Here is a 72,089-nt window from a genome sequence, read left to right on the forward strand (position 1 = left end):
AATTTTAAATTGATCTTATCAGTGCATGATTTATGAATATACATTATTTTTAAATTAGTCATGTTTATGTGATGCACGGTAAAATATTTTTCGAGTTTCATGTTTCAGGCGATCATTCGAGGCGGGATTGAGGAAAAGACCCGGTGACGATTTTGGCAATTTTAATGCGGCATTTTATTTTTGAGTTCAAAGTGGGGAATTTTAATTAATTTATGAAGAGTTAGTATTTTAAAGCCTAATTTGTTTATTTAGTGAGTTTTAACACTTTAAAACTTTTAAAGTTGTCAAGGGTGCACTTTATTTTAATGTAGAGGATTTTATTTAAAATTAGTAGGAATAGTTTTCCTTTTTATTTGTCAATGGTGTTAACATTTAATTAGTATATTGGTTAGCATGTTAATTATTTTAGTTAAGGAAATTAATCCCCTTAATTTATCTCTAAACGCACGCACACACACATGATTACACACACTAAAACTCACGCTTTTTACACAACGCACACACACCTCCATTCATTCAGATTTTTTTGAAAAGAAATTTTAGGGTTCTTCTCCCCATAGCAGCCGCCCCCTTCTCTAACAATTTCCAGCAAGTTTTGTTGAGTTTTCATCCAAGATTCTCGCGCCAAGTTCGTCCCGGATCAAGCCTCGCTCCGTTCCCGCATCGGTATCGCCGTTTCGGTAAAGTTTATCATCAAAAGACACGTATAATCTGTTTTTTTTCCTGCGTTGATCTTGTCATAGTATTTACTTTGATGTGTTATTTACGAAATCATGTGTATAAGATGTAGTAGTTTGAGCAGGAATTTTATTGGATGTGACTTGAAAAGAATTTTTGATCTGAAATTTCGAATTCCTCTGTATTTTGAATTACTGGGATTTCTCGGTACAGATTTTGGCAAACCTTTCAATAAGAAAAAGGTAGAACTTTTTGATACCTTCGATTTGATATAAAATTCGAGTTATTCACATGGAAATTGAGTGAGTTATGATGTTTTTCGTGGGTCTGCTCAAACTGCGTTTTCATAAATTATTGATGTTGATGAGTTCTTGAAGTTTTAATGTTGCAGGCTTCGTTGGAGATCGACGGGTGATCGTTGCTGCTTATAGGTACATTGTTTAAGATGTTGGGATGGTTATTACGTTTGTTTTTGTGTTGATAGGCAATAAGTTGAATCAAGAGTCGTAGGAAAGTAAATAGTGGCAAATTTCGGGTTGTGTCATTGTCATTGATTGTCGTTGCTCTCGGGAATAATTTTAATGGTTCACTTGAGTTTGACACAATGCCTTAGTGTCCTAGGAAGTGTCTTGCGGTGTCGATTCGTAGCCATCGAATTTGGGTGAGGAGAATGTAATATTGTGTCAAGATTTTTCTCGTAGGTTTCGACCTTCAGTGCTTAGCCGGACCCTGGCACGGGGTCCGTGCCTTTGTTTTCTCCTTGGTGTCAAATTTTCGCAGGTACACGGACCCTTACCCGAACCTCTACACGGGGTCCGTGCCTTTGTTTCTTTTCGGTGTCTTTTTACAGAGTCTAGACAGACCCTCAGACGGACCCTGACACGGGGTCCGTGTCCACCTTCCTTTCGAGTTCTTCTCATCCGAACCTATACGGACCCATACACGGAGGTAGGCACAGGGTCCGTGTCCTTCATATTTTGGGAAAATTATGGTATGCTTTGAGGTTTGAGATCAAGGTTTAGTACAATGATTTACAAAGTCGAGTCATGGGAATTTTAGAACGTCCTAAGGAATTGATTGAACTTGTAAGTAAGTATGATTGATACGTCTAAGCTATGCAAGTTAAGTATGCAGTTTCATGTTAGTATGTGCAGCAGCAACGACCCCAATCGATGTCCAACGAATCCCTCAACGCCAAGTAAGTATGTTGACGTGCAAGAAAATATTTTAAGTTTTTGAGGTATGCTAAATGTCTTGTGACCAAATTAAATGGGTTTGGAAGTCGATGAACGTGGCCGAGGACCTCTCCACCCCGTTAAATTATGAACGGGTTAGATCGTGGTTGGAAAGCGTTAAATTATGAACGGGGACCAACCAGCCCGTTAAATTATGAACGGGGATCTCATGTATGTGGTATTGGATACGTCCCTGTCAGCCTAGTACTGAGGTTTGTCTGATCAGGCGTTTATTATGTATGGATCACTTGCTTTGAAACATCCTCTACGCAAAATGAAGTCATGTATGTTTAAGTATGATCAAGTTTGTCAGCATGTTTATGAAAGCTTTTAAGTTATGGCACGTCTCCGTAAGTATGCAAGCTCAAGCTCATTTCAAATCCAAGTTTCAAGTATATATGTTCTATTTTAAGGTTGCATGCGATTTTATTATGTACTACTTGCTATTCTCAAATTTTGCGTGTTGAGTCTTTAGACTCACTAGACTTGATCGATGCAGGTGAGGATGTCTATGAGGAGACAGGAGGTGGGGACCAAGGAGCAGGCTTTTGCTGAGCGGAAGGCTAGACCCGAGGACCGCCCCCGTTACTTTAATATTTTAAGCAAGAAAATGTTAATACTCTGATTTTATGCTTTGTTGCGAGATGTTTTGAGCAAGCTCTTCTTTTAGCAAGATTTTTATTGGTGAATGGATGATGTAGTGACGACCGTATTGATTTTATTTTCATATTCATGAAATTTTTAATTTTTCTGCAAATTTTAAGTAGTAAAAAGTATGGTTCGTTACAGTTGGTATCAGAGCGGTGTTCCTGTATAGGGTTATGCCTACTGCCAGCCGCAAGAAGCTCACGAAGTCACACCTCAAGTCTGTAAGTTTTAATTTTTGCATTATGTATGTAGTAAGCATTGAATCATGAATTCAGCATATCCATATTTTGAGTTTAGGTTTCGTGCATCCTATGTCATTGATATCATGTTCATGCATAGTGGGTTTACGTGTTGGGTAATTGATGGAACAGAATGCCTCCTAGACGTGTGGTTGACCGAGAAGCAAGGGAAGAGGATCGAGAGAACCGAAATGAGGAGAGAGCCAATCCTCCACCTCCACCGCCAGATATGCAAGCGCAGATGCTGGCAGGAATGACTCAGTTCTTCGCACAAGTTTGCAAGGAATCAGGCTGCAGTTGGCGCGGGGGAGAGGCCTAGGCCAGAAGCGGTGTATGAGAGGTTCCAGAGGATGAATCCTAAGGAGTTTTCGGGATCTACGGACCCGATGGTAGCAGAGGGATGGATTAAGTCCATCGAAGTGATCTTTGACTACATGGAGCTGCAGGATGCAGACAGAGTCCGTTGTGTCCATATTCCTTTTAGCAGGCGATGCCAGACGTTGGTGGGACAGTGCGTCGGTGGCACTTATTTGCCGACGTTGTCCTGGAATGGATTTAAAGAAGTGTTCTTCGCCAAGTACTTCACTGAGGAAGTACGATCCCGGCTGACTAGGGAATTTATGACGCCGCGACAAGAGATAGCAGTGTTGTAGAGTTTGTTAGGAGGTTTGAGAGGGGATGTTACTTCGTGCCCCTCATTGCGAATGATGCCCAAGCAAAGCTGAGGCATTTTATGGATGGTTTGCGGCTGATCTTGCGCCGTGATGTGAGGGTAGCTGGCCCTACTACATACGCAGTTGCCGTTTCTAGGCCTTTGGCGGCAAAACAAGACCAGCGGGATATTGAGGCAGACAGGCAGGGCAAGAGGCCCTATCAGGCCCCACCGCAGCAGCAACAGCATCAGAGGCCTCAGTTCAAGAAACCTTACCAGGGGCAACCGGGAAAGAAACCCTATCAGGGACCGCCGAAAGGCAAGGATCCTATCCAGCAGCAGGGGGCGCCTCAGAAGCCCGGTAACTTCCCAGTGTGTCAGAAATGCAATCGCCAGCATCCCGATCAGTGCTTATGGGGATCCGAGAAATGTTTTAAATGTGGGGCTACGGACCACATGTTGAAGGAGTGCCCACAATGGAAGCAACCAACGCAAGGGAGAGTTTTCGCCATGCATGCTCAAGAGGCGAACCCAGACACTACCCTTTTGACTGGTAATTTATTTAATTCAGTACAGTATCGATTTCTTTGCCTTGCATGTTTAGTTTTAATTGGGAATACTAGTGTTTTAGTTGGAATTTTGAGTGCCTTTTGTTGCATGAGGTTTATGGTAGAATTTTTGGGATATAAGTTAGTTTGTTGTGCTAACGCATCTCAGGGAATATTTTCATTAAGAGATTAGCCACAACGACACTGATAGATTCAGGAGCCACTCACTCCTTTATCTCGGAGACTTTTGCTAATCATCTGGACATCAAGTCCATTGGCCTAGATATAAATTTTTCGGTGATAGTCCCATCCGGGGAAGAGCTGTTAGCAACTAGCGTGATCAGGGATATCGATCTGGAATTGCAGGGCCATCTAGTATATGCAGATTTGATTCTACTGCCGATGCCAGAGTTCGACATTATTTTGGGAATGGACTGGCTGACAAAGAACAGGGTCCTGATTGAATTCCAGAAAAGATCAGTATTGGTTAGGCCGCTGGGCATGGAACAGTTTCTATTTGAGCCAGACAGATGGAGAAGCTTCCCTCGCATGATTTCGTGCATGCAAGCGAGGAGGCTGATTTCCAAGGGGTGTCAGGCCTTCTTGGCCAGTATTATTTCAGCGCCTAATGTGCCCACTCCATCTTTATCCGACGTGCCAGTAGTCATGTGAATTCCCAGACGTCTTCCCAGACGATGTTTCAGGTCTTCCACCAGAGAGAGAGGTGGAGTTTACCATTGATCTCATGCCAGGCACAGTGCCAATCTCTAAGGCGCCGTACCGATTAGCTCCAGCTGAGATGTTAGAGCTCAAACAACAGATTCAAGAGCTTCTCGACAAGGAGTTCATTCGCCCTAGTTTCTCACCGTGGGCCGCGCCAGTACTTTTTGTGAAGAAGAAGGATGGGAGTATGAGGCTGTGCATCGATTACCGAGAGTTGAACAAGGTAACGATCAAGAATAAGTACCCACTACCTAGAATCGAAGACTTGTTTGATCAGTTGCAGGGAGCTACAGTGTTCTCTAAGATAGATCTTCGATCAGGGTATCACCAGCTGAAGGTGAAGGATGCAGACGTTCACAAGACGGCCTTCAGGACCAGGTATGGGCATTACGAGTTCTTAGTAATGCCATTTGGATTGACGAATGCTCCAGCAATTTTCATGGACCTCATGAATCGAGTATTTCAGCCCTACCTTGATCAGTTCGTCATAGTATTTATTGACGATATTCTCATATACTCGAAGATCCATAGCCAGCATTTGAGGACAGTGTTGCAGGTTTTGCAGAGTCGCAAGTTATTTGCGAAGTTCAGTAAGTGCGAGTTTTGGTTGCAGAAAGTAGCGTGTTTGGGGCATATAGTGTCTAGCAGTGGCATTGAAGTGGATCCAGCAAAAGTAGCAGCCGTTAAGGATTGGGTTGAACTGAAGAATGCATCAGAAATCCGCAGCTTTTTGGGTTTAGCCGGTTACTACCGTAAGTTCATTCGGGGATTTTCGTCCATAGCAGTGCCACTCACTTCACTAACCAAGAAGAATGCTAAATTCGTGTGGAGTGACGAATGTCAGAAGAGCTTTGATACTTTGAAGCAAGCTCTTATTTCGGCGCCAGTGCTAGCCATGCCAACAGGGCAAGGTGAATTTGTGCTTTATACCGATGCATCTAAGCTCGGATTAGGCGCAGTGTTGATGCAACAAGGTCGGGTTATAGCTTATGCTTCCAGGCAGTTGAAGGTGCATGAGAAGAACTACCCGACGCACGATTTAGAATTAGCCGCAGTCGTCTTTGCGTTGAAGATTTGGAGACAATACTTGTATGGCGAGAAGTGTCAGATTTTCACTGACCACAAAAGTTCGAAATACTTCTTCATGCAGAAGGAACTAAACATGAGACAAAGGCGATGGTTGGAACTGGTGAAGGACTATGATTGCGAGATTAGCTACCATCCGGGAAAAGCTAATGTTGTGGCAGATGCCTTGAGCAGGAAAGTTGCAGTCATAGCTCAGTTATCAGTGCAGAGACCTCTTCAGTTTGAGATTCAGAGGTTTGGTTTGGAAGTATACCGTAAGGGCAGAGCACCAAGGCTGTCTAATCTGACATTCCAGTCTTCTCTGCTAGACCGTATCCGGACAGGTCAGTCTTCAGATGAGCAATTACTGAAATGGAGACTGAAAGACGAAGCCAAGGGCAGTGTTCTTTACTCAGTGTCAGATGGTATCGTGAGATACAGGGGCAGAATGTGGGTGCCTAGTGTTGATTCGATCAGACAGGATATTCTGATAGAAGCACATGCATCCCCGTATTCTATTCATCCAGGAAGTACTAAGATGTACAAGGACCTACAGATCCTGTATTGGTGGCCAGGGATGAAGAGAGACATCCGCAGATTCGTATCAGAATGTCTACTTGTCAGCAAGTGAAAGCTGAATACCAGAGGCCAGCAGGGATGCTTAAGCCGCTCCCTCTTCCAGAGTGGAAATGGGAGAATATCACTATGGACTTCGTTGTTGGATTGCCTAGATCAGTCAGAGGTTTTAATGCCATTTGGGTTATTGTGGATCGACTCACGAAGTCAGCGCACTTTTTTCCAATAAAGACGACTTTCTCCATGACGCAGTATGCGGGAGCTTTATATCAGGGAGATAGTCCGTTTACATGGGTTCCCAGTTTCAATTGTGTCTGATAGGGACCCGAGGTTTACGTCTTCCTTCTGGAAGAGCTTACATGCAGCCATGGGGACAAAGTTGCTGTTTAGTACAGCTTTTCACCCGCAGACAGATGGCCAGTCTGAGCGAGTGATTCAGATTCTGGAGGATTTGCTAAGAGCCTGTATGATTGATTTTCAGGGGACTTGGGAGTGTAAGATACCACTAGTGGAGTTTACCTACAACAACAGCTTCCAATCATCTATAGGTATGGCTCCCTACGAGGCTTTGTATGGAAGAAAGTGCAGATCACCGGTTCATTGGGATGAAGTTGGTGAGAGAGCGGATCTTGGTCCAGAGATAGTTCAGCAGACTGAAGATGTGGTGGTCAAGATTCGAGACAAGATGAAGACCGCCCAGAGCCGTCAGAAGAGCTATGCTGATAAGAGGAGGAGAGATCTCGAGTTTGCTGTTGGTGATCACGTATTCGTCAAGATAGAATCTATGAAGGGTGTAATGAGATTTGGGAAGAGAGGCAAGCTGAGTCCGAGGTTTATTGGGCCGTTCGAGATTTTGGACAGAGTTGGGACATTAGCTTACCGTGTAGCCCATCCGCCGAATCTGGCCGGGGTACACAATGTGTTCCACGTCTCTATGCTAAGGAAGTATCTAGCCAACCCTTCACATATTCTGAGCTATGAGCCGTTGCAGCTTGCTCCAGACCTGTCATATGAGGAGCGACCGACTCAAATTCTGGACAGACAGGAGCGCAGACTCCGGAACAAAGTGACTAAGTTGGTCAAAGTACGGTGGCTAAATCAATCAGTGGAAGAAGCCACTTGGGAGTCCGAAGCAGATATGAGACTTCGCTACCCGGAGTTGTTCAGTAAAACTTAATTTCGAGGACGAAATTTATATAAGTGGGGGAGGAACTGTAGTGCCCAAATTCAGCACACGTATAACTCATGCATTTATTTAATTAGTAAATCATTTAATTAATTTTAAATTGATCTTATCAGTGCATGATTTATGAATATACATTATTTTTAAATTAGTCATGTTTATGTGATGCACGGTAAAATATTTTTCGAGTTTCATGTTTCAGGCGATCATTCGAGGCGGGATTGAGGAAAAGACCCGGTGACGATTTTGGCAATTTTAATGCGGCATTTTATTTTTGAGTTAATAGTGGGGCATTTTAATTAATTTATGAAGAGTTGGTATTTTAAAGCCTAATTTGTTTATTTAGTGAGTTTTAACACTTTAAAACTTTTAAAGTTGTCAAGGGTGTACTTTATTTTAATGTAGAGGATTTTATTTAAGATTAGTAGGAATAGTTTTCCTTTTTATTTGTCAATGGTGTTAACATTTAATTAGTATATTGGTTAGCATGTTAATTATTTTAGTTAAGGAAATTAATCCCCTTAATTTATCTCTAAACGCACGCACAAACACATGATTACACACACTAAAACTCACGCTTTTTACACAAGGCACACACACCTCCATTCATTCAGATTTTTTTGAAAAGAAATTTTAGGGTTCTTCTCCCCATAGCAGCCGCCCCGTTCTCTAAAAATTTCCAGCAAGTTTTGTTGAGTTTCCTTCCAAGATTCTCGCGCCACGTTCGTCCCGGATCAAGCCTCGCTCCGTTCCCGCATTGGTATCGTCGTTTCGGTAAAGTTTATCATCAAAAGCACGTATAATCTGTTTTTTTTCCTGCGTCGATCTTGTCATAGTATTTATTTTAATGTGTTATTTACGAAATCATGTGTATAAGATGTAGTAGTTTGAGCAGGAATTTTATTGGATGTGCCTTGAAAAGAATTTTTGATCTGAAATTTAGAATTCCTCTGTATTTTGAATTACTGGGATTTCTCGGTACAGATTTTGGCAAAACTTTCAATAAGAAAAAGGTAGAACTTTTTGATACCTTCGATTTGATATAAAATTCGAGTTGTTTGAATGGAAATTGAGTGAGTTATGATATTTTTCGTGGGACTGCTCAAACTGCGTTTTCAGAAATTATTGATGTTGATGAGTTCTTGAAGTTTTAATGTTGCAGGCTTCGTTGGGGATCGACGGGTGATCGTTGCTGCTTATAGGTACATTGTTTAAGATGTTGGGATGGTTATTAACGTTTGGTTTTGTGTTGATAGGCAATAAGTTGTATCAAGAGTCGTAGGAAAGTAAATAGTGGCAAATTTCGGGTTGTGTCGTTGTCATTGATTGTAGTTGCTCTCGGGAATAATTTTAATGGTTCACTTTGGTTTGACACAATGCCTTAGTGTCCTAGGAAGTGTCTTGCGGTGTCGATTCGTAGCCATCGAATTTGGGTGAGGAGAATGTAATATTGTGTCAAGAATTTTCTCGTAGGTTTCAACCTTCAGTGCTTAGCCGGACCCTTATACGGACCCTGGCACGGGGTCCGTGCCTTTGTTTTCTCCTTGGTGTCAAATTTGCGCAGGTACACGGACCCTTACCCGGACCTCTACACAGGGTCCGTGCCTTTGTTTCTTTTCGGTGTCTTTTTACAGAGTCTAGACAGACTCTCAGACGGACCCTGACACGGGGTGCGTGTCCACCTTCCTTTCGAGTTCTTCTCACCCGAACCTATACGGACCCATACACGGAGGTAGGCACAGGGTCCGTGTCCTTCATATTTTGGGAAAATTATGGTATGCTTTGAGGTTTGAGGTCAAGGTTTAGTACAATGATTTACAAAGTCGAGTCATGGGAATTTTAGAACGTCCTAAGGAATTGATTGAACTTGTAAGTAAGTATGATTGATACGTCTAAGCTATGCAAGTTAAGTATGCAGTTTCATGTTAGTATGTGCAGCAGCAACGGCCCCAATCGATGTCCAACGAATCCCTCAACGCCAAGTAAGTATGTTGACGTGCAAGAAAATATTTAAGTTTTTGAGGTATGCTAAATGTCTTGTGACCAAATTAAATGGGTTTGGAAGTCGGTGAACGTGGCCGAGGACCTCTCCACCCCGTTAAATTATGAACGGGTTAGATCGTGGTTGGAAAGCGTTAAATTATGAACGGGGACCAACCAGCCCGTTAAATTATGAACGGGGATATCATGTATGTGGCAGTGGATACGTCCCTGTCAGCCCAGTACTGAGGTTTGTCTGATCAGGCGTTTATTATGTATGGGTCACTTGCTTTGAAACATCCTCTACGCAAAATGAAGTCATGTATGTTTAAGTATGATCAAGTTTGCCAGCATGTTTATGAAAGCTTTTAAGTTATGGCACGTCTCTGTAAGTATGTAAGTTCAAGCTCATTTCAAATCCAAGCTTCAAGTATATATGTTATATTTTAAGGTTGCATGCGATTTTATTATGTACTACTTGCTATTCTCAGTTTATACATGTTGAGTCTTTAGACTCACTAGATTTGATCGATGCAGGTGAGGATGTCTATGAGGACACAGGAGGTGGAGACCAAGGAGCAGGCTTGGGCTGAGCGGAAGGCTAGACCCGAGGACCGCCCCCGTTACATTAATATTTTAAGCAAGAAAATGTTAATACTCTGATTTTATGCTTTGTTGCGAGATGTTTTGAGCAAGTTCTTCTTTTAGCAAGATTTTTATTGGTGAATGGATGATGTAGTGACGACCGTATTGATTTTATTTTCGTATTCAAGAAATTTTTAATTTTTCCGCAAAGTAAAAAGTACGGTTCGTTACAGATACATCATAGCTCTGTCAGAAAAAGTCAACCACATGGATTAAACGGCGATTCAACGGATATTAATCATTAAATGCATTCATTGTTACTGTTGGAATCGAAGAATATATATAGATGATGGATTCAGTTGAAAAAAGGTTGGTGATACACAGTGAACGGACTATCCACGAATAACTATCAGTTGCGATACATTCTCAAGTTTTTTTGGTTTACAAATCGCACAATTTAGCTCTTACTTCATTGTATCTATTCGTAGCATTCAGGCTACTTATTAGAGATAATCAGTTATCAACTCATAAGTAAAAAGAAAAGCTAAGAGTTTCAGTTTGGCATTGTATAAGTCCAACTGAAGTGGGTTATTACAATTCTTTGTAAACAATAAAAGTCTTTTAGTGAAAAACGTATCATTGAGATAGAAGGGAAGACAAAGGAGTATTTGAAGTCTGTAAACATCTATAAAAATCCGTGTGTTTAAATCTATTATTCATTCTGTTATCACAGTACCCTAGCCAAAATATTCAAGACAAAAACTTGTGTGAGACAGTCTCACGGGTCGTATTTGTGAGACGGATCTCTTTTTCGGGTCATTCATGAAAAAGTATTACTTTTTATGTTAAGAGTATTACTTTTTATTGTGAATATGGGTAAGGTTGACCCGTCTCACAGATTAAGATCCGCGAGACGGTCTCACATGAGACCCACTCAATATTCAATTCATCATTCAGTTTAATTCCGCACTATTATTAGTTAACTGATCGATATAGACATAAAAGATTTGAAGATCAGTTCCTCATATAACCGATTCATATCCGAATAAGAGTTCAAAAAAGCAAAGTGTTATTAAACATTCTCTTCTAAACACTTTACCCATATTAATCGATCCTAACAAACTATTTAATACTTAATCATAAAAAATACTGCTATATTTACTAATGCATCTTGCTTATACAATTTGAATAAATATCTAAACATGATAATTTTTGTTATTTTTAATTAATTATTTTTTTTATGTTTTTTAAGAGTGATATAATCATCTAAATATTTAAAATTTTGATTAACATAGATTGAATTTTGAAACACTGATAAAGATATGATTGAAGATTAAAAAATTATTTTTGTCAATAAAAGTTATATAATTAACTTATAATTGTTATTTTAAATAAAATTTCACCAAATTAATTAAAAGTTACTTAATACAGAGGTCTCAATTTAGTACATGATATTCAAAAAAGATCTTTAAAATAAGTTGGAGCAGCTTATTTTGACAGCTAATAAAAGGCACGTGACGCTGACTACACATAATCTATGTACATTTGGTGGATCATATTAGTTGTAATTATTTTCTATTGAACTTATTTCCTTAAATTTAAATTTCTCCCATTAGCATAATTTGAATGAAAAAAAGATTAAAAACTGTGAAGCTAATAAATTATTTAGAAGTTAAAACCAAAATCAAAATATCTTCTTCAAATTATGTAATATTTTATACATGATCAATCCAATATTAAAATGTGAAAAACAGTTGATTTAATCGTCTTTAGCGCAGGCAATAAAAACCACACCGGAGCTGATTCAGAGGAGAGGAGACCTACGGCTACTGCCTTTGCGATAACTTTTGTGGCTAACAAATTTACTTCAATAGATTTTAATTGCTGAGGATTAACATAATAATCATTCCCTCATCCCAAAATACTTGCAACTAAACATGTATTTATCCACGACAATATTGTTTAAATTTCTTATATTAAAAAAATCACATGTTATAAGTAAAAGTGTAGTTGGCCATACGTAAAAAAAAAGGCCTGTATTCACCAAGTAACGAAAATGATCTCGAAACCTAACAGTCAAACACGAAGACTTAGACTTGTGGGGCAGACGTTATAAGGCTATCAGATACAAAGTGAAAAAAGAAACAGATTTCAATTCTCATCTTTCATCTCATCATCCTACCTTAAACTCCACATCCAACTGCAGGTATGCTTCTCCTTCATCTCATTTATCACAAGCATTCTCATCTTCTGCTCTACTATCTCGACCTTGCGCTTTCTTTTGTCTTTGTGTGTGTACGATGACGGAGTGGTTCGCAAACCAGTAACCTCCCCGGGTTGGTGCCAACTAGTCTACTATTTCTGGCATATCTAGCCTATATGATAAATACATCATAAGAATTTATGTTCTTTCAACCACACAATCAATCAAACTCAAACAAAGACATGGGAAAAAAGTGAATTTTCACTTCCAATGCTCTATACAATAAGAAATTTTTATACGAAGATATGACGGGTTTAGGCAGTCAAAACACCAACCAAACCCTCTACAAAACAAATTTACACTCCATAACAATACCTATTTTCCTTGATTTATATGGTTATTCGGCACGTAATTATGCTAGAAATTTAAAACCAGGGGAAGAGGAGAAAAGAGGGAGAAAAGGGAAGAATCAGTTTGAACAAATGACACGAAACATCTACAATTTCAAAGATGCTACGCATGATCAGAAGTTCACACAAGTATAAACCCCGAAAATGAGTGTGATTAAGCTGGCATTCACAAACTCTTGAAGCTGCTCACACATCTTCTCTTGTGCTTCAATCGAACCAATTCAATATTGGCTTCCTCATCACCGATAGGATGATACTGGGTAATCCCTCGTTTTGGTGGTAACTTCCTCAGTATGAAGAGGACAAGTGATGAAGGTAAGATTTCCACTAGCTGCAAAACAAAAGACGTAACAATTTATATCCTCAAAATCAGCTAAGAACAAGATAAAAACCTGAAGTAAACTAACTCACAAATGGAAAATCAATATATAATAAGATCATTTCAGGAAGTCTTGATTATTGAAGTTGTGGTTACCATGCAAGTGAACAGATTTATTGGCATGTTATAGTTGAAATTTTCTAGCTCAAAGAAAGAAAAACACGCAAGAGTCCAAAGATAGTACTTTGGTGATAATATTAAAGTGGAGCATTTGTCAACATTCCTAGATAGTTTTTACTCTATTTAGGGTGTTGCTTTAAATATAGATTTTCGGGTACATACTAAATTCTTCAAGTCTGTACAAAGCCTCGCACAAATGTTTGAAATATTTAAGATCACATAAAGATTTGATTGGTGTTATTCCACAAGAATATAGATGTGATGCCCAGATATTTGTTTCCTTACCTGCCATCTTAACGTCCCTAAATTTTGATTTCCACTACCTAGCAAGAAGATACTGGGATCTCTTATAAAAGTGAAATGATTATAACCTATCAAGTTTTAGAAGATAAGTGAATCTGATTTTTGTTGGAAAAATAGATTGCACAATGAAGCTATCTACAATTGGGGATGCAAGGCGCTAACTAGGCAAAGAGCCCCAGTTTCTGGTGCCTGCTCAATAGCACATCATCACGGATACTTTCCAATACCGCACACACTGCCATTTAAGTTTTTTTTTTACATTTCCTTCAATATTGTTAAACTATCAGTCACTGAGATTTGAGTATTTCTACACTTCTAAACTCAAGCATATGAATAGGTTGCTTCAAGTAATTTTCACTACAATACCAAAATCTTGCTAATACTATAACTGAGGGCTGAGGCTTATTTGACTTTCTACATAATTTCTTTCACGAGATAGAAATAAATCGTCATTGTGCAAAAATCAGAATGATCATTCCTTGCTAAACAAATCTTATCTGCTGTCTTTTGAAAATATAAATTATCATCATATCCAAGAATATTTTATAGAGTAGGCATCTCACTTGTCTGTGTAAACATGGAAACACAAGCTGTTCCAGAATATGTTAGGAAAACACCCATTCAAAAATCATTTATTGAACGATAATAAAAGATGACAACGGAGCATTAAGAGCATGGAGTACCAAAGAGGCTAATTCAGTGCATCATTTAGTGGAGCTGTATAAAGTATAAACCCCGATTCTAATTAAGCACACGTATGATATGCCACTATATCCGAATGCCAGACTCATTTAGCCTTACCAGGTAATATATAAAATTCAAAATAGGATGATCCAAAACATCTAGATCTGCTGCTTCCTCAAATGTATTAAAGCATACCTGTAGGCAGAGGTGATTGAAGGCAAAACTAAAATTAAAAAAATTAAAAAAAAAGATGAAAATGACACGAGATTTGGTTACATGCATTGAAATAATGCATCCAATGCAGTTACATGTACAAAAAATTTAATAGCATAGTATAATAATGATTGGACTAAATAATGGTCCCTTTTGGGAGAGCAAAACAAGTGTCTGCCCATTTGTTCCTCCGGGGAATAAAAAGTTATGATTGGTAGCACCTGTTTCAAGAGAGAACAAATCGGAATAGCTTAAAAATAGAAAAATGTAAATTAATGCACAATTCCTAAACAGACTCGGTAAACATCTTCAATCCTATAAATAAATAATGTACTTCTGATCATATATTCAAGAGTTTTAAAATTACTAAAATGTTGCGACCTTTAGGAAAAGTCAGATGGCTTTATTTTCTTCTCCAAAAATTTACAATTAAAATGGTGCTCCCTTGGAAGATTCATCTCTCTAAAATATTACAAGACGTAAAAAATTGTGTTTACTTTCTAAGGCGCCACAAGATCATACCTAGAAGATGAAATTCTTCGAATTCATTAAATATTTATATACACAATATTTTCCTCATGTTCTTTAGAATTCAGTAGTTCGCAACAGCCTATGTATCTTAAATGGTGATGCACTAGACAAGATAAAGAACATCTCGAATTTATATTGTGTTTTGATTTTTAAGTTCAATCCTCATAATTCTTTTACAGGGATACGCTCGAACATAAAAATAACAACATAAAACCCTCCCACAACCAAGGCACGCAGACGCACTCACACTTATTTTCATATTAAAAAGCACTTTATTTGAAGGTACTTGACACCAGAAAAGCATTGGATTTAGAAAATAACCATATTTAACAGCCACGGCACACTAGAGTGAACACTGAATGCTCATAATCCATGCTTGTTAGACAATAACTTCATTTTTCAAATTCTACGACCACTTATATGAAATAATAAGAAAAATATAAAATATCAGAAAAGATGGTTTTCTTAAGAGTTACATAAGGAACAACAAAACAAGATCACAAAACACTGTATTTTTTTGTGTCAAATATAACTTAAATTTCAAAAGCATAAACTTATAACCACATGACAGGACTAAGTATAATTTTTAAATAATGGGTTGAAAGATAAAATGATAGGGTACAAAACAGTGAAGAAAATAGTATGATGCGTCAATTGTTGTGCCTCAACAGCACAAGAGACTCATCATATTTGAGTCTAATAATAGAAGATAATATTAAATGAGAACAAACAGATATCATATTATCATTACATTCTTCTTGGTTCAGGCGATTGTTCGTTCCCTAACCTTAGTTTCAAGATCTTTTCTAATAACGGGGAAAATAATCTCTTTAGTTGAGAAAAAAATGAATGATATCAAAAACGAAATAATTGTATGAACAACAATCTTTTCAAAAAGAAGGTAAAGCACTTGAAGCAATAGAAGTTCCATGCCAAAGGCGTCTGCTCTTTCAATTTACATAGTCAACTTCATTCTTCAATAGTACAAAAGTTGTGTTAATTGCATGGGATGTAGCATTCAGCAAATGATATTGTGACAAAATTAGAGTAATTCGCCGCAAAATTATAATTCATAATTTCTAGTTACTAAGTCATCAATCGATATATTCTTGCCAATAAAATCATCACATTTGTAATGATGAAATAATACAAGAAATAGTCTGTTACCAAAGATGTTTTCTTCTAGGTTTTCATACTTACTCCTATTATTACTTTCCATAGTAATATATAGAGAAAGCATAAAAATGATTTCTTTTACAGTGGACATGACAGAGAGAGAACTAGTTAGGTAAAGGGAAGGAGAAAATTAGAGAAAACTAAGTGGAAAAAACTCTAATCTAGCAAGCATAAAAAATAGAAAACAACTTTCTCCTTGTACTTTACAGCTTCATTACAGCATAAATGGAATCAATATACAAATCAGAAGGCACAATAAGACAAAGGAAATGGTAAAATCTATAAAACTACACACACTATAATGCTATATTTGCCATATTGCGAGTTGAACATAAACATTCATAATTACCTAATAAGGAAAACATGTATAACCAACAGAGACTCCAAGTAAGCACAACTTACCATAATACATCTAAGAAGGAAACACGTGAAGCATATTGTAGTCACATAGCCAACCTGAGATGATAAGAGGTAGAAAGGTATGAGCCGAAACCGAAACAATAGAAAGATGAGAAACTACCAGTGGATAGAGTGGAGAACCACGTATTCTATCCAATCAAACTCTAGATACAACTCTTTAATTTGGCATATCAAACTACCAAAGTATGAAGCTGTTCTAGATACAAAAAAATAAAAGCAAGTATAGATTTTATAACGTAAATCAAGAACAGAAATGATAGCCATAAAATATAGAACTTAAATAATCATATTAATTTAACTAAAAAATAAGAAACACAAATTAAAGACACCATGCATCCCAAATACGTGAGAACCAATCCTTATTTCCCTTTCCAAACCCAACTTCCACTAAAAATTGCACATTCCCATCTGCTACCAGTGACCATAGCAACCACCTACTCAAACACTTCCACTAACACTCTTTCAACCTCAGAGGTGATTCTACTTGCATTCAAGTTTCTCTTGTCCATCTCCAGCCACTCTTAAACTATCCATAGAGGCCAATTCCCCAAAAACATCCCAATCTACTTTATATTCTGCCTTACCATCTAGTAATTCAAAAAAAAAAAAAATTTAATGTAATATAAGATTCAACTGAACTGTAAACCCTCTGTTTCATTACATCATTTCATATTTACTGACATGAGGATACAAATCAATCAGATACATTCAGGTACTAATCAAAAAATTCGTATAAATTAAGATGAACATTTATCAGCAAACTTTTAAAGGTCTACAATATGTAATTCAAGCTGATTTATGTTTTTATAATGTAAAATTCTGTGATCTTCAGACTAATTGACAAAAAGGGTCCTAATCTGACTAAATAAAATCTATCTAATCGATCTGTCCCAACCAATTACTCCCCCTGTGAAAATCTTTATTAATATGACACATACCTCTTGTAGCTTCTTGCTTCGTCCTTTCGATTCTACAGGGAATCTTTGCAACATTAAAAACAGCCTGTAATTGAAGACAAAACAGGTAAGACTAAAGCAAAACTACGGAACATTCCATACAACAGAAGAATTGACATGCATAAACAAAATTCTATGGATAAGTATAAATTTTTTCAACATGATTCAGGCACATATGACTGACAAGAAAGAAAAACAGAGCATTTGAAACTAATTATCAATAACATAAGCAGGTAACTGTTCAACCCAACTAAAATGCACTTTTTCACATTACAAACTATCACAAGCACAGAAGCCCAGTTCAAGCATCACTCAATTGCCAAAGGTCAGGAAATTTTTTACCTTCCACCATAAAGAAGAAACCCTAGAGCTGCAAATAGAGAAACACCTGCAAGTCGACATCTTTCTTTAGCGAGAGGGAGGCATTAAAATACCATGGATATACACTTAAAAAACAATTAAAACATGAACCTGCAAAAAACATCTTGGACAGGATGATCACCAAAGAAATTGGCTTCCACCACAAAACTAACCACAAAATTACCTGAAACAGATTGGTAGAAACTATGATTACAAATCAACGTAGATTATTATTCCAAATCATACCAAAACAATTTTTTCCAAATCACACACAAATATTCTAAAACAACTACAATCCAATCAACACTATAACTTAGATGGCTGGTGCAGCAACCAACCCCACAATCCCACTATTCATTGAGCCAATTTCCAAAACAGCACACCATAATTTACACACAGCATCAAAATTTGGCAGACTATTCAGTCGAGTTCGAAAATCTTGAGATTTCAGCAACAACATTAAGGTTTCAATTCACAAGAATCGGATCATTCATAAGAAAAAATCATCTCAAACTACCATCCCAAAAATTAGGCAAGATGGCATAAACACCACTTAAGAAGCAAAATAAATGGAAAACTTAAAAAGGAAGAATATTTCTTCATCAAATCTATATTTCTCCCCCATAGTTGTCGAAGGCGAGTGCCTCTTGACTTCTCGCCAGGACCCAGCCTAGGCGCTTGCCTGGACTAGCCTTGGAAGTAAGCAAGCCTGATTGAATTTTTTTTAATTACTTGTTTAAAACAAAAAGCTCAAACCAAAACCCTAGCAACCCAACGCTCTAATGTCGGAATTAGAAAAAGAGAGTTCTTAACAGAATAACGAGGTGAGGATATCTACATCTAAAACAACCAAAAAGACCGATTTCACATATTTTGGATGAATTGAAAAAAAATTGATGCTGATCAAGGAAATGATGAAGAACAAGAAGAACAAAAGTTCGAAAGTTCTGGGGACTCTGATGATTCGATGAAAGAATATGAAATTGATTTAGGATGATTGAAGAATTTTAATCATGTTACTAATTACTATAAAGTTATTAATTATTTTTTATTTTGTGTGACATTGTGACATAATTATTTCATATTTAATATATTTATTGTAAGATAAATATATATTTTTTAAAATTTAAAAATGTGTGTCTTGCTTCGGTAAGCCGCACACCTCGCGCCTCAGGCTCCATGGCCCTTGTGTACCTCGGTGCGCCTTACGCCCTTGACAACTATGTTCTCGCCACAAATATCGAACTCCTGCAACTTGAAGGATCATGTATGGACAAGAACATTCACCTGAGTGGCATACACAACGCCATTGATTATATAGAAACTAGGCCTCAATCTATCAGTAGATACAGGCACGAGCCTGTCAAAATACACCACCATATATTTAAAAACAGAGTGGCAAAACCAAGCATTGTATGTAGCCAGACAAGAGAACGGACCTGGTAATAAATTTCTGCCCAGAACAATATCAATAATGCATATGTTGTGAAGAACACAAGACTTGGCATATCAAGTAGGATGTGTTGAATAATCTATCAAAAACAAAACACTAAATCAATTAAGAAAAACACATACACAAACTGGCAGTAACATGAATTACAGCTGATACCTCTGGATTCAGGCTCTGAATATTCCGACGGAAAGCAAAAACAAAGCATCGAACTGGATCAACAACAGAGCAGACAAAATATTATTATACTACCTAGTTATCCAAAACTTCACAACAATAATAACATAATTTAATAACATGAATTGAAGTTCACGGGAAAAAAGTCAAAAAGAGATGTACCGGAATTGACAAAGAAATTGAGGAAATGAAATACTTTCTGTGTAGTCCAACCATACTCGGGTACTCTAAATTGTATCCTCACCAATTGTACCTGCAAATTTGCAATGCATAAATTCCCGTGTGTATGTATAAGCACGATGTGTCAAGTCCTGTCCTACCTCTCTAAAAGAAAAAGTACAAAACAAACAAAATAAATTCTTCCTCGAGATAAATGATCACACGCATTGGTCATCCCTGATATCAATTAACAAAGGTATTGGAATTTATTACATTTGAAGTTAAATTTAATTTCTTTCTTGAATAATGCACAAATGGAAAGCACAACATGAGATAAAACCCAACAATTTAAAATTATTAACATTATGATCCAATATTTCGGCTCAATAAAAGAAGGGATTATCTGTTTTTCCCTTCTAATTAATTATACTAAGCTAACACCGAGGATGAGTATCCTCTTTAAAAGTATAAAATCCTGCAATTCAAAATTTCAAATCCTTCACAGCAAATACTTATTAGGTTCAAAACCAAAACGTCATAAAAGTGACCATCGTCATACAATTTGGGAAAAGATCGAAACTTCCACAAGAAAGGAAAAGGAAAAAAATTACGAGAGCAACAGTGGCGACAATCCCATAAAGAGCAGCAAGAACGTGGAATATAGAATCCTGCCAAGCCGGCGATTCATTCACGACGTCCCACCAATTCATGGCATCCTTGAGGTTGAGAGCCGCCGACGCCGACGGTTCCGTTGCCATCACCGGAGTCTGAATTTAGAAGGCCGGCGGCGGCGAACAATGGAGGTTGGAAAGCAAACGCAAGGAACAGAGATTACATGTGGAGATGAGTTCGCAATCAGCCGCGGATTGTGCATATATTTTGATTTATTAAATTTAAAAATCCAAATATATTTTTTTATAAAACCTTTTTTATTTAAAAATATAGTGTTTAAAAAATTAAAAAATGACTCCTTTTAGAATGAAAAATCTTATCCTTAAAATAGTAAAATCTATACTAGCTGTAAGTAATTTGCGGTCATGATATATTTTTATAACAAAAAATACACATCTTTGGCCAAACAAAAAAAAATCATAAAATTATTTTAAATTTGTATATCATCTTCATATCTACAAAAAAAAAAATTTGAAATTTTATATTAAATTATCATATAACTAATGACATAAAAATTTGAATAGACTAACTAGTATAGTGTGTGGTGAAAAATCTCATTAGTGTAACGTTAATAGCAAGTATATATTTTTAAGAAGTAGACGTTCAGTTTTACTGGTTAATTTTGTGACATAGATCTTCAACCCGAATCAACACATGAAAAAATATATTATTTTTTATGCAGAATATATTATTTTTTTATGTTATGTATGAATTTGATTGATCCGTCTCATGCAACAGTGAAAAGTACTGTAATGAAAATGCATTTCATGAACTTGCAAGATCGTATGCATAATTATGGTCTATTAAAACATAAACATTTCATAACATATCAACATATACGTGTTCATGTTCTTAATTTGAATTCCGTTCGTCAGCTGTGACTTTCGTATCATCATATTAGACGATGGATCCATCTACGTATAACCGCGGTATCCGGTGGCGGGGACATCAGCGACAGTATTACCCATTCACTGAGCTTTGACCTTACATATCATCATATTAACATGTCATCGTATTAGTCACAACCAACTCCCTTCCTTCAAAAACTTGTCATCATATTCATCACTTAATAAAAACATGCATTTACATAAACTTTTCTTCAAAACACGCATGCAACATATTTTTTGTATTTACATAAAAAATCGTATATGTGAAAACATAAACATTTAAATCATGACATATCGTGTTCAGGGCGCTGCCAGGACCACTAACTCTACCCGAAAATGACCAATCTTTAACCATAATTTCAAGATTCCTATTCAAGCTTCGTACCAGCTAATCTAATCCTCACTAAGTTTGGTCATAACGACGTATTAGTTCTCAAACGAAAAATAGTACCTAAACTAGAAGCTCATCAATCCCTGGACTAGCGCCTAGGCGTTGACGTTGCGGCACTGAGTGCCTAGGTGCCCGACATCAGCGCTGCGGAGCTCCTAATTCGAAGCACAAGCGCTGCGGTGCCTAAAGGGCAGCACCGCGGCGCTAACCCTTTGGCTGAAAGGCATCCCAAACACCTGAAAGCCAACTTCTTCCCTACTCTCAACCAAACCGAACCAGCCTCGAACCAACACTTCTTAGCCCACCTTAGGACCCTCGTGGACCAATCTAACCAAGAACCCTAGCTCCATGCACGGTGTAATACACACACCCGAGGGTCACCAAAAGAACTCCACCCGGGACCAAACTTGGAACAACTCGCTCGATCGGATTCGTGGTCAAGTACAGTAGTGTTCGAGCCATCTTAGACCATGACTCAGACCCACCAGGGTCTGGTCCATGGCTTGGATCGATCCTTGCACTGCTGGCTCAGCCCCAACACCCAATCCACTCACAACCAAGCCGTAAACCCAAGAACTCGATCAATCTATGCTAGAACTCGAGCCTCACCTGACTCCAGCCCCTTGACACCATAATCCTTGCTGTGTACAGCCCCTTATCCACCTAACTCGGCAGTCCCCTTGCACAAGAGCCATAAAAAACTTGAGTTATGCACAAGAACATGAGTTTTCATGAGCAACCAAAGCAGGAAATGTGTTACGCATGCAGGGTTTATGAAATATTCAAACGTGACACACATAACAGCATAATACAACATGAATGATGCGAAAATAAAGATACAAGTCGTGCCTTGATGATTATACGCTTGAAAACTCTAAGAACTACGTGCGTGACGTGAACCGGAGAGGCGAAGAAGAAGTTTTCTTTGAAAATCCTTGAAGAAATAGATGGATGCTGCTGGTTTTTCTTTGAGAAGAGGCTGATGAATGCTGCTGAATGAGGGAGGGGGCAGCCGTGTATTAAGGTTAGGATTAGGGTTTGGTTTAGTAAGGTTTAAGTAGATGATTATCTCCATAATGATTAATCATTCAATAAAAATACTTTCCTTGATAACCCTTGGTCTACGTTCCTCATTCGAGCGCGAAATGCAACTTAAAATTCTAATGCATGAAACTTGATAACAATCCTGAAATAAACTTTACCCATGCAATAATCATGTATGAAATGCATAAAAATTCATTAAACACATATTTTAAATAAAACCCTAGATTGCAAGCATTCAGGTTACGTAGATCGAATTTCCTGGACCTTACAACTCTCCCCCCCTTAAAACAAAATTTCATCATCGAAATTTAAAATATACCGAATAACTCCGGGTAGCGACTCCTCATCTCGGCCTCAGTCTTCCTAGTAGCCTCCTCCTCGGAATGATTCAGCCACTTGACTTTGACCATGTGGATCACCTTGTTCTAGAGCCTCCTCTCCTGTCTGTCCAGAATCTGAGCAGGTCTCTCCTCAAAGGACAGATTCGGTGTCAGCCGAAGTGGCTCATAGTTCAGCACATGCGAAGGATTCGACATGTACTTCTGCAGCATGGAGATGTGGAACACATTATGATATCCCGCCAGAGGCGGTAATGCAACTCTGTAAGCTAGTGTCCCAATTCTCTCTAGGATCTTGAACGGCCTGATGAATCTAGGGCTTAGCTTGCCCTTCTTCCCGAATCTCACCACACCTTTCATCGGTGCGACTTTCACGTGATCCCCTACCGCAAACTCAAGATCCTATGCTGCTGATCTGCATAACTTTTCTGACGGCTCTGAGCGGTCTTCATCTTGTCCCAAATCTTGACCACCAACTCTGCAGTTTGTCTGATAATATCCGGACCCAATTCTGCCATATCTCCTACCTCGTCCAAATATACTGGTGACCTACACTTCCTCCGGTACAATGCCTCATATGGAACCATACCATACCCCTTGATGTCTAGATCATGCCATGGTCAATCAAATGGCCACTGGAAGGATCCATGACAGCGAGAACCACAACAACATCCCACGCGCAGGTTTAGTGTTCGGGTGGGATGTATGGCATGTTTCGGGTATGGTTCGAATTGTGGCTGGCCTAGGGCCCTTAGCCATGGTTCAAACCATTCCTTAGGATGTTGGTAAGAGGTTCTAGGTCAGTGGTTCAAGCCCCAATGGCCATTAGCCTCAGCAAACGACGCAGGGAAACGCTCATGCACGCTGCTGTATTTTTGACAGCAAGTGCGCTGCGGTTCAGAGGTGCATTTCGGGTTCTTGGTTGGCTTTTAACCTATGGCCTTGGACTGGACAATACCTCATTGAGTTAGGAAGGTCATGTTTTTGTCCGTTTATGATTCGTATCAGTTTAGAGGTCGTACGAGAATTTACGGTGCAATGTGAAACGTCTGCCCTTTTTATTGCTTTAAAAATACTAGAAATTTTTTTTTTAAAACCTCACTTAGCATCGGCCGAACCATAAAATATTTTGACATCATTTTAAAAATATACATCCAACTGTCATTTAAAAATCCAAAGGAAAATATTTTAAAGCATAAAATCGTCAAACATTTTACCAACCTAAAAACATTATTTGAAAAGTATAGCCCATACTATAACCTCTGAAAAATCACTTATAGATAAAACAGTCGTAAAAATATCTTAACATAACTCAAAATCATAAATCATAACTAGTGCGGAAAACTAGCGTCGCTCCTCGGGTTATGTGCACCGACAGTCCAATAGGATCATCCGTCAAGGCCTCCCTCAACCTCACCTGCATCCATCACACCTAGTGAGTCTAAAGACTCAACACTCCATAATCTTGATAACAAGTAATACGTAATACAGTCAACATATAACAGTGAAAAATACTTGTACTTAAAATATCGTTTTCGTGAAGATGCAAAAACTTCTAACATGACCATTTTCATAAATATTTTCATGATACATAAACTTTAAATAGAAACATTTTCATAATGATGCATCAACTTTAAGCATAACATTTTCATGACATGCATCACATAAATCTTAACATTTTCCTTTCTTTTTCCTCATCATGACATGACATAAAACCTTTAACATGATCATGAACATTTTCCTTTTCCTTTTCCTTTCCTTTTTCCTTTGTTGAATTCAGATCGTTAATTGTTACTTTTCTGACATGACATGACATGAAAATCGATGGATCCATCTACATGAAACCACAGTACTGGGCGGCGGGGGACACCAGCAACACTCTCACCGGTCAACTGGGCCCTGGCCTATCATGATTGAATAGAAATACGATCATCGAGGTTCCCTCGGGGGCCTTTTCCCATAAATAGGTTCCCTCTGGGGCCTTTTCCCCTCACGATATTCCCATTCTTACCTGTTACCACATAACCGTTACCACATATTCGTAATGATGGAAACACGATCGTCGGGCTCCCACTGGGACCATAACCCTCACGACGTCGCCAACATTAACGAATTAGTCACAATCACTTCACTTCCTTCAACATTTACATTCTCATCACTTTATAAAATTGTGCATAACATATATTTTGTTTTTGAAACCAAGCATGCAACACGTCCTTTTAAATGTCTTCCTTAATTCATAAAAATCTCATGGACATTAAAAAAATCATAATTTAATCATGAACATTTCATAAACATTTAAAATGACATTTTACCCTCAAAACATGTAAAATAACATTTTTACATATTAAATCATAACCATCTAAAATTTCTTAATCATTTAAAATATCATTTTACATATAAAATCTCATAAACATTTAAAATATCATTTTAACATAAAAAATTCCATAAACATCCATAACTATAGAAAATAATAATATTAGCACATAAAACAGCATTCAGGGCACTGCCATGACATTTACTAATTTTTAGGTGTAAAAAGACCGTTTTACCCCTAGACTCGACATTTTACGTTTTCGACTTTTATCTAGATTTCATGACTCTAACATGTCCCAAATAATTATTTAAGCCTACATGAATTTTTCCATATTTTTATTTAGCTTAAATCGAGGACTTTTAATTTAATATTTAAATAAGACGTATTAAGACGTTTTAATCTCGAATTAAACCAAACCTTAATATAAAATTCTCAAATTAAAAACTTAGACTTTTCATAATTATTTAAGTTTAAACCTAATTTTTCATAATTTTATAAAGCTTAAAACTAGGCAATTCAATTAACTCGTTAATTAGCGTTTCGTGTGGCGATTAAATCCAGAATAAATCCAAAACTCATTATTTTGATCCCAAATTTTAAACATAACATTTTTAAGATTTATTATACCCTTCCAAGTCGTGAGCCACCCCCGTGGACCCTTGGTTTTAATTTTAGCTTTATTATTTTTGTTTTTGACACCTTATCGAACACACCGAGCCATCTCCTAATTTTCTCGAGCCACGCCCGAGCCGCCTTGAACCAAAACCTAGCCAACCCATCTAGAGACCCTACTGTCCAAGCTCAGCCCGAAAAAACAACCCCTGGCCCGACCAAAAGCTTGCTGGAAACTCACCCAATTTACATGCATGTGTACGTGTGTAGTGTTTTGGCACAATAGGACTCCTCCTCCTTCTAGGACACTACCAGCTGTTAAACACTTGACCCAACCTGACCCTAACCTTCCCTAGACCACGACTAGACCACGCCCAAACCGACCCAAACCCCTGGATGCGAGCAGCCCCCAACTGAAGAACACAACAGAATCCTCGTATAACCTGCTGTCTATGCTTTCATCATGTTCTTTCTCGACCAGCAACCTAGCCAGGCTGCACCAGCCCCTGCCCAGACCTTTGTACACCCTCTTAGGACCCTAAGGACCTAACCTATCCCAGCCCAGACCCCCTGGCCGAGCCCCTCTCTTCCCTGTACCACAGCAACAACCTGCGCTTTTCCTTGTGCTTCTCGGGTGGGAATCCTAGCTTGCTAGGACTCCTCCCCAGCCCTCCTGACTCGACACCTAGCGTGGTTAGGACTCTTCCCTAGACTCCCCCCACGACCCTAGCTAGCCTCTAGACAGAATTCAGCCCTTGCCCAGCCGTGGGGTACCAAACCCGCACCCCTTTCCCTCATGACAGCTAGTTTCATGTTCCTGTGATGGGTTTGCTTATGCCGATTTTTTTGTGGTGTTTAGGGTGAGTGTGTGTGACTCTAACACATGTGTAAACCCCACTTGATCCTACCTTATGTCATGGCAGCCCCTTAACCAAACAATATACACATTATTGGGTTCGAAAATCATGTTTCTTCATGTATACATGCAATATACCGAAAATTATGAAAGATATTTCATGTTCTTCATGCATACAATAATTCAAACAATAATATGATATGATGGATGAGAAAAGGAGATGTATGGCGTGCCTTTGCATATTATACGCTCGAATAATCGTTGACGACGAAGAACGGGAGAAACTTTGGCTACTTACTCCTTGAATCCTTCGAAAATCCTTCCTCCAAGTGTGTTGTGTGTGTGCCGTGAGATAGGTGGAGTTGGGAGAGAATATTTTTCAGAAAATAAAAGTGGCCGATTGTTTTGTGTGCAAGGTTTAGGGTTTTAGGTGTTTTAATCTCATATAAACTCTAATTAAGTTACTAACTAGGCTTTAGGCCTATCAAGCCACAATTAAGCCCATTAGTCTTTTAATTAGAAATAAATAAAATATATTAGTAAAGTTTTGGTAAAAAAAATATATGAATTAAATAGCCGGGTTGCCAAAAAGTTCACATTTTAGTTGAAAAGCCAACACCGATAAAATTTACGTTCCGGCGTATAAATCACCTCTAAATCTCCTATTTTCAAAAATATGAAAAACCATCAACTTTATTTTAAATAATTAAAAATAATTATTTAACAAAAACATTTTACATTTACAGCCCTCGGTCCCCGTTCCTCGATCGTCACTTGAACATTCCTTAAAAATACCATTTTAATGCAACATGTAGAAAAATATATTTTAAACATGTAAATATGCAAAATATATTTTAAACATGTAAATATGCACAACATAATTAAATCATGCAATTAAAACATTTAATTAAAATACAGGAGAATTTAATAATTCAAATGCATGTGGTTCGCGTGAACCTTTAAATTTTCAGGGCGTTACACAATGTGCCAAAGTGACTCTCGAAAGAGCGTTTCATGTTTTGGCCTCCATTCACCAAAATTTCGAGTATTGTAATTTTAGGAGCATTATTTCATCATTTTAGGTGTATTTTAATCATGACTAAATGATGGTTCGGTGTTGGTTCGGATTGGCACGGAGTCATGATTAAATACTAAGTCATTGGGCGTAATTGTCTCGTTTTTGGAGTCAATTACAAAGTTTGGTCAAGTTAAACCATTTGCATATTTTTCATGTGAGATTTAGGTCGCAGCGAGCCTGGGAACGATCCAACCCATATAGTAAAATTATTAAAGGATATTTAATTATGTGATTAATTATTTTACGTGCATAAAAATATATAAAATATTCATTTTTGAGATTTATGCGATATTGCTTGTGGCCACTTCACTGTCATGAGATTATTACTTCACCCGGTGGTCACTTTACCGGTTCAGTTCAGTTCAGTTCATCCCGGTGATCACTTACCGGTCAGTTCAGTTCCACCCAGTATACTGTGACATTAGTCTGATCAGACGCTCATTACTTCACCCGGTGGTCACTTACCGGTTCAGTTCAGTGCAGTTCATGGGGCCACTTGCGTAGAACATAATCTCAACAGCAAAACTACGACATGTTATTTTATGACAGGACTCTACGGAGCAAACATTTTTACTTATGATTTTCAATTCAGTTATGCACGTTTTATAATTATTCATGACACGATATTTTACGTTATGCCTCATGACATGATATTTTCACTTTGCATGCGATTTTATTATTTATTTACTTGTTATGTACGATATATGCATGCTGAGTCTTTAGACTCACTAGACTTGATTGTTGTAGGTACTGATGATGTCGGGACCGAGGGCGGGAACGAGTGAGCTAGCTTGGGTCGGCAGTAGTGGAACCCGAGGACCTCATTTTCAGCATTTATCATTTTATGATCAAACATTTTTATCGTTGTTGGATTATTTCAAATTGTTATTTTGAAAAACAATAATTTCTTCCGCTGCTATTTCGAACATTAAACTTTATTTATCACTTTATCTTATGAACGAGACATTTTAATTATTTAAAAAGAAAATTTTTAATTTTTTCGCAAATTTTAAAACACGAAATTAGAGGCCTTTATAGCTGGTATCAGAGCCTATGTTCTTGTAAAGGGTTGTACTACTACTGACCACGAGAAGCTCATGGAGTTACGTCTTCGGTCTGTAAGTTTTACATTTACGTATTTTATTTAAAACATGAAATATTCGGACATCATGTTTTCATGAAATATTTTACGTCCAGATTTTTATTGTTCAGTATTTAAATTTAAATAAATTATGGAATTATGCATATTGGTTACGTATCGGGTTATGTATGGAACAGTATGCCCCCTAGACGCATCCTCGAGCGCACTAGAGAAGATGAGCCTCGCCAGGAGGACGGCATGAACCAGAGGCAGGAGAGGGACTTACCACCTCCACCTGACATGAATGCCCAGATGCTAGCTGGGATGACTCAGTTCTTCGCACAGTTTGCGGGGAACCATGTACTGGCAGCCAGGCCGACAGGACTCAAGGCTACTTATGAGCGGTTTATGAAGATGCGTCCTAAGGAGTTTTCAGGGACGACGGACCCCATGATTGCCGAGGGCTGGATCAAGTCCCTCGAGGTTATCTTCGAGTTCATGGAGCTTGGAGATGCAGACAGAGTTCGATGTGCCACTTATTTATTCGGAGGAGATGCCCGCTTATGGTGGGAAGGACCGTCAGTAGCCCTGAACTTGGCTACGCTGAGCTGGACACGCTTCACGGAGGTATTTTACTCCAAATATTTTACTGAGGAGGTGTGCACCAGGTTGACCACGGAATTCATGAGCCTGAGGCAGGGAGATCTGACAGCTTACGGAGTTCATCCGTAAGTTTGAGAGGGGTTGTCATTTTGTGTCCCTGATCGCGAATGATGCTAAAGCCAAGTTAATGCATTTTCTAAGTGGGTCTACGGCCGATCTTGCGCCGTGATGTTAGGGTGGCTGACCCTACTACTTATGAGGCCGCCGTCTCTAGAGCTCTAGCCGCAGAGCAGGATCAGTATGATATTGAGAGGGATCGCCAGGGCAAGCGCCCAACCCAGGTACCACACCGCCCTCCTCCTCAGCAGCAGCAGCAGCAGAATAAGAGGCCTTTTCACGGCCCGACGAGGAACAGAGGTCAGCAACAGCAGCGGGGACGCGCAGTCCCGAGGACTTTTGAGCATCCAATTTGTCCTAAGTGCACACGCCGCCATGCTGGAGCGTGTATGTTTCGCTCAGGAAAGTGTTACAAGTGTGGTAGTCCAGACCACTTACTGCCGCAGTGCCTTTAGAGGAATCTGTCTACCCAAGGCAGAGTTTTTGCTCTCCATGCTACGGAGACGAACCCAGATATGATGCTCATGACAGGTACCTTTATGCTTTAAGTTTATATTTGGGATTTAATGTTTTGGGTTAAGATTTTGAACATAGAATTGCGGTAGGATTGCATGCTCTACTCAGTATTATTTTGGGAATTTAAGTTAGAAGAACATTGATCTTTGCATGTCTATAGGTTAGTTCTTGTGATTATTGGGTTCAGCTTGATGTTCCAACCTTTCAGGGAGAATTTTTATATCTGGTTCCGCTACGAAAGCCTTGATAGATTCAGGGGCTAATCACTCATTTATTTCAGAGGTCTTTGCTAATTTCCTCAAGGTCAAGACCGTTGGGCTAGATGAAGCCTATTCAGTATTATTGCCTTCTAGTGAGGAGATGGTAGCTACCAATGTGATCCGAGACATAGATCTTGAGCTCCATGGCAATCTTGTTTATGCGGATCTTATCGTACTGCCGATGCCAGAGTTTGACATCATTCTAGGGATGGATTGGCTATTGCAGAACAGAGTTTTGATCGACTTTCAGCGGAGATCTGTTCTAGTCCGACCGCCTGGGATGACACAGTTCTTATTTGAGCCAGACAGGTACTTTCCTTTACCTCGCATTATTCCTTATGTCAAGGTTAGGATGCTCATGCATAGAGGGTGTCGGGCATTTTTAGCAACTTTTATTTCTGTCCCCGAGGCACCCAGTCTGTCAGCCGCAGATGTTCCGATTGTTAGAGACTTCTTAGACGTTTTTCCTGAGGACGTCTCTGGTATGCCACCCGAGAGAGAGGTGGAGTTTTCTATCGAGCTTATGTCAGGTACGGTTCCGATCTCAAAAGCACCGTACCGACTAGCACCGACAGAATAAGAGGCCTTTTCACGGCCCGACGAGGAACAGGGGTCAGCAACAGCAGCGGGGACGCGCAGTCCCGAGGACTTTTGAGCATCCAGTTTGTCCTAAGTGCACACGCCACCATGCTGGAGCGTGTATGTTTGGCTCAGGAAAGTGTTACAAGTGTGGTAGTCCAGACCACTTACTGCCGCAGTGCCCTCAGAGGAATCTGCCTACCCAAGGCAGAGTTTTCGCTCTCCATGCTACGGAGACGAACCCAGATACGATGCTCATGACAGGTACCTTTACGCTTTAAGTTTATATTTGGGATTTAATGTTTTGGGTTAAGATTTTGAACATAGAATTGCGGTAGGATTGCATGCTCTACTCAGTATTATTTTGGGAATTTAAGTTAGAAGAACATTGACCTTTGCATGTCTATAGGTTAGTTCTTGTGATTATTGGGTTCAGCTTGATGTTCCAACCTTTCAGGGAGAATTTTGATCGACTTTCAGCGGAGATCTGTTCTAGTCCGACCGCCTGGGATGACACAGTTCTTATTTGAGCCAGACAGGTAATTTTCTTTAACGCGCATTATTCCTTATGTCAAGGCTAGGAAGCTCATGCATAGAGGGTGTCGGGCATTTTTAGCAACTTTTATATCTGTCCCCGAGGCACCCAGTCCGTCAGCCGCAGATGTTCTGATTGTTAGAGACTTCTTAGACGTTTTTCCTGAGGACATCTCTGGTATGCCACCCGAGAGAGAGGTGGAGTTTTCTATCGAGCTTATGTCAGGTACGGTTCCGATCTCAAAAGCACCGTACCGACTAGCACCGACAGAGATGGTAGAACTTAAGAAGCAGATTCAGGAACTTCTTGACAAGGAGTTCATTCGCCCGAGATTTTCTCCATGGGGCGCGCCAGTCTTGTTTGTGAAGAAGAAGGATGGCTCTATGAGGCTTTGCATTGATTACCGGGAGTTGAACAGGGTGACAGTGAAGAACAAGTATCCACTTCCGCGGATTGAGGACTTATTTGACCAGTTGTAGGGAGCTTCGATTTTCTCCAAGATTGATCTGTGTTCAGGATATCACCAGTTGAGGGTGAAAGATACTGATGTTTCCAAGACTGCTTTCAGGACTCGTTATGGCCATTACGAGTTCCTTGTGATGCCGTTCGATCTGACGAATGCGCCAGTGATCTTCATGGATCTCATGAATCGCGTATTTCAGCCGTATCTTGATCAGTTTGTGATATTATTCATAGATGACATTCTCGTCTACTCCAAGAATCGAGAGGATCACAGCAGACATCTGACCACAGTGTTGCAGACCTTGCAGAAGCATAAGTTATTCGCAAAGTTTAGTAAGTGCGAATTCTGGTTAGAGAAGGTGGCATTCTTAGGCCATATTGTTTCTAGCAGCGGTATTGAGGTAGACCCAGCGAAGATTGCAGCAGTCAGAGATTGGGTTGTGCCGCAGAATGCATCAGAGATCCGCAGTTTTCTTGGGCTAGAAGGATATTATCAGAAGTTCATTAAGGGATTCTCCTCTATTTCCGTTCCACTCACATCATTGACCAAGAAGAATGTGAAATTTGTGTGGAGCGATGAATGTTAGAAGAGTTTCGATACTTTGAAGCTAGCTCTTATCTCAGCACCAGTTTTGGCCATGCCGTCGAGGCCCGGTGAGTTTGTTCTGTATACCGATGCTTCGAAGCTCGGTTTAGGCGCAGTGTTGATGCAACATGGGAAGGTGATAGCATATGCTTCTCGACAGCTGAAAACTCATGAGAAGAATTACCATACCCATGATCTAGAGTTGGCCGCCGTGGTATTTGCCTTTAAGATTTGGAGGCATTATTTGTATGTAGAGAAGTGCCAGATCTTTACCGACCACAAGAGCCTCAAGTACTTCTTTACGCAGAAAGAGCTGAACATGCGTCAGAGGCGTTGGTTGGAGTTAGTGAAGGATTACGACTGGGACATTAGCTACCACCCGGGCAAAGCTAATGTAGTTGCGGATGCATTGAGCAGGAAAGTCGCAGTGATGGCTCATTTGACAGTTTCGAGACCTCTTCAGACTGAGATGCAGAGGTTTGGTATAGAGACTTATCCTCGAGGTAGAGTTCCCCGTCTATCTACCTTGACTATTCAGTCCTCTCTTCTATACCGTATTTGCAGTGGTCAGTCAGCAGATGAGCAGATGGCAAAGTGGAAGCAGAGAGATGAGGCCAAGGGCAGTGTCTTGTATATAGTGAGCGACGGTATAGTGAGATATCGAGACAGGATGTGAGTTCCTAGTAGTGATTCTCTCCGAGCAGATATTCTATCAGATGCCCACATGTCGCCGTAGTCTATCCATCCAGGGAGTACAAAGATGTACAAAGATCTGCAGTTATTGTATTGGTGGCCGGGAATGAAGAAGGACATCAGACGGTTTGTATCCGAGTGTCTGACTTGCCAGTTAGTGAAGACGGAGCATCAGAGACCAGCAAGTTTGCTCAAGCCTCTGCCTATTCCCGAGTGGAAGTGGGAGAATGTTACCATGGACTTTGTGACCGGTTTACCGAAGTCAGTCAGAGGATCAAATGCCATCTGGGTGATTGTAGATCGTCTTACCAAATCAGCTCACTTCTTGCCTATTAAGACGACTTTCATCATGATTCAGTATGCAGATTTGTATATCCGAGAGATAGTCCGACTGCATGGTATTCTAGTTTCGATCGTGTCTGACAGAGATCCTAGATTCACTTCCTCTTTTTGGAAGAGTTTACATTCGACCATGGGTATGAAGTTGTTGTTTAGCACAGCATTCCACCCACAGACAGATGGTCAGTCAGAGCGAGTCATTCAGATTTTGGAGGATCTTCTCCGTGCTTGCGTTATTGATTTCTTAGGGAGTTGGGAGTCGAAGCTGCCATTGGTAGAGTTCACCTATAACAACAGCTTTCAGTCGTCTATAGGTATGGCTCCGTATGAAGCACTGTATGGCCGTAAGTGCAGATCTCCTGTTCATTGGGATGAGGTAGGAGAGAGAGCAGAGTTGGGTCCAGAGGATGTTCAGCAGGCTGCCGAGGTAGTAGTCAAGATCCGTGATAGGATGAGGACTGCTCAAAGTCGACAGAAGAGTTATGCGGATCAGAGGAGGAGAGATCTAGAGTTTGCCGTTGGCGACCATGTCTTTGTGAAGATAGCACCTATGAAAGGTGTCATGCGATTTGGGAAGAAAGGGAAGCTCAGTCCGAGATTCATTGGACAATTTGAGATCCTCGACAGAGTTGGGACGCTAGCTTATCGTGTTGCTCTTCCGCCAAATCTGTCCGGAGTACACAATGTGTTCCACGTCTCTATGCTGAGGAAGTACATGGCAAATCCTTCGCATGTCCTGAATTTCGAGCCGTTGCAGCTTACTCCGAACCTGTCTTATGAGGAGAGACCAGTGCAGATCTTAGACAGACAGGAGAAGAGGCTTCGGAACAAGCTGGTTAAGCGAGTGAAAGTCAAATGGCTTAACCATTAAGAGGAGGAAGCTACGTGGGAGTCTGAGCCAGAGATGAGGAGTCGTTATCCCGAGTTATTAAGTAAGTTTTAATTTCGAGGAAGAAATTTCTTTTAAGGGGGGAAGTGTTGTAGAACCCGTAAATTAAACTACGTATAAGCCATGCATAATTCTAATATTTAAATTAAAATGATTTCTATTGCATGAGTATTTAAATTCTTTTCTTTAAACTTATTTATTTCATGCAGTAGTTTAGTTGCTATCTTTTCAATTAAATAATTGAGGCCGGACTGGAGTTGGAGTAAAGAGATAAATTTTAATATTAAGAAAACATTCCTAAAATTTATTTAAGATAAATAATAATTTAATATAAAAGAAGGTTTAAAGAATTATTTAAATAAGTTGAGTTAAGTAGTAAATATAGTTCAATAATTAATTTCTTAATTCCCTAAAATATTTAATGGGTAGATAAAATACTAGAGATTTAAAATTCAATAATTAAGAAATATTTTTCCTTTATTTTTCTTAAGATTTTCGGCCCTCTTTATTTAATATACAAATAGTTGTAAATCCAATTATTTAATATCTTTCCTTATCCATTTTCTTGGGAGATAATTCTATCACACTTAATCTTCAATAATTAATATTTAAGCAATTTTCCTACCCTACTTTATTTATAAAAAATCGGCCATCCCCTATTTTAAAAGATTTAAATTTGTTTAAACAACTCACCCTTGATTCTTTTCCCTAATCTTTTCCTTGGTATGATATCCATTTCCTTTTATTCACCAATAATTAGTAATTAAGAAATATCCCTACCTTGGTTTTATCTAGCAAATAATCGGCCACTCACCTCTCCAATATTCCCCAAAAATCCCTTAATATCATATCTTTTCTATCTCCAAGCAAACTCAAAGAAAGCAAGATTTGTTTTACCTTTTTATCTCCCACCTATCTTGCAATTTCCATTCACTTCTCCTAACCTTTTTCCCTCCCCTCACCACCAAAATTCAGAGCAACTTTCAGAGTGAATATTGTGAGGAAAAAACCGTGAGAAAAGTTAGAGAAAAGAAGAGAGAAAAGTGAGAAAAACTAATAAGCAAAGGGAACTCCTCCTCCGCGCCGCATCGTCACTCGTTTGTTTTTCTTTCAAAAACAAAAATATCCAGGCATGCATATACCATCCCTTGATCTTCAATCAAGTTGTATTTATATTTTTATAAACCAACATGTGAGCATGAATCATGAAAAACCGAAATATGGACAGCAACTTTTGTCAAATTCTGAACAGATTTTTTTATTCCCTTGTGCTTCACGTTTCTGTTGTTTATGATGGTTCAGGGTTCGGCTCGTGTCCAGGCTCCCAAGCCTGCATCTAGACATGTTCTAGGACATGTTAGGATCATATCGGGCCATTCGTTCAAGCCCCATGTACGCTGGAAACTTAGAAATACAGCAACTCATCCAATAAGCCATTCTTGAGTTCGAAAATGCTGTTCTTGTTGACAAGGGAGATGGATCTGATCTTGGCTACCCTAGGGGCTATAGCCATGGTTAGAACATCTCCTTGTGATGTATAATACGTGACCAAGTCGCCCTTTCGAGGGTTGGTCTATGGTGGAATCGGTTTTCAAATAAAAGAAACAAGAACAGCCCCCCTCTTCGGCCCCTTCACTTTTTACAGCATGTGTAGTTCGGTTTGTGGTGTTGGTGTGCATCTTGGTTGGCTCTATAGCCCTTATACACGGTTCATACCATACCCCTTGATATCTAGATCATGCCATGGTCAATCAAATGGCCACTGGAAGGATCCATGACAGCGAGAACCACAGCAACATCCCACGCGCAGGTTTAGTGTTCGGGTGGGATGTATGGCATGTTTCGGCTATGGTTCGAATTGTGGCTGGCCTAGGGCCCTTAGCCATGGTTCAAACCATTCCTTAGGATGTTGGTAAGAGGTTCTGGTTGGTGGTTCAAGCCCCAATGGCCATTAGCCTTGCAAACGACGCAAGGAAACGCTCACGCACGCTGCTGTATTTTTGACAGCAATTGCGCTGCGGTTCAGAGGTGCATTTCGGGTTCTTGGTTGGCTTTTAACCTAAGGTCTTGGACTGGACAGTACCTCATCAAGTTAGGAAGGTCATTTTTTTGGCCGTTCGTGATTCGGATCAGTTTAGAGGTCGTACGAGAATTTACGGTGCAATGTGCCAAAGTGACTCTCGAAAGAGCATTTCATGTTTTGGCCTCCATTCACAAAAATTTCGAGTAATGTAATTTTAGGAACATTATTTCATCATTTTAGGTGTATTTTAATCATGACTAAATGATGGTTCGGTGTTGGTTCGGGTTGGCACAGAGTCATGATTAAATACTAAGTCATTGGGCGTAATTGTCTCGTTTTTTGAGTCAATTACAAAGTTTGGTCAAGTTAAACCATTTGCATATTTTTCATGTGAGATTTAGGTCGCAGCGAGCCTGGGAACGATCCAACCCATATGGTAAAATTATTACAGGATATTTAATTATGTGATTAATTATTTTACGTGCATAAAAATATATAAAATATACATTTTTGAGATTTATGCGATATTGCTTGTGGCCACTTCACTGTCATGGGATTATTACTTCACCCAGTGGTCACTTATCGGTTCAGTTCAGTTCATCCCGGTGGTCACTTAACGGTCAGTTCAGTTCCACCCAGTATACTGTGGCATTAGTCTGATCATACGCTCATTACTTCACCCGGTGGTCACTTACCGGTTCAGTTCAGTGCAGTTCATGGGGCCACTTGCGTAGAACATAATCTCAACAGCAAAACTACGACATGTTATTTTATGACAGGACTCTACGGAGCAAACATTTTTACTTATGATTTTCAGTTCAGTTATGCATATATTATAATTATTCATGACACGATTAGTTTACGTTATGCCTCACGACATGATATTTTCACTTTGCATGCGATTTTATTATTTATTTACTTGTTATGTACGATATATGCATGCTGAGTCTTTAGACTCACTAGACTTGATTGTTGTAGGTACTGATGATGTCGGGACCGAGGGCGGGAACGAGTGAGCTAGCTTGGGTCGGCAGTAGTGGAACCCGAGGACCTCATTTTCAGCATTTATCATTTTATGATCAAACATTTTTATCGTTGTTGGATTATTTCAAATTGTTATTTTGAAAAACAATAATTTCTTCTGCTGTTATTTCGAACATTAAACTTTATTTATCAGTTTATCTTATAAACGAGACATTTTAATTATTTTAAAAGAAAATTTTTAATTTTTCCGCAAATTTTAAAACACGAATTTTGAGGTCTTTATAATTTCAATATATATACATCCATTGCATGCTGAAGAAACGTGTCACTTTTTCATGAAAATTGATTGGCGCTCGGGCGGACAAGAATTTTCGCCCGGGCGCGGCGTGCTCGGCCCTCATCCATTAAACAAGGGCGCTCAGGCGGACAAAAACTTCCGCCCGGGCGCAAGATGCTCGGCTTTCTTCCACTATTCAATGGCGCTCGGGCGGACAAAAACTTTCGCCCGGGCGCAAAACTTTCGGTCCAAGAATTGGTACATTTCATATACTTGCCCAATTTGGTCTCGGAATGGCCCGGCTACAATCACATCAGCTCACAATCAATAATCTCAGATTAACAGAATCAAAATCTCGGGCATTACATTTCTCCCCCCCTAAGATAAGATTTCTTCCTCGAAATCACAGGCAATCAAATCAGATATCAGAAAGAAATGTATAACAGAAGCTGAATAGAAAACTCACATCAGTTAAATAATGCTGGGAATTCCTGTCTCATAACTGATTCAGTCTCCCAAGTAGCTTCTTCAGTGCCATGACGAGTCCATTGAACTTTTACAAGAGGAATAGTCTTCGTTCTAAGTTGCTTTTCCTTGCGATCGATAATCTGGATCGGTTTTTCGACATATCTTAGACTTTCATCAACTTCTGTCTCGTCTGGCTGAATAATGTGAGAATCATCAGGGAGATATTTCCGCAGCATAGATACATGAAAAACGTCATGTATACCCGATAATGAAGGCGGTAATGCGAGTCGATAGGCACGATCTCCTATCTTCTCAAGAATTTCATATGGACCAACGTATCATGGAGACAACTTCCCTTTCTTGCCAAATCTGACAACTCCTCTGAAAGGTGAAATCTTCAAAAATACTCTGTCTCCTGCCTCAAATACCAACGGTCTACGTCGAATGTTGGCATATTTGGCTTGTCTGTCCTGTGCTGCCTTCATTCTTTTCTGAATCAGTTTCACTTTCTCTGTCATTTCTCTGATCATATCAGGTCCAATCTCAGGAACCTCTGAGATATCATCCCAATACAAAGGGGATCTACATTTCTTTCCGTACAACGCTTCGAAAGGAGCCATCTCAATAATCGTCTGTTAGATGTTGTTGTACAAAAACTCACAAAGTGGCAATGCATATTGCCAATTAGTGCTAAAATCAAGCACTATGGCTCTAAGCATATCCTCCAATGTCTGAATCGTCCGCTCTGACTGTCCGTCGGTTTGAGGATGATATGCGGTACTCAGATGTAACTTCGTACCTAAAGCCTGCTGTAAACTCTGCCAGAAGTGCGAAGTAAACCGAGGATCACGGTCCGAAACAATCGATTTCGGCACTCCGTGCAATCTGACTACCTCTCTGATATAAATATCGGCCATCTGCTCATATCTGTACGTCATCTTGTATGGAATAAAACATGCGGATTTGGTCAATCTGTCAATCACAACCCAAATCGCATCACAACATCTGGAGGAACGTGGTAACTGCGTCACAAAATCCATGGAAATGTGATCTCATTTCCATTCAGGAATAGATAAACTCTGCAGTAAACCTCCTGGTTTCTTCCTCTCGGCTTTCACCTGTTGGCAATTCAAACATTTGGATACAAATGTAGCAATATCAGCTTTCATTTGTTTCCACCAGTATCGTGTCTTCAAATCATTGTACATCTTCCTGCCACCAGGATGAATGCTAAAACGACTGTTGTGCGGTTCTGTAAGTACCCGCTGTCTCAAATCTGAAAAATTCGGCACAACAATACGATTATTCACATACAAAACACTATCATGAACCTGATATTCCGATTGATGTCTAGCTCTGACCATAGCAATCGAATTCTGCACATTCTGATCAAATTTCTGAGCCGCTTTAATACTCAAAATCAGCTCTGGTTCGGCTTGAACAGCATATAATCTCATTGGTTTATAATCTGTCTAAAATACCAATCCAGAAAAACAACAATCTTCTATCAAATTCGAAACACAAATCGTCGATAAGAATAAAGAACATACCTTTCGACTCAGTGCATCTGCTGCTGCATTAGATTTCCCCGGAAAGTACTTAATTTCATAATCGAAGTCTTTAAGCAAATCAAGCCATCTTCGCTGTCTCATATTCAACTATGACTGTGAAAAGAGATATTTCAAGCTTTTATGATCAGAATAGATTTCGAACTTCTCACCATAAAGGTAGTATCACCATATCTTCAAAGCAAATACAATGGCAGCCAATTCAAGATCATGAATTGGGTAACGAGTCTCATGTGGCTTCAAATGTCTCGAGGCATAAGCAATAACATGCCCTCGCTGCATCAGAATACAACCCAATTCTCGGTGAGATGCATCACAATAAACCATAAAATCATCAGTACCTGATGGAATCGTCAAGATCGGTGCACTGGTCAGTCTTTTCTTCAATTCAAGAAAGCTGGTCTCACATTCTTCAGACCAAACAAATGAGCATTCTTCTGAGTCAACTGAGTAATTGGCTTGGCAATGCTAGAAAAATCTTTAATAAATCGACGATAATATCCTGCCAAACCCATAAAACTGCGAATCTCGGGTACTGAAGTCAGTCTTGGCCAAGAAATCACTGCCTCAACCTTACTGGGATCAACTGATATACCGTCTCCGGATATAATATGCCTCAGAAATACAACCTGTCTCAACCAAACTCGCATTTCGACAGTTTAGCATACAATTTCTCAGCCCTCATGATTTTCAACACAGTTCTTAAATGCTCGGCATGTTCAATCATATTCTTCGAATAAATCAAGATATCATCAATGAATATAATAACAAAATCATCAAGATACCTCTGGAATATGCGGTTCATCAGACCTATAAACACACCTGGAGCATTAGTCAAACCGAACGACATGACAATAAACTCATAATGTCCATACCTGGTTCTGAATGCTGTCTTCGAGATATCAGAATCCCTGACTCTCAGCTGATGATATCCATATCTTAGATCGATCTTGGAATATACTGAAGAACCCTGCAACTGATCAAACAAATCATCAATGCGAGGCAAGGGATATTTATTCTTTACCGTTGCTTTGTTCAGTTGCCGGTAGTCGATACAGAGTCTCATAGAACCGTCTTTCTTTCGTACAAACAGTACTGGAGCACCCCAAGGAGACACACTCGGTCTGATGTACCCCTTGGCGAGTAAATCCTCCAACTGCTCTTTCAACTCAATCGGTGCCATTTTGTACGGAGCCCTCGAAATCGGAACTGTACCTGGCATCAACTCAATACTGAAGTCTATCTCTCGAATCGGAGGCAAACCAGGAATCTCATCTGGGAAGACATCAGCGAACTCACAAACCACTGGCAAATCCGCCAATGATGGACTCGATTTCAGTAAATCAACTGAATAGAAAAGGAATCCTTCCGCTCCTTTTTGCAACAATCGAGTCATAAATAATACGGATATCAAAAGAATTCTAGATCGAGAACCCTTACCGTAGAATTTCCACTCATCAACCATATCCGGTCTGAATCTCACAATCTTGTGGAAACAATCAACAGTAGCTCTGTACTTGGTCAACATATCGATACCGATAATACAGTCAAAATCAGACAACCCAAGCACAATACAGTGTAACTCAATCTCATGCACATCATACTGTAGCATACAATGTTTAACAGATTTCACTGATATCAAACCTGTCCCCAAAGGAGAAGAGACAGACACTACAGTAGATAATGACTCAATAGGCAAAGAATGCATCAATGCAAATTGCTCAGATATGAATGTATGCGATGCACTAGTATCTATCAATACATATGTAGGATAACCAGAAATAAAACAGTTACCTGCAACAACATCGTCAGGTGCCTCCTGAGCCTGCTCCTCTGTCAAAGCAAATACTCTGGCTTGCTGTTTAGGAGGCTGGCTAACTGTCTGACTACCTCCTGGCCTCTGCTGTGACTGAGATGGCGCTGGCTGGAATGAATGAACAGCGGCTGATCGTCTATCAGTCTGTGCCGCTGATCCAGATAATTCGGCACCTTGTGATCTCTGAGAATCTCTCTGGGGGCAGACTCTGGCAAAATGTCCCTGTTGCCTATAAATACGGCAACTGCCGAACACTCCTCGGCACTGCTCTGTGGAATGCTTCCCTCCACAAGTGCTGCAATAAGGTCCTGTATAACTCTGGCCCTGACCGGTCTGTCTCGAGCCAATAGAACTGGATGAACTGCTTCCCTCTAGCTTTCAGGAAGTCTTTCTTTCCCCCACTGCTGCTGCCACTCTGAAACCGGGGAGGTGGTTGCTGTGGTCTCGGTTCTGGAGGTACAAACGAAGCTCCTCTCTGTCTCATCAGACCGGCTTTAGCTCCCTTAGCTCTGTTCAAAGCATCGGTAAAATTATTCGGTCTCCCGGTATTCACCAAGGTAAAGATTTCCGGATTCAGGCTATTAATGAACTGATCAGCAACGGCTTCGTCATTCTCGGCCAAATGTGGAGCAAATCGTAGCAGTGTAGAGAACTTGGCCACATATTCCTCGATGTTCAGTTGACCCTGTTTCAAATTCGCAAATTCTGCTCCCTTATCCTTCCTGTGCGACACTGGAAAGAATCTCTGATAAAATTCGGTTCTAAAGACATTCCAGGTAATAGTCGTATCTCGATGCTCCAAGGCCCGCTTTGTTGTAATCCACAAGTTCTTTGCAACATCATGTAACTGGTGCCCAATCAGTTTCACTCTCCCTCATCTGTGTAATCCAAGGACTCAAACAGCATCTCAATGTCGTCTAGCCAACTCTCACAATCCACTGAAGTCTCAGTACCCTTCAGAGTTGGTGGATGGAACGACTGAAATCTCTTCAACAATGTCTCCATTGGTGTTGCTGTTACATCCATTGGAGGATTCGAAGTGCTACCCTATTCCGGTACTCTTCGAGGAGGCATATCTGATTATCAAAAGGGTTAGCAACCAAATACAATAAATCTGTTTCAATCATCCTCCGATCATCTTACTGCTGATCAAGAATCGGTTCTGATTCATTCTCAATAACACATATTTCAAATCAAATCAGATAAACAGATAAACATGCATTATAAAGCAGTAGAACATGCTAGCACTCAGAAGCAGGAAAGAAAACTCAATCTACCCCGCTCACTAGCTCCTATCTCAGTCTAAAGGATCTATTGCTCTGATACCACCTGTTGTGGGGACCCGGACGCTAATCATATTCTTAATCATCATTGGGACAATTCAATTCATTATAATAAACAGGGTCTAATTTTTTTTTAAATGCGGAATGTAATGGAATTCAATCTAATATACATATCAGTATAAAGGTACAAGTCTTGTACAACAAGCATCAAACTCAAACTAAGGTTCAGCAACTAAATGTCAAGTGTTGAATCCTATCTACAGCAACGTCAAAGTCCGTAGTCTCCACTCTAATCACGATCACTCATCATCTCCTCGACCCTGATCCTGTCCCACCTGTTGCCATGCACACATACAAACACGACAACAGCTGGATAACTCCGGTGAGAATAAAATCACAGTATAAATCAATGAAACATGCGATCATATAAACAATGTAAAAGCATGTAACAAATATCAGTAATTTGTATCAAATCTGAAAACATAATCAATATAAAACTGTCAATCAGACTCGTGACTCTACGTCTCAGACTAGACTCATTCCTAGTCTAGGGATCCCGGTTTCCAGACGTTGGCATTCCTATATCGAATTTCAGTAATAGAAGAAACTCCAATTCTATTCAATCGATATAACCAAACATCCGGTGTCTTGACCTATCCGTCACAGACTTTGGCACTTTCGCCAACTCACTGTCTTGTGACAATGTGCAATATGCCTGTGACAATGTGCAATATGCCAGTGACGATTCCATCACTATCGGATATTATGTCACAAGATCACTCGTCTAATACATGCTTTCTATAAATCAATAGAACAAGCATATCAATTCAAATCAATGCACACAATAACAATAAGTATGTGATTTAGGAAAACTCAAGTATATCACACTCGAGTCGTTCTCCCGGTACCACATTGACTTATACCTTTCTTTAATCGCAGTTCTGACAACATTCAAGTCTGGAATTCAAAGTCTGTCAACACTCAATCTGACAAGGACAATATCAAAAAGTACAATATCAATATACTGCTCAAATCAATACCGAATCTGATCCATCTGAATCTAACTCAAAATCAACGGAATAACGGAACAATCTGAATATCCCCGTCAATACAATATCAACAGATATCAATTATCCCAACTCATAATCAATGAAAACACCAATCTGATATCAATCTCAATCAAATCAACTCAGAAAATCATAACAATCCATACGGTATCCGTTCTTTAATCCGGTTTTGATTATACGATGTCTAACATGTCGAGAACACCATATATGAATCATATATGATTATGAAAATATCATAATTTCAAGACAAAACAAAACTTAAGAAAACTTACGTCCAGTTGAAGCCTGCGTCGATAGGAACACAGTACTGAAGTCGGATTCAAAATCTAACGGGCGGATTGAAATATAAAGGCGTAAGGATTTCTGAAATATTCTCGATTCCTTTCTTCGTTTCTTTCTTCTGATTTCTGAAGGATTACAATATATATATACATCCATTGCATGCTGAAGAAATGTGTCATTTTTTCATGAAAATCGATTGGCGCTCGGGCGGACAAGAATTTCCGCCCGGGCGCGGCGTGCTCGGCCCTCATCCAGTAAACAAGGGCGCTCGGGCGGACAAAAACTTTCGCCCGGGCGCGAGATGCTCGGCTTTCTTCCACTATTCAATGGCGCTCGGGCGGACAAAAACTTCCGCCCGGGCGCAACACTTTCGGTCCAAGAATTGGTACATTTCATATACTTGCCCAATTTGGTCTCGGAATGGCCCGGCTACAATCACATCAACTCATAATCAATAATCTCAGATTAACATAATCAAAATCTCGGGCATTACACTTCCAATTTATTACTATCCAGAATCTCTCTCCAAATCAATTTCAAATATTAAAAAAATATTTAAATAAATGTCAAAATCTTCATTTTTTGAAATTTTTCCCCGTAAATTTCTTTCAACTTTTTTCATTTATCTATCAATTTCAACATTTATCACACATATTAATTTCATATTATTTATGTATTATTTTAGACACATAACACATTTGTCCAGCCGCTTTTATTATATTAAATTTATATTTTTGACACACAACACGTTTGTACAGCCGTTGTACTATATTAAAGTAAAACGATAACGTCCAAAAACTAACTCACGTAAACCACATGCATGAAATTGATTTAAATTTCATATTTAATTTACTTACATAATGCATATTACATGGTTAAGGGTATAATTGCATGATTTTGTGGAAACTGTAGATTTTACCTTAATATTCGATAACAAGCTGGGAAAAGGAGACCAGAGACGACTGAGATAAAAAAATATTCTTCGATAAATATTTTTAAGGCGTATTAATATGATTAAATTTTTCTAAAAATAATAGAGTTCAAATTATTTTACGAGATGAGCTCAATTTTTTTTAGGAAGCCGGTTTTGGACAAACGAGAGACTTTTAAAAGATCAAAATTATTATTTTTGAGAACTAAATTTTATAAACTTTTATTTTTAAATTAAATAAGCATTATTGTGCTTAATTTATCTACAATAAGTAGGTCCAATTATACCTAAACTCAGAGGCTCAAAACCTAAGTCCATTAACACGCAAATTAAAAATTATAAAAAGGATTCCTATGTTATTTGAAGCACATAGCAGCCGAAATCACCCACTATACAGACACTAAAACTCGAAATATTGGAGAGGAAGAAAATAAAGAGTCTTCGTCGCCTGTTTGAACTTCTATGCGCCCCATGCCGACGATCGCATATTCGAGTGTTCTAAAACGCAAAGGCAAGTTTGAAATTCCTTTGACGCATCATTCAATCTTTATTATGTATGTTTTGATTATTTTTGCATGAAAAATAGTTATGCTCGATTTGTTTAACGATAGAATGAATTTTTCAAACGTTTTGACGATTTTACACTTGTTTATTAAACGTTATGATTTCCAAGGGATAGACTACCCACTTAGGACGTTTTATAGATAGAACGAGGATGATTCAAGGTGGAAATTAGGCTAGAAATTTTGAGGGCTAGGGAGGGGAAAGAGCCTAGGGTTTTCCTAAGGCCACTCGATGGGTAAGGGCTCGGCCAAGGGCTTCGGCACCGCGCATGACTCGGTCAGGTGATGCGACTTTGATTGTTGCACTCCCAAGAGCAAGTTGTCTACAAGTAGTATAATTCGGTGAGTCCGAATATCGTATCCACAGGGAAGCTAAGGTAATTATAAGTCCACTACAATGTCTTTTTTGTTTTTTGTTTTTTGTTTTGGTTTAATTGTTTGAATATTTAATTGGTAACTTTTAATTGTTGAAATTTTAATTTAAGTAGTTGGGATTATAGGATCCACCCTTGGTATTTTAATAAAGTTAACATTAATGAACATTATAGAAATCCACTTAATAAAATGGTTTCAATATATTAAATAATCATATTTATATTATGTTATATTATTATCTTATAAGTATATATACCAAAACTTATAAATGTTGTCAAGTATTTTTATTGTGCTATATATATATATATAATGTCACGCCTAGTCTGTGACATCCGGCATTGTTAAAAAATTACTTGAAAACAATTAAGCCTCGTATCGAAATGCCAAAAACCAGTCTTTTTCATAAATAAAACATTGGCTTTACATTGACAATAGAATAAAAATACATCAGAGTTGCAAATGCGGAAACTGAACAAAAGGAAAATAAAGTCTTGATTTCTTGATATTGCTCATCGGATGCCATCCCCAGAAGGCTTCTTGTTCCTCCTCAGTCAATTGCTCTTCATTTTAATCTGAAATTTGTAAGGGGTGAGTGTTTTGGAAACACTCAGCAAGTGGGGGTCGATCGATTTCCAATGATACATATAGAACTTAATCTTTAAAAAATTTCTTTAACAAACTTTCAAATCTTATTACTTTTAACTCATCATAACAGAAACGAAACAAATATAAGACAGAGGTTATCAGACGATTCAGAGAAGTTCAGAAACTGATCAGAACAATTCAGAACAGAACAGATCGGAACAGACAGAACACTGTTACTCACCTCATTTCCATGGTCAAATTGTCCCCAATATGTTAGTCCTCTAAGGGGTGAGGCTAGAACACGGTTTTATACCCACCGGTGGGGGCCAGACAGAAATGGTTTTATACCCACCGGTGGGGGCCAGACAGAAATGGTTTTATACCCACCATTGGGGGCCAGACAGAATCACAATTCTCGTCCCATTTCAAATTGAATCGTAACAGTGTAACAAAGATTTCAGAATTAACAGACAGAACTTATCAGAAGTTTCAGATATCAGAGTTTCAACGGATTCAGCGGAATCAAAGAATTTCGAAGCATAGAAGAAAACACATAAACGATCGAAATTTTAAAAGACGGACATCATGCTGTTTTCGAAAATGAGGACACACATTCATGCATGTCATAACTTATATATTCAAGATTTAAAAATACAAACGAATATACATAACAAAAACCCACTTACCGATTCTTGAAGGTACGGTACGAATATGCAAATCCTTGAACGAAGTTTTCTTCTGAAAATTCGACAGAACTTCGACGTAAAACTCGAGTACTTCGACGTACCTTCTAAGCACTTGGACTGCACGAGCTTCCTTCCTTGCTTTCGACGACCGTGAGTGTACTTGGTGGAGGGGCCGAAAATTTGGAGGCTTTTGAGGGAATTTTTGAAGTGTATTTGGCATGAGAATTGAGGTGCTATTTATAGAAAATTCTTGTCCTTTCCACTAGCCTTGGCCGTCCCCTTGATGTCCAAGCAAGGCATTTATTTTGGTCAAATTTCTATCCAATTCAAGGGTCATCTTGGTTAGTTCATGGGTTATTTCTTGCATATTAAATGTGTCTTAGTCTTTTAGCTCATTTCCTTGATTAACTCAATGGTCATCTCTTGCACAATAAATTTGTCCAATCCTTTGGCTCTTCTCCTAGCTCCATTTTTGGTTCTTTTAGGACAAGAAAAGTTGAGCTTCTTTGAGCTGAGGGTTTAAGCCCATGAGCTAGGGGTTTCCTCCCTGACAATCAATGAGCTTACCTAAGTTGAGCGTTTTAGCTTTTGAGCTAAGGATTTCCTCTTCCGAGAAATTAAAATTATGATATATTGATATATAATATATCAAAGCATCTACTTTAAATGGTTGGTAATACCAAACAAACATTTAAATGGTACCAAGAAATTAATATTATGATATATTCATATATAATAAATCAAGGCATCCACTTTAAATAGTTGGTAATACAAAACTAACATTTAAATGATTTTATGAATTTAGTGTAACATATAGCAACAATAAATCAAAACTCCCACTTATAAGTAGGGTATATTAATTCTTAAAGAAATAAATATAACATAAACAATAAATAATGATTAAATAATATAAAACATAGATTCTTATATTTTAATAACCTTATTATCATGTCAAGAGCTTCACTTTTTCATCTCAACTTTGGGAAGTTAGCTACGCATTATTCAAAGTGTTAAACTTTGAATATGAAATTAACATCCTAATTATATTTAAATGAAGAAATAAAAGAAAAACAAAGAGAGAAATATTATGAACTCAAAGGTTTGTTCATAAAATGGGGGATATCTCAATTCATTACAATGCACCCCTATTTATAACCAAATTTGGGGAGAAAACTATAAATAAAATATTGTTTTTTTACATAATTCTTCATTGGTGTTCCAAGAAATTATATTTTAATACACATCACTTTTGAAAATCTTCACATCCGAATTTTTTTTTTCACATAAAACAAAACATGTAGATAATTGAGTTATTTGAATTGTGGTATTTTTTAACCATTTGACCAAGTAATTTGAGAGATATTGTCAAAATGCTAGAGCATGGTAAAACTGCCACTTATTTGGTAACTTTATTTGTTGCTTAATTTGATCTCACTTGTGAGAAGATTTTTATCTCATTCTTGCCGCCAATATTGTATATATTAACATCAACTTTCTACAGGTCCAAGAATCATCTTAATCCCATTTGCAACGCCAAGGTTATTCTTGTTTTATCGAACCTGTAAAAATAGTAAAACTTATAATTTGTAATGCCCAAGAATTGTAGGTTGATAAAACGAAATTATGAAGTGTTGCATGAAGGAGGCACGGCACCCGCGCCTCAAACAAGACCGCACCCGCGGTTTTGACTCATGAAATGTGGAAGATTTACAGTAGCAAGACCGCACCCGCGGTGCAAAAGCCGGCGCACCTGCGGTCATTATTCTGAAATTTTGGATGTGATACAGTAGGGTGAGCGCACCCGCGGTACATAACTGAGCGCACCCGCGGTCGATGATTCTAGAAAATTGGAAGGGGATGCCGTGAGCTAACCGCACCCGCGGTCAAGAAGGAGCGCACCCGCGGTACTCTGTGCGAGAAATCCACCTTTGATTCTTATGTTGACACATGGCATGGTATATATACTTAGTGCATGATTCATCTCTTCTTCATTCAGCAGACCAGCATCGAGAGAATCTCTTTCAAGCTTCAAGCTTTTCCTCCTCATCTTCAACACTTGGTTGTGACAAATCCGTTTAACCGAATTTCGATCTGAGCCTAGATTTGTGCTCCTCACACCCAATGCTACAAGAGGATGTAAGTTTGGTTATGTTTCAACATGATTTAGATTCCATGTGTTGAAAGAAGTATGATATGATAGTTATTATGTGTTCTTGACATGTTGGACATAGTATAATCGAAACCGGATCGAGAAAATGATAGCATATGACATTGTTATGATTTTCAGCATGTATCGAAATGAGATATGCAGATTTCAGAAGTTATATATGTTTATGATGAAGATTATGAGTTGTTGATATTGATTATGTTGTGTTGATATGACCGGTATCGAGAAACTACGTTGTTATGCCGTCGAAATGTATCGAGATTGAATATTGCTCCGTATGTGTATCCTTTTGAGTTAGAAGTTGATATAGTGCATTGTATATATGTCATTTCAGATTTGGTTTGACAGATTTGATATCAAGAATACGAGACTTCGACTTCTACGAACGACCAGAAGGTATAATTCATGTTTTGTTTGGGGAAGACACAACTCAAATGAGATTCAATTTGAGTTTCCCAACAAAATCACATACTTGTTCTGTTTGTAACTTTATATTGATTTATATATATGTACTGAGATAGGAGTGTCATTGGTAGATACGCCAATTTTCTTAACGTTCGGTGATATCGATGCTTCGGATCAGATTCACTCCGATTGTAGATTTCGATACAGACCAGACCGAAGTTTAGGAATAAGATGTAATGCCACCCCGATTGGGAGAGTAGGTGGGAGACCTGTTACATCTTATTCACACCGGGATCCCTAGACTTAGATACGAGTCGAGTTAAAGAGTAAGAGTCAGATTGTTTTATCTGTATTCACTAATGTGTCATAATTACTGATTATGTGTTATGATTTGTATTAAATTGCATGACATGCATGTATACATGTTTTATATTGGGATTTATTCTCACCGGAGTTTCCGGCTGTTGTTGTGTCTGTATGTGTGCATAACAACAGGTAGGGCAGGATCTGGGTCGCAACAGAGATGAGAGATGGATATAGCGTGGTGATCACGGGCATAGCAGATGTACTTGTAGTTTGTGTTTTTGTCATGTACTGTATTTGAATACTGGTTTGTTGAATATGTACTGGACAAGACATGTATATTATGTTTGTAGAGATAAAATAAATAAAGACCTTGTGCATGTTTATATACATTTGAATTAATGTTAAAAGCAAAAATTTGACCCACATTTTCTAGCAAAGATCCAACTAATCCCAAAAAGAATCGAGTTAGAGCCCGGGTCCCCACAACAGGTGGTATCAGAGCAGTAGGTTCTGTAGACTGAGATAGAATAGAATGAGCGGGGTAGATCGAGTCTTCTTCCTTGCTTTTGATGTGCTAGCATGATTTATTGCTTTCCCTATTACATGTTGTATTGTTATCTGAATTGATTTACTGCATGTGCTTGTAAAGACTGAATCAGAACCGATTCTGGATCAGAGGTATATGATCAGAGAAGGGCTGAGACAGATTGTATAGATTGTGTACTAATCTTTTGATAATCAGATATGCCGCCTAGAAGAATACCACAACCAGCTGCAGGTCAAGTGCCAGAACAGGGTAGTACATCAGGTACTCAGATGGATGTGACAGCTACACCTATGGAGACGTTATTAAAGAGGTTTCAGTCATTCCATCCCCCGACTTTGAAGGGCACGGAGAATGCAGTGAATTGTGAGAGCTGGTTAGACGATATAGAGATGCTGTTTGAATCTCTTGCCTATATAGATGAACGAAGAGTGAAGTTGATTGGGCATCAGTTACAAGAAGTGGCCAAGAGTTGGTGGCTTACCACGAAACGAGCATTGGAGCATAGAGGTATTGATATTACTTGGAAGGTATTCAAGGATGAATTTTATCAACGTTTCTTTCCAGTCTCCTATTGAAAAGACAAAGGGGCCGAATTTGCCAACTTGAGACAGGGGCAGTGGAACAGAGAAGAGTATGTTGCCAAGTTTTCTTCCTTGCTTCGATTTGCGTCACACGTGGCAGGAAATGATGAAGCGGTCGCCGATCAATTCATCAATGGTTTAAACCCTGATATTTTTACTTTGGTGAACACGGGACGACCCAATACCTTTTCTGATGCACTGAATAGAGCAAAAGGAGCAGAGGCTGGCTTGATCAGGCAGCGAGGAGTTTCCTATAGTGCTCAGAGTCAGAGACCGCCACAGCCCGCCGCACAGTTTCCACCACCTTCTGCTCGATTTGATAGTGGAAGCAGTAGTAGTGACAAGAAAGATTCGTTGAAAGCTAAAGGCAAGCAGTTTAAGAGAGCAGGGAGCAGTTCGTCGAACTCCAGCGGGTCACGACAGAGAGGTCCTGGCCAGAGTACGGATTTTTCAGCTCTGTATTGTAGTTCTTGCGGAGGCCAACATGCCACAGAGCAGTGTCAGGGAGTGATGGCCAAATGCAACATATGTAGACAACAGGGACATTTCGCCAAAGTCTGTCCACAGAGAGGTGCACAGAAATTCCAAGGTGCAGGGTCATCTGCATCAGTGACTCAGCCTGAGAGGCAAGCTTCGTCTGTCCATTCCTTCCAACTCACTCATACACAGTCCCAGCCTAGAGCCAGAGGTGGCCAGACAGTGCTCAGGTGTTTGCATTGACGGAGGAGCAAGCCCAAGATGCACCAGACGATGTGATTGCAGGTAACTCTTTCATTTGCGGTTATCCTGCATATGTGTTGATAGATACAGGTGCATCACATACATTCATATCGGAATGTTTTGCATTGATACATGCATTGCCTGTCGAGTCATTGTCTGCTGTAGTGTCTATTTTTTCTCCGTTGGGAAGTGGTTTGATATCTGTGACTTCAGTTAGACAGTGTATACTACAGTTTGAGGGACATGAGATTGATTTAGACTGTGTTGTACTTGGTTTATCTGATTTTGATTGTATTGTCGGGATTGACATGTTAACCAAGTACAGAGCCACCGTAGACTGTTTTCACAAGATTGTCAAATTCAGACCTGAAATGACATAAGAGTGGAAATTCTACGGTAAGGGTTCCAGATCTCGGATTCCCTTAGTGTCTGCTTTGACTATGAGTAGATTGCTGCAGAAAGGAGCAGAGGGGTTCCTTATTTATTCTGTAGACCTACAAAAATCGAGCCCGGCATTGGCAGATTTGCCAGTAGTACGGGAGTTTGCAGATGTATTTCCAGATGAGATCCCAGGGTTACCCCCAGCCCGAGAGGTAGATTTCAGTATTGATCTTATTCCAGGTACCGTTCCTATATCTCGAGCTCCGTATAGGATGGCGCCGATAGAGTTGAAAGAATTGAAAGCACAGTTAGAAGATCTTCTAGCCAAGGGATATATCAGACCCAGTGTATCTCCTTGGGGTGCTCCAGTGCTATTCGTGCGCAAGAAAGATGGTTCCATGAGATTATGTATCGATTACCGGCAACTGAATAAAGCAACGGTGAAGAATAAATATCCATTGCCGCGTATTGACGATTTATTTGATCAGTTACAGGGATCATCTGTCTATTCCAAGATTGATTTGCGATCGGGATATCACCAACTGAGAGTTAGAGATGTTGACATACCGAAGACAGCATTCCGAACCAGGTATGGACATTATGAGTTTGTTGTCATGCCTTTTGGTTTAACGAATGCTCCAGCGGTGTTTATGGGATTGATGAACCGTATCTTTCAGAGGTATTTGGATGAGTTTGTGATTGTTTTTATTGATGATATCTTGGTTTATTCTAAGAATCTGAATGAACATGTCAATCATTTGAGAATTGTGTTGCAAACGTTGAGAAATGAAAGATTATTTGCTAAACTGTCAAAGTGTGAGTTTTGGCTGAGACAGGTTGTCTTCTTGGGTCATATCATATCTGGAGATGGTATTTCTGTGGATCTGAGTAAAGTTGAAGCTGTGATCAGTTGGCCGAGACCGACTTCTGTGCCTGAGATACGCAGTTTCATGGGTCTGGCAGGGTACTATCGACGATTCATCAAAGATTTCTCCAGCATTGAAAAGCCGATTACCCAGTTAACACAGAAGAATGCTCCGTTTGTATGGTCTGAGGAGTGTTAGTCTAGCTTTCTAGAGTTGAAGAAGAGGCTGACCAGTGCACCTGTCTTGATGATTCCTTCAGGTACTGGTGATTTCGTTGTGTATTGTGATTGTAATGCCTGAGATTTTATACCGTGTAAATTACGATTATTGATTTTTTATCGAGATAATTATGAAAAGGCTAACCGAGACACGAAATGAGATCGCGTGTGGAACTTAATGTGCGAGGACAGTAGCATCGGCGCACATGCGCGACCGGATGCGCGCACATGCGCCAAACAGGCAGAAGACCTCGCGCATATGCGCGGAAGATGTCGCGCATATGCGCGAAGCCTATGCAAGGAACTCCAGAGAGTCTCGCGCATATGCGCGGGGATGAGTTGCGCATATGCGCGAGGCGATGTGCAGGATACGCGCGGAGACCGAGTGTCTCGCGCATATGCGCCGATTGGGGTCGCGCATATGCGCGAGACGTGAGCTACAAAGATTGAGCTACTCGTCCATTTGCATGTGCGTATATGTATATATATATATATACATGCAACTTTTTCCTCAGAAGAAAGAAGAAACGAAAGTTGGGGGGGAATTGCTCGTTGATTTTAGAATTTGATTTGCGATCAATCCGTCTGTTCAAATTTGAATCCGAGTACGGCACCGTGTTCCTAGCAACGACAGCTACAACAGGACGTAAGTTTTGTTACGTTTTGGTAAGATTTGAAATTATGCTATGTCTAGAATCAGATACGATTCATATATAGTGTTCTTGACATAGTAGACATCATAGAATCGAAGTCAGATTAAGAAACGGACTGAATATGGAATTGTTATGAATTTCAGAGTTAAATTGACTGAGATGTGATGTCAGATTCGTACGGTGGTTGATTATAAGTTATTGAAATTAGTATATACTGATGTTGTATCACCGGTATCGCAAGATTGTACTATTGTACCGTCAGAATTTGATAAAACAGAAATGTTGTGATTTGATTAGAATATTGATACAGAGTATTGATATTGTCATTGCCAGATTGAACATTGACAGGCTTTGAGTCGAGACTTCGATTGTATCAGAGCGACATAATAAAAGGTATAAATAAATGTTGATTCGGGATTGCACAACTCGAGTTAGGTTTGACTTGAGTTTCCCAAAATCACATACTTTATTTTATTGCATTGATATTTGCAGATTATCAGATTGATATGTTTAGTCTATTGAATTATAGCAGAGCCAGAGTTTGAGTCTAGGGCAGATCAGCCTAGCTAGGGCAGAACCGCCGAGTCTTTGTCAGAACCGCGTAGACTCTAGACTTACGGTGTATCGATGAACTTAGATGTATATCGACGTCTATTGCAGACATTCGATACAGCATACCAAAGTCTAAATTAGATCGGGATCCCTAGGTTAGAAATAAGTGGAGATAAGATAATAAGTCATTGACTTAAATACAGATTCGTATTGATTCATGTAGTCAGATTAGATACATGTTTTAATGATTGTTTATGCTTTTATATATGTTTTATATGATTGCATTGATACATTGTTTATACTGGGATATTTATATCTCACCGGAGTTATCCGGCAGTTGTCTTGTCTGTATGTGTGCATGGCAACAGGTGGGACATGTTCAGGGTCACAGAGGTGAAGAAAGATCGAGTTAGAGTGGAGACTACGGACTTGGACTAGAAATATGGTTTAAACACTTGTTATATAGTTGTTAAACCTTAGTTGAGACTGATTGTATATAGTGCAAGATTTGTACTTTTAATACTGACGTGTATGTTAAGATGTATGCCATTACGTTCCGCATTTTAAAAAAAAATAAAAAATAAAAATTTAGACCCTGTTTATTATAATTAAGTAAATTAGTCCCAATAACGATTAATAAGATGATTAGCGTCCGGGTCCCCTCAACAGGTGGTATCAGAGCGATCGATCCTTTAGATTGAGATAGAAAAGGCTAGTGAGCGGGGTAGATTGAGGATTTCTTTCCTGCTTTTGAATGCTAGCATGTCTTATTGCTTTAATACATGTTACTTGCTTATCTGATTTGATATAGTGATATGTTTTATTGAGAATGGATCAGCACCGATTCTAGATCAACAGTAAGATGATCAGAGAAGGACTGAAGTTGGTTGTTGTATTTGAGTTACTAATTCTGTTGATAACCAGATATGCCTCCCAGACGAATTCCAGAACAGGGTAGCACATCAAATCCTCCAATGGATGTAATACCGACTCCAATGGAAACGTTACTGAAAAGATTTCAGTCATTTCACCCGCCAACTTTGAAAGGAACAGAGAACGCTGTGGAGTGCGAGAGTTGGCTTGACGATATTGAAATGCTGTTTGATTCATTGGAATATATAGATGAGAGGCGAGTTCGATTAATTGGACACCAGTTACATGATGTTGCTAAGGACTGGTGGATTACTAGAAAGAGAGCCATGGAGCATAGAGGTACGACTATTACCTGGAATATATTTAGAACTGAATTTTACCAACGATTCTTTCCAGTGTCGTACCGGAAGGACAAAGGGGCAGAGTTTGCTAATCTAAGGCAGGGACAGATGAACATAGAAGCATACGTGTCCAAGTTCTCCACCTTGTTGAAATTTACTCCACATGTGGCTGACAGCGAGGAAGCTACTGCTGATCAGTTCATCAATGGCTTGAACCCAGATATTTTCACATTGGTGAACACAGGGCGACCGAATAACTTTACTGACGCCCTGAACAGAGCTAAGGGAGCAGAAGCCGGTCTGATGAGACAGAAAGGGCTTCATTTGTGCCTCCAGCACCGAGACCACAGCAACCACCTCCCAGATTTGAGGGTGGCAGCAGCAGTGGAAGGAAGAAAGAATTTTTGAAATCCAGAGGAAAGAAATTTAAGAAATCTGGCAGCAGTTCTTCCAGCTCCGGTGGTTTCAGACAGAGCCAGAGTTACACTGGAGTTTATTGCAAGACTTGTGGAGGAAGACATGCAACTGAGCAATGCCAGGGAGTGACTGGTAGTTGCAACATCTTTAAACAGCCGGGACACTTTGCCAAAGTGTGTCCACAGAGAGGGTCCCAAAGATCTCAGGGAGCCGAGTCATCGGGAGCAGCAGCACAGACTGAGAGACGATCAGCTGCTGTTCATACATTCCAGCCAGCGCCAGCTCAGTCACAGCAGAGGCCAGGAGGTAGCCAGACTGTTAGCCAGCCTCCCAGACAGCAGGCCAGAGTATTCGCTTTGACCGAGGAGCAGGCCCAGGAAGCACCAGATGACGTTGTGGCAGGTAACTGTTCTTTATGTGGTTACCCTGCTTATGTATTGATTGATACCGGTGCTTCACATACTTTTATTTCTGAACGATTTGCATTGAGTCATGCATTGCCTATAGAGTCTTTAGCTACTGTAGTGTCTGTCTCTTCTCCTTTAGGGACATTGTATACTACAGTATGACGGGCATGAGATTGAGTTAGAGTGTATTGTACTGGGGTTGTCTGATTTTGATTGTATTATCGGTATTGATATGCTGACCAAGTACAGAGCTACAGTTGATTGTTTCCACAAGATAGTGAGATTCAGACCAGATATGACGGAAGAGTGGAAATTCTATGGTAAGGGTTCTAGATCGAGAATTCCTTTAATATCCGTATTATCTATGACTCGATTGTTACAGAAAGGAGCAGAGGGATTCCTTGTATATTCAGTAGATTTACTGAAGTCGAGTCCATCATTGGCCGATTTGCCAGTGGTATGTGAGTTTGCTGACGTCTTCCCAGATGAGATCCCGGGATTACCTCCAGTTAGAGAGATAGACTTCAGCATTGAATTGATGCCAGGTACAGTTCCGATTTCTAGAGCCCCGTACAGAATGGCACCAATTGAATTGAAAGAATTAAAAGATCAGCTGGAAGATTTACTGGCCAAGGGGTACATCAGACCGAGTGTTTCTCCTTGGGTGCTCTAGTATTGTTTGTAAGAAAGAAAGACAGTTCGATGAGACTCTGCATCGACTATCGGCAACTGAACAAGGCAACGATAAAGAATAAATATCCTTTGCCTCGTATTGATGATTTGTTTGATCAGTTGCAGGGTTCTTCAGTATATTCCAAGATCGATTTGAGATCTGGATATCATCAGCTGAGAGTCAGAGATTCTGATATCTCAAAGACAGCATTCAGAACCAGGTATGGACATTATGAGTTTATTGTCATGCCATTTGGTTTGACGAATGCTCCAGCTGTATTTATGGGATTGATGAACCGTATATTCCATAAATATCTCGATGATTTTGTGATTATTTTCATCGATGATATTTTGATTTATTCAAAGAATAGGGATGAGCATGCTGAGCATTTAATAACTGTGTTGCGAATTTTAAGGACTGAGAAATTATATGCTAAACTGTCGAAATGCGAGTTTTGGTTGAGACAGGTAGTATTTCTGGGGCATATTATATCCGGAGATGGGATATCAGTGGATCCCAGCAAAGTTGAGGCCGTGATTTCTTGGCCAAGACCGACGTCAGTGCCCGAAATTCGCAGTTTCATGGGTTTAGCGGGATATTACCGTCGTTTTATTAAAGATTTCTCAAGTATTGCTCAACCAATTACTCAGCTGACTCAGAAGAATGCTCCATTTGTTTGGTCTGAAGAATGCGAGACCAGTTTTCTGGAGTTGAAAAAGAGATTGACCAGTGCTCCGGTGTTGACTATCCCATCCGGTACTGGTGATTTTGTGGTTTATTGCGACGCCTCTCACAGAGGGTTGGGATGTGTTTTGATGCAGCGAGGGCATGTTATTGCTTATGCCTCAAGACAACTTAAACCACATGAGACTCGTTATCCAATCCATGATCTTGAATTGGCAGCCATTGTCTTTGCATTAAAGATATGGCGACACTATCTTTATGGGGAAAAGTTTGAGATATATTCTGATCATAAGAGTTTAAAATATTTGTTTTCACAATCTGAATTAAATATGAGGCAACGAAGATGGTTTGATTTGCTTAAGGATTTTGATTGTGAAATCAAATACTATCCAGGAAAGTCTAATGCAGCAGCTGATGCACTAAGTCGAAAGGTATGTTCTTTATCCTTGTCGACGATCGGTATTTCAAATTTGATAGAAGACTGCTGTTTGTCTGGATTAGCATTTGAAACAGATTATAGACCGTTGAAACTCTATACGGTGCAAGTGGAACCCGAGCTGATCTTAAGAATTAAGGCTGCTCAGAATGTTGATCAGAATGTACAGAAATCAGTATCGATGATCAGAACAGGACATCGATCGGAATATCAGGTACGTGATAACGTCTTGTATGTAAATAATCGGTTGGTTGTGCCGAATGTTTCAGATTTGAGACGACAGATATTGTCAGAAGCGCACAACAGTCGATTCAGTATTCATCCTGGTGGCAGAAAGATGTATAATGATTTGAAAAGACAGTTCTGGTGGAAACAAATGAAGACTGACATTGCCGAATTTGTTTCCAAATGTCTGAATTGCCAGCAGGTGAAAGCAGAAAGAAAGAAACCAGGAGGTTTATTACAGAGTTTGTCCATTCCTGAATGGAAATGGGATCACATTTCCATGGATTTTGTGATGCAGCTACCGCGTTCCTCCCGAGGTTGTGATGCGATTTGGGTCGTGATTGACAGATTGACCAAATCCGCATGTTTTATTCCGTACAAGATGACGTACAGATTTGACCAGATGGCAGAGATCTATGTCAGAGAAGTGGTCAGATTGCACGGAGTGCCGAAGTCAATTGTATCAGACCGTGATCCTCGATTTACTTCGCACTTCTCGCAGAGTTCGCAGCAGGCTCTCAGTACGAAGTTACATCTGAGTACCGCATATCATCCACAGACTAACGGACAGTCAGAGAGAACTATCCAGACACTAGAGGATATGCTGAGAGCAGTGGTGCTTGATTTTAGCACTAATTGGCAAGATGCATTGCCACTTTGCGAGTTTTCGTACAACAACAGCTATCAGACGAGTATTGAGATGGCACCATTCGAAGCGTTGTACGGAAAGAAGTGTCGATCCCCTCTCTATTGGGATGATATCTCTGAAGTGCCTGAGATTGGACCTGATATGATCAGAGATATGACAGAAAAAGTGAAGCTAATTCAAAAGAAAATGAAGGCAGCACAAGATAGACAGGCCAAATATGCCAATGTTCGATGTAGACCGTTGGTATTTGAGGCAGGAGACCGAGTATTTTTAAAGATTTCACCTTTCAGAGGAGTTGTCAGATTTGGCAAGAAAGGGAAACTGTCTCCACGATATATTGGGCCTTATGAGATTCTCGAAAAGATAGGAGATCGTGCCTATCGACTCGCATTACCGCCTTCATTATCCGGGATACATGATGTCTTTCTTGTATCGTTATTAAGGAAATACCTTCCTGATGCTTCACATGCTATTCAGCAAGACGAGACCAAACTGGATGAGACGTTGAGCTATGTTGAAAAACCGATTCAGATTATTGATCGTAAAGAAAAACAGCTCAGAACGAAGACCATTCCACTTGTGAAAGTTCAATGGACTCGTCATGGCACTGAAGAAGCAACCTGGGAGACTGAATCAAATATGAGACAAGAATTCCCTGAGTTGTTTCGATAATGTAAACTTTTTAGATCGTTTCTGTATATACTCCCTATTAATATAATTGAATGCCTGTGATTTTGAGGACGAAATCGTATCTTAGGGGGGGAGAAATGTAATGCCCGAGATTTTATACCGTGTAAATTACGATTATTGATTTTTTATCGAGATAATTATGAAAAGGCTAACCGAGACACGAAATGAGATCGCGTGTGGAACTTAATGTGCAAGGACAGTAGCATCGGCGCACATGCGCGACCGGATGCGCGCACATGCGCCAAACAGGCAGAAGACCTCGCGCATATGCGCGGAAGATGTCGCGCATATGCGCGAAGCCTATGCAAGGAACTCCAGAGAGTCTCGCGCATATGCGCGGGGATGAGTCGCGCATATGCGCGAGGCGATGTGCAGGATACGCGCGGAGACCGAGTGTCTCGCGCATATGCGCCGATTGGGGTCGCGCATATGCGCGAGACGTGTGCTACAAAGATTGAGCCACTCGTCCATTTGCATGTGCGTATATGTATATATATATATATATATATACATGCAACGTTTTCCTCAGAAGAAAGAAGAAACAAAAGTTGGGGGGGAATTGCTCGTTGATTTCAGAATTTGATTTGCGATCAATCCGTCTGTTCAAATTTGAATCCGAGTACGGCACCGTGTTTCTAGCAATGACAGCTACAACAGGACGTAAGTTTTGTTACGTTTTGGTAGGATTTGAAATTATGCTATGTCTAGAATCAGATACGATTCATATATAGTGTTCTTGACATAGTAGACATCATAGAATCGAAGTCAGATTAAGAAATGGACTGAATATGGAATTGTTATGAATTTCAGAGTTAAATTGACTGAGATGTGATGTCAGATTCGTACGGTGGTTGATTATAAGTTATTGGAATTAGTATATACTGATGTTGTATCACCGGTATCGCAAGATTGTACTGTTGTACCGTCAGAATTTGATAAAACAGAAATGTTGTGATTTGATTAGAATATTGATACAGAGTATTGATATTGTCATTGCCAGATTGAACATTGACAGGCTTTGAGTCGAGACTTCGATTGTATCAGAGCGACATAATAAAAGGTATAAATAAATGTTGATTCGGGATTGCACAACTCGAGTTAGGTTTGACTTGAGTTTCCCAAAATCACATACTTTATTTTATTGCATTGATATTTGCAGATTATCAGATTGATATGTTTAGTCTATTGAATTATAGCAGAGCCAGAGTTTGAGTCTAGGGCAGATCAGCCTAGCTAGGGCAGAACCGCCGAGTCTTTGTCAGAACCGCGTAGACTCTAGACTTACGGTGTATCGATGAACTTAGATGTAGATCGACGTCTATTGTAGACATTCGATACAGCATACCAAAGTCTAAATTAGATCGGGATCCCTAGGTTAGAAATAAGTGGAGATAAGATAATAAGTCATTGACTTAAATACAAATTCGTATTGATTCATGTAGTCAGATTAGATACATGTTTTAATGATTGTTTATGGTTTTATATATGTTTTATATGATTGCATTGATACATTGTTTATACTGGGATATTTATATCTCACCGGAGTTATCCGGCTGTTGTCTTGTCTGTATGTGTGCATGGCAACAGGTGGGACATGTTCAGGGTCACAGAGGTGAAGAAAGATCGAGTTAGAGTGGAGACTACGGACTTGGACTAGAAATAGGGTTTAAACACTTGTTATATAGTTGTTAAACCTTAGTTGAGACTGATTGTATATAGTGCAAGATTTGTACTTTTAATACTGACGTGTATGTTAAGATGTATGCCATTACGTTCCGCATTTTTTTTAAAAAAAAAAATTTAGACCCTGTTTATTATAATTAAGTAAATTAGTCCCAATAACGATTAATAAGATGATTAGCGTGCGGGTCCCCACAGTGATGCATCTCACAGAGGGTTAGGATGTGTTCTTATGTAGCGAGGACATGTGATCGCATATGCCTCTAGACAGCTGAAGCCACACGAGACCCGATATCCAATTCATGATCTTGAATTGGCGGCTATTGTTTTTGCATTGAAGATCTGGCGTCACTATCTTTATGGCGATAAATTTGAAATCTACTCTGATCACAAAAGCCTGAAGTATCTGTTTTCTCAATCAGAATTCAATATGAGACAGCGTAGATGGCTCGATTTGTTGAAAGATTTTGATTGCGAGATCAAGTACTATCCAGGGAAGTCAAATGCAGCAGCAGATGCCTTGAGTCGAAAGGTATGTGCCCTATCCTTATCGACGATAGGTGTTTCGAATTTAGTTGAAGATTGCTGTTTGTCTGGTTTAGCATTTGATACAGATAGTAGACCGCTACAACTTGCTAAGATTCAAGTTGAGCCAGATTTGATTATGAGAATCAAGGAAGCCCAAAGAACTGATCAGAATGTGCAGAAGTCTATTGATATGGTCAGATCAGGACATCAGTCAGAGTATCAGGTACATGATTATGTTCTGTATGTGAATAACCGTATTGTAGTGCCAGATGTTCCAGAATTGAAACAACAGATTATGTCAGAAGCGCACTGTAGTCGGTTTAGTATTCATCCTGGTGGCTGAAAGATGTACAATGATTTGAAGACACAGTTCTGGTGGAAACAGATGAAGGCACACATTGCCGAATTTGTGTCAAAGTGCTTGAATTGCCAGCAGGTAAAGGCCGAGAGAAAGAAGCCCGGAGGTCTACTTCAGAGTTTGTCTATTCCTGAATGGAAATGGGATCACATTTCCATGGATTTCATGACGAAATTACCTCGATCATCCCGGGGCTGTGATGCGATTTGGGTCATTATTGACAGATTGACCAAATCAGCGTGTTTTATTCCATACAGAATGACGTACCGACATGATCAGATGGCTGAGATATATATCAGAGAGGTAGTCAGATTGCATGGTGTGCCAAAGTCGATCGTATCAGATCGTGATCCACGATTCACTTCTCATTTCTGGCACAGTCTACAGCAGGCTTTAGGTACGACATTGCACCTGAGCACTGCATACCATCCCCAGACGGACGGACAGTCAGAGCGGACTATCCAGACTTTAGAGGACATGTTGCGAGCTGTAGTGCTAGATTTCGGCACTAGTTGGCAAGATTCACTACCTTTGTGTGAATTTTCGTACAACAACAGCTATCAAACGAGCATTGAGATGGCTCCGTTTGAGGCATTATATGGCAAGAAGTGCAGATCTCCGTTGTACTGGGATGATGTATCTGATGTACCAGAACTTGGGCCTGATATGATTCGTGAAATGACTGAGAAGGTGAAGATCATTCAGAAGAGAATGAAGACGGCGCAGGATAGACAAGCCAAGTATGCGAAAATCAGACGTAGACTGTTAGTATTTGAACAGGGAGACAGAGTATTCTTGAAGATTTCTCCGTTCAGAGGAGTTGTCAGATTTGGCAAACGCGGGAAATTGTCTCCTAGATACATTGGTCCGTACGAGATTCTTGAAAAGATTGGTGATCGAGCATATCGACTTGCTCTTCCTCCTTCTTTATATGGGATACATGACGTTTTTCATGTATCGATGCTGCGTAGATACATGCCTGATGCTTCTCATGTTATTCAGCTTGATGAGGCCGAGCTTGACGATACACTGAGTTATTTTGAGCAACCATTGCAGATTTTGGATCGAAAAGAAAAACAGCTCAGAACGAAGACTATTCCGCTAGTGAAAGTCCAGTGGAGTCGTCATGGTACTGAAGAAGCGACTTGGGAAACAGAATTAGAGATGAGACAGAGATATCCCGAGCTATTTTCATGATGTGAGTATTTATTCAGTTTTGATCATATTGCTTCTTGTACATACTTTGATTGATTGCTGCGAGTTCGAGGACGAACTCTTATCTAAGAGGGGGAGAAATGTAATGCCCAAGAATTGTAGGTTGATAAAACGAAATTATGAAGTGTTGCATGAAGGAGGCACGGAAGTGTTGCATGAAGGAGACACGACACCCGCGCCTCAAACAAGACCGCACCCGCGGTTTTTACTCATGAAATGTGGAAGATTTACAGTAGCAAGACCGCACCCGCGGTGCGAAAAGCCGGCGCACCTGCGGTCATTATTCTGAAATTTTGGATGTGATACAGTAGGGTGAGCGCACCCGCGGTACATAACTGAGCGCCCGCGGTCGATGATTCTAGAAAATTGGAAGGGGATGCCGTGAGCTAACCGCACCTGCGGTCAAGAAGGAGCGCACCCACGGTACTCTGTGCGAGAAATCCACCTTTGATTCTTATGTTGACACATGACATGGTATATATACTTAGTGCATGATTCATCTCTTCTTCATTCAGCAGACCAGCAGCGAGAGAATCTCCTTCAAGCTTCAAGCTTTTCCTCCTCATCTTCAACACTTGGTTGTGACAAATCCGTTTAACCGAATTTCGATCTGAGCCTAGATTTGTGCTCCTCACACCCAAGGCTACAAGAGGATGTAAGTTTGGTTATATTTCAACATGATTTAGATTCCATGTGTTGAAAGAAGTATGATATGATAGTTATTATGTGTTCTTGACATGTTGGACATAGTATAATCGAAACCGGATCGAGAAAATGATAGCATATGACATTGTTATGATTTTCAGCATGTATCGAAATGAGATATGCAGATTTGAGAAGTTATATATGTTTATGATGAAGATTATGAGTTGTTGATATTGATTATGTTGTGTTGATATGACCGGTATCGAGAAACTACGTTGTTATGCCGTCGAAATGTACCGAGATTGAATATTGCTCCGTATGTGTATCCTTTTGAGTTAGAAGTTGATATGGTGCATTGTATATATGTCATTTCAGATTTGGTTTGACAGATTCGATATCAAGAATATGAGACTTCGACTTCTACGAACAACCAGAAGGTATAATTCATGTTTTGTTTGGGGAAGACACAACTCAAATGAGATTCAATTTGAGTTTCCCAACAAAATCACATACTTGTTCTGTTTGTACTTTATATTGATTTATATATATGTACTGAGATAGGAGTGTCATTGGTAGATACGCCAATTTTCTAAACGTTCGGTGATATCGATGCTTCGGATCAGATTCACTCCGATTGTAGATTTCGATACAGACCAGACCGAAGTTTAGGAATAAGATGTAACGCCACCCCGATTGGGAGAGTAGGTGGGAGACCTGTTACATCTTATTCACACCGGGATCCCTAGATTTAGATACGAGTCGAGTTAAAGAGTAAGAGTCAGATTGTTTTATCTGTATTCACTAATGTGTCATAATTACTGATTATGTGTTATGATTTGTATTAAATTGCATGACATGCATGTATACATGTTTTATACTGGGATTTATTCTCACCGGAGTTTCCGGCTGTTGTTGTATCTGTATGTGTGCATAACAACATGTAGGGCAGGATCTGGGTCGCAACAGAGATGAGAGATGGATATAGCGTGGTGATCACGAGCATAGCAGATGTACTAGTAGTTTGTGCTTTTGTCATGTACTGTATTTGAATACTGGTTTGTTGAATATGTACTGGACAAGACATGTATATTATGTTTGTAGAGATAAAATAAATAAAGACCTTGTGCATGTTTATATACATTTGAATTAATGTTAAAAGCAAAAATTTGACCCACATTTTCTAGCAAAGATCCAACTAATCCCAAAAAGAATCGAGTTAGAGCCCGGGTCCCCACATAATTACACGACAACTTATATTTTATACAATTTATTATAAAACATATAATATTTAAACATTTAATAAAACAAAAAATAAATTTATATTATAAAACATTTAATTAATATACAATTTTTTTTATCTTTATCACATTCCTCAACCAGCTTATTGCTAGTCCCTAGCAATTTAAGTGTTAATAGCAACACAAAGCATATTGATTAATTTAAATAGATATGTAATAGGAACTATCCAAGTGTTTAAATTAAATTGAAAACTATCAAAGTTATATCAAGATCATTATAATATAATTTATGAAATAATCTGAATTGATCAATTCAAAGCTTATTTTCAAGTAGTTAAATGTACATGGCCTTCAGAAATTCCTAGTAAGAGTCTCAACTCCATATCCTCACAGGTTAATAAATGTTTCAATTTATGGGAACGATTTCTCTCATGGAGTTGAAATACAGATAGGCATTATTGTGCTTAATTTATCATTGATAAGTAGGTCCAATTATACCTAAACTCAAAGGCCCAAAATCTAAGTTCATTAACATGCAAAATAAAAATTATAAAAAGGATTCTTAGGTTATTTGAAGCACATAGCAGGCCGAAATCACCCAATATACACACACTAAAATTCGAAATATTGGAGAGGAAGAAAATAAAGAGTCTTCGTCGCCTGTTCAAACTTCTTCGCGCCCCATGTCGTCGATCACATATTCGAGTGTTCTAAAACGCAAAGGCACGTTTCAAATTCCTTCGACGCATCATTAAATCTTTATTATGCATGTTTTGATTATTCTTGCATGAAAAATAGTTATGCTCGATTGGTTTAACGATAGAACGAATATTTCAAACGTTTTAATAATTTTACGCTTGTTTATTAAACATTATGATTTCCAAGGGATAGACTACCAACTTGGGACGTTTTATAGATAGAACGAGGATGATTCAAAGTGGAAACGAGGTTGGAAATCGTGAGGGCTAGGGACTGGGAAAGAGCCTAGGGTTTTCCTAGGGCCACTCAATGGGTAAGGGCTCGGCCAAGGGCTTGGCACCGCGCATGGCTCGGTCAGGTGATGCGACTTTGATTGTTGTACTCTCAAGAGCAAGTTGTCCGCAAAGTAGTATAATTCGGTGAGTCCGAATATCGTATCCACAGGGAAGCTAAGGTAATTACAAATCCCCTACAATGTCTTTTTGTTTTTGTTTTTTTGTTTTTGTTTAATTGTTTGAATCTTTAATTGGTAACTTTTAATTGTTCAAATTTTAATTTAAGTAGTTGAGATTAAAGGATCCACTCTTGATATTTTAATAAAGTTAACATTAATGAATATTATTAAAATCCACTTAATAAAATGGTTCCAATATATTAAATAATCATATTTATATTATGTTATATTATTATCTTATAAGTATATATACCAAAAATTATAGCAACATATAGCAACAATGTTGGGATCGGGAAAGAGTTTAGAGGGGGAGGGGTGAATGAACTATTTCAAATTTTATTATTTAAAATAAATTTTTCTTCAACCGTTTTTAGGCGATTGAAAATTCTTTCTCAAACGGTTGGAAAGTTGAACTACTGATGAGTGCGGAAAACGGTTCACAATTTCCAATGACGGTTCAAACACTTTTAGCAGACTTAACAAATTGCGGTTAAAAAAAATAAGAGCTTGCGGTAAGTAAATAACACGAGATTTTTATGGATGTTCGGAGATTGAATACTCCTACGTCACCCCTTCTTCCTTTTCCAGGAAGGATTCCACTAAAAGACTTTGGCTTTACAACGTATTTGCAACAGCGCACTCCAATCAGGACTTATCACACTGCCTGTATTGGAACTCTTAGTGATCACTTTACACTTTTGGATATTAAGAACACTCAGTTCACCAGATAACAGGACTTGATCAAATAACCAACTGGTTACTGATGAGTATAAACGGTTTGATGTGAGTAGCACGAAAATGATCCTAAAATGCTCAAATGATTTTCTGATGGAAGCATGATGATTTGAGCGAAGAAGTATGTAAACTTTTAGGAGTGCTCGGAGATCTTTTCAAGTATGCAAGCAAGCTGTTGTGATTCAAATGTGAGCTGAAAAGAACTGTTGCTGCTTGGCACACTCTTCTGTTAATATATGCAATTTTCTTAACGGTCGGGAAGTACATAGCAACGTTAACCTGAATCTCTGAACAGATGAGTCGATGTCGTCTTTATGAGCGTTAAATGTTCTTTAATGAGCGCATATAATCTTCCTTTTGCTCAGCACAGTTCTGAAGTGCTTTTCCTGAGGAGTTCCTTTTATAGTAACTGTATATAGCATCAGAACATGCAGTCTATACTTAGTCTCTCTTCTTTGGGAAAAGATCATAAATGCGGATCAATATTGGAGCAGATGTATATACGTTGACTTCAAGATGGTTTTATACTTCGAATGTATTAAACCGGTCAGAGAATGTCTTTGAGTAATAAATGGTCCTTTAAATGATCCGGTTCTGTTAAGCGGTTGAGACTCCTTTTAGCTTTGGCCGGTTAGAAAGATACATAATTATTTGAGGTGGACGGCTGAACTGATATATGTCACATATATGAACCGCAGTGTTGTCTTGTTTTTGTCATACGCCAAAATTCTTGTGAATAATATTTTCTTCAACAAACAATAAATCAAAACTCCCACTTATAAGTAGGATATAATAATACTTAAAGAAATAAATATAACATAAACAATAAATAATGATTAAATAATATAAAACATAGATTCTTACTTTTTAATAACCTTATTATCATGCCAAGAGTTTCACCTTTTCATCTCAACTTTGGGAACTTAGCTACTCATTATTCAAAGTGTAAAACTTTGAATATGAAATTAACATGCTAATTATATTTAAATGAAGAAATAAAGGAAAAACAAAGAGAGAAATATTATGAACTCAAAAGTTTGTTCATAAAATGAGAGATATCTCAACTCATTACAATGCACCCCTATTTATAGCCAAATTTAGGGAGAAAACTACAAATAAAATATTATTTTTTACACATAAGTCTTCATTGGTGTTCCAAGAAATTATATTTTAATACACATCACTTTTGAAAATCTTCTCATCCGAATTTTCTATTCCACATAAAACAAAACATGTAGATAATTGAGTTATTTGAATTGTGGTATTTTTTTAACCATTTGACCAAGTAATTTGAGAGTTATGGTCAAAGTGCTAGAGCATGGTAAAACTATGTCTTCTTTAGTAACTTTATTTGTTGCTTAATTTGATCCCACTTGTGAGAAGATTTTTATCTCATGCTTGTCACCAATATTGTAGATATTAACATCAACTTTCTACAGGTCCAAAAATCATCTTAATCCTATTTGCAACGCCAAGGTTATTCTAGTTTTATCGAACCTGTAAAAATAATAAAAACTTATAATTACACGACAACTTATATTTTATACAATTTATTATAAAACATATAATATTTAAACATTTAATAAAACAAAAACTATAAATTTATATTATAAAACATCTAGTTAATATACAATTTTTTATCTTTATCACATTTCCCAACCAGCTTATTGCTAGTACCTAGAAATTTAAGTGTTAATAGCAATACAAAACATATTGATTAATTTAAATAGAAATGTAATCGGAACTATCCAAGTGTTTAAATTAAATTTGAAAATTGTCAAAGTTATATCAAGATCATTATAATTATAATTTATGAAATATTCTGAATTGATCAATTCAAAGCTTATTTTCAGGTAATTAAATGTACATGACCCTTCATAAATTCCTAGTAAGAGTCTCAACTCCATATCCTCACAGGTTAATAAATGTTTCAATTTATGGGAACGATTTCTCTCATGGAGTTGGAATACAGATAGACATTATTGTGCTAAATTTACCTATGATAAGTAGGTCCAATTATACCTAAACTCAAAGGCCCAAAACCTAAGTCCATTAACATGTAAATTAAAAATTATAAAAATTATTCCTATGTTATTTGGAGCACATAGCAGCCGAAATCACCCACTATACAGACACTAAAATTCGAAATATTGGAGAGGAAGAAAATAAAGAGTCTTCGTCGCCTGTTCGAACTTCTATGCGCCCCATGTCGACGATCGCATATTCGAGTGTTCTAAAACGCAAAGGCACGTTTGAAATTCCTTTGACGCATCATTCAATCTTTATTACGTATGTTTTGATTATTTTTGCATGAAAAATAGTTATGCTCGATTTGTTTAACGATAGAACGAATATTTCAGACGTTTTGACGATTTTACGCTTGTTTATTAAACGTTATGATTTCCAGGGATAGACTACCAACTTGGGACGTTTTATAGATAGAACGAGGATGATTTAAGGTTGAAATGAGGCTGGAAATCGTGAGGGATAGGGACGGGAAAGAGCCTAGGGTTTTCCGAAGGCCACTCGATGGTTAAGGGCTCGGCCAAGAGCTTGGCACCGCGCATGGCTCGGTCAGATGATGCGATTTTGATTGTTGCACTCCCAAGAGTAGGTTGTCTACAAGTAGTATAATTCGGTGAGTCCGAATATCGTATCCACAGGGAAGCTAATGTAATTACAAGTCCACTTTAATATCTTTTTATTTTTTTTTTGTTTTCGTTTAATTTTTTGAATCTTTAATTGGTAATTTTTAATTGTTCAAATTTTAATTTAAGTAGTTGAGATTAAAGGATCAATTCTTGGTATTTTAATAAAGTTAACATTAATGAAAATTATTGAAATCCACTTAATAAAATGGTTCCAATATATTAATAATTATATTTATATTATGTTATATATTATTATCTTATAAGTATATATACCAAAACTTATAAATGTTGTCAAGTAATTATTGTGCTATATATATATTTGTAAATATTAAATCAAGGTTCCCACTTTAAATAGTTGGTAAAACCAAAGTAACATTTAAATGGTACCAAGAAATTAATATTATGATATACTGATATATAATAAATCAAGACATCCACTTTAAATGGTTGCAAATACCAAACAAACATTTAAATGGTACCAAAAAATTAATATTATGATATATTCATATATAATAAATCAAGGCATCTTCTTTAAATGGTTTGTAATACCAAACTAACATTTAAATAGTTTCAAAATTTTAGATTAACATATAGCAACAATAAATCAAAACTCCCACTTATAAGTAGGGTATAATAATGCTTAAAGAAATAAATATAACATAAACAATAAATAATGATTAAATAATATAAAACATAGATTCTTACCTTTTAATAGCCTTATTATCATGCCAAGAGTTTCACCTTTTCATATCAACTTTGGGAAGTTAGCTACTCATTATTCAAAGTGTAAAACTTTGAATATAAAATTAACCTGCTAATTATATTTAAATGAAGAAATAAAGGAAAAACAAAGAGAGAAATATTATGAACTCAAAGGTTAGTTCATAAAATGAGGGATATCTCAATTCATTACAATGCACCCCTATTTATAGCCAAATTTGGGGAGACAACCACAAATAAAATATTATTTTTTTACACATAATTCTTCTTTGGTGTTCCAAGAAATTATATTTTAATACACATAACTTTTGAAAATCTTCCAATCCGAATTTTCTATTCACATAAAACAAAACATGTAGATAATTGAGTTATTTGAATTGTGGTATTTTTTTTAACCATTTGACCAAGTAATTTAAGAGATATGGTCAAAATGCTAGAGCATGGTAAAACTGTCACTTCTTTGGTAACTTTATTTGTTGTTTAATTTGATCCCACTTGTGAGAAAGTTTTTATCTCATGCTTGCCACCAATATTGTAGATAGTAACATCAACTTTCTAGCAGGTCCAAGAATCATCTTAATATCATTTGCAACGTCAAGGTTATTCTTGTTTTATCGAACCTGTAAAAATAGTAAAAACTTATAATTACACAACAACTTATATTTTATATAATTTATTATAAAACATATAATATTTAAACATTTAATAAAACAAAAACTATAAATTTATATTATAAAGTATTTAATTAATATACAATTTTTTATCTTTAGCACACTCCCCAAGCAGCTTATTGCTAGTCCCTAGCAATTTAAGTGTTAATAGCAACACAAAACATATTGATTAATTTAAACAGAAATGTAATCAGAACTATCCAAGTGTTTAAATTAATTTGAAAACTGTCAAAGTTATATCAAGATCATCATAATTATAATTTATGAAATAATCTGAACTGATCAATT

At 38.6% G+C, this 72,089-nt stretch overlaps 1 protein-coding gene and 1 long non-coding RNA gene across 4 annotated transcripts; one reads left to right on the top strand and one right to left on the bottom strand.

Moving 5' to 3' along the window:
• The first annotated feature begins 12,115 nt into the window (after window positions 1-12,115).
• LOC142543172 (uncharacterized) lies at window positions 12,116-14,407 on the top strand. The gene is made up of 2 exons (XR_012819693.1): window positions 12,116-12,318; window positions 13,645-14,407. It is a non-coding gene; the product is annotated as an uncharacterized LOC142543172 (long non-coding RNA).
• On the bottom strand, window positions 12,559-20,537 carry LOC142543171 (tobamovirus multiplication protein 3-like). 3 transcript variants are annotated; one of them, XM_075650257.1, is made up of 11 exons: window positions 20,265-20,536; window positions 19,657-19,747; window positions 19,477-19,529; window positions 19,300-19,399; window positions 19,155-19,219; window positions 17,979-18,051; window positions 17,850-17,895; window positions 17,490-17,553; window positions 16,534-16,587; window positions 14,329-14,406; window positions 12,559-13,056 (listed from the first exon to the last, which is right to left on the bottom strand). In XM_075650257.1, the coding sequence occupies exons 1-11, from the start codon at window positions 20,409-20,411 to the stop codon at window positions 12,892-12,894; spliced, it is 936 nt and encodes a 311-aa protein (XP_075506372.1). In that variant the 5' UTR covers window positions 20,412-20,536; the 3' UTR covers window positions 12,559-12,891. The 3 variants fall into 3 exon arrangements, with proteins under 3 accessions (XP_075506372.1, XP_075506370.1, XP_075506371.1); XM_075650255.1 differs by lacking the exon at window positions 19,155-19,219 and having other exon boundaries at window positions 19,307-19,399; window positions 20,265-20,535; XM_075650256.1 differs by lacking the exons at window positions 12,559-13,056; window positions 14,329-14,406; window positions 19,155-19,219 and adding an exon at window positions 14,432-14,645 and having other exon boundaries at window positions 19,307-19,399; window positions 20,265-20,537.
• Between the last annotated feature and the right edge of the window lie 51,552 nt (window positions 20,538-72,089).

This window comes from Primulina tabacum, chromosome 4, assembly GCF_025594145.1.
Source record: "Primulina tabacum isolate GXHZ01 chromosome 4, ASM2559414v2, whole genome shotgun sequence".
NCBI classification, from domain to species: Eukaryota; Viridiplantae; Streptophyta; class Magnoliopsida; order Lamiales; family Gesneriaceae; genus Primulina; species Primulina tabacum.

What these genes read in the sequence shown, in the direction of transcription:
- LOC142543171 (XM_075650257.1), bottom strand. Translation starts at nt 20,411, where the DNA reads ATGGCAACGGAACCGTCGGCGTCGGCGGCTCTCAACCTCAAGGATGCC. An exon ending in AATTTATTACCAGGTCCGTT is followed by an intron (nt 19,220 to 19,299) that starts CTCTTGTCTGGC and finishes ACAGGCTCGTGC; the next exon opens with CTGTATCTACTGATAGATTG. An exon ending in GTCCAAGATGTTTTTTGCAG is followed by an intron (nt 17,896 to 17,978) that starts GTTCATGTTTTA and finishes GTCGACTTGCAG; the next exon opens with GTGTTTCTCTATTTGCAGCT.